Source organism: Cyprinodon tularosa, unplaced genomic scaffold (genome assembly GCF_016077235.1).
Source record: "Cyprinodon tularosa strain WSP-4 unplaced genomic scaffold, ASM1607723v1 ctg433, whole genome shotgun sequence".
Classification (NCBI taxonomy): domain Eukaryota; kingdom Metazoa; phylum Chordata; class Actinopteri; order Cyprinodontiformes; family Cyprinodontidae; genus Cyprinodon; species Cyprinodon tularosa.
The window spans coordinates 1,446,114-1,518,202 of NW_024039156.1; the positions used below are offsets into that span (position 1 = coordinate 1,446,114).

General features: G+C 41.5%; 1 protein-coding gene across 1 annotated transcript; it reads right to left on the reverse strand.

Annotated features, from left to right (window-relative positions):
- Positions 1-1,307: 1,307 nt before the first annotated feature.
- Positions 1,308-47,617, reverse strand: ace (angiotensin I converting enzyme (peptidyl-dipeptidase A) 1). Its single transcript, XM_038299710.1, has 25 exons — positions 47,338-47,617; positions 39,581-39,751; positions 39,392-39,479; positions 38,586-38,729; positions 38,294-38,485; positions 36,948-37,045; positions 36,671-36,840; positions 36,374-36,597; positions 36,104-36,248; positions 35,870-35,968; positions 27,387-27,509; positions 26,700-26,905; positions 26,462-26,598; positions 24,807-24,965; positions 21,387-21,474; positions 21,095-21,238; positions 18,697-18,888; positions 18,216-18,313; positions 17,889-18,061; positions 16,771-16,994; positions 16,539-16,683; positions 16,311-16,409; positions 16,015-16,137; positions 11,493-11,677; positions 1,308-1,766 (listed from the first exon to the last, which is right to left on the reverse strand). Exons 1-25 carry the CDS (start codon positions 47,572-47,574, stop codon positions 1,558-1,560), a joined length of 3,873 nt encoding a protein of 1,290 aa, XP_038155638.1. The 5' UTR covers positions 47,575-47,617; the 3' UTR covers positions 1,308-1,557.
- Positions 47,618-72,089: the final 24,472 nt, after the last annotated feature.

Below are 72,089 nucleotides of genomic sequence, written 5' to 3' on the forward strand. Positions count from 1 at the left end.
ACGGGGCCGCCTTTTACAGCTGCTTTTTGTATCTCTGCTTCTGTCTCCTTGAACCCCAGTCGGCCTCAGCAGATGGTCGCTCACACTGAGCCTGGTTCTGCTGGAGGTTTCTTCCTGTTAAAAGGGAGTTTTTCCTCTCCACTGTCGCTACAAGCATGCTTAGTGTGGGGGATTGTATTTGAGTCAATGAGTCAATGCAATCAACTGGTTTTCCTTGGATAGAAAACTTTGTATCGATTTGACTGTATGATCTGGTTGAACTGTAAAGTGCCTTGAGATGACATGTGTTGTGAATTTGGCGCTATATATATAAACTGAATTGAATTGAATTCTACTAGATACTATCTCATTATATTGAGTTACTATCTCATTATAATGATATTATCTCATATTGAGATAATATCTCATTATAATGAGATCCTATCCCATTATATTGAGTTACTATCTCATTATAATGATATTATCTCATATTGAGATAATATCTCATTATAATGAGATATTATCTCATTATATTGAGTTACTATCTCATATTGAGATAGTTTTTTTTTTTTTTTTTTTTACAGAGTGGCGGAAACGGGCTTCCATAGTTTTTTGTATCATGGACGCAGCTGAAATAAATTGTTTTCAAAAAGAAGAACATTTATTAATTATTTAAGCAAACAAGGCAGAATTGAATCTTTTTTTCATTACAGATATACAAAGGAAGTAAAATTAGATATTAAAACATGTTTACACAATAAACATACATTTTATAAAAAAATTTCCTCTTTTAAACTTATATATATATATATATTAAAAATAAATTACAATTTGTTTTGCATTTTCAGAAAACAAAGCAAATGTTATTAAATCTAAGTGCGCTCAGTAAATATAACAGATTAAGATTTTTTTTATCAAATACTTTAAATTCTATGTTTTTTTTTATTACATTTTTTTTGTTATGGCATGACTGGTCCTTCATAGCTGTCTACTTATATTTTTGCGACAAAAAATCTAAGAAATGATCTGCCATTTTTATATAACTGACAACACACTCAAAACTTACATATATATATATATATATATATATATATATGTGTGTGTGTGTGTGTGTGTTTATCTAAGATATCATATGCATGTATTTCTAAGATATATCTTAGGAGTGTTAAAAATGTATGGCCCTCCGTTAATACTCATCTTATTCCAGCTATTCCAGAATTATAAAATAAAATGGAAAAATCAAATCTATACATCTTCCACTAATTACACCATATTACAAAAAAAGGTTGCCATTATAACACATTTAAAACCATCAGTAAAACATTTGATTTTTTTTTTTATTAAACATGTTTCCTAAATATTACATTTAAACAGGAACATTTGATACAAGTTCTGGTTTATGTAGATTTGCAAAGTGTTGCTTTTCAGGAAATAGGGATTTCTGACATTCAGTGTGAAAGAGGCAAAAATTTAAAACCGAACGGTTGATTAGAAAATGTGCTCCGACATGATGCAGTTGTTCACATTGAGGTTGGTTTTGTGGTAGCTACAATAAATCTGCCAGAATTAACACAACATTCAATCCTTGTTCTTTAGCTCCATCATGGAGAGGGACTTTCCGCTCTTTTTTGACTTTCTGTATCTGTAGGCGAGGAGAAGGATGACCAGCAAGAAAACAAGGCTGATGGAGAGCAGTAGCCACTGGCCAGCTTTGGCAGCGCCCTGGTTCACCCTCAGTCCCAGGAACTCCACCTTACCATCATTCACCACGACCTCAGCATCAGGTTCTGAAAAGCATACACAAAGATAAGAATTCTGTTAAAAGGGAGTTTTTCCTCTCCACTGTCGCTACAAGCATGCTTAGTGTGAGGGATTGTATTTGAGTCAATGAGTCGATGCAATCAGCTGGGTTTTCCTTAGATAGAAAACTTTGTATCAATTTCACTGTATGATCTGGTTGAACTGTAAAGTGCCTTGAGATGACATGTGTTGTGAATTTGGCGCTATAGAAATAAACTGAATTGATTTGAATTGAATGAAGGAGGAACAGCTTTTTATAGGGTTATTTTCTAGATTGTCAAGTATCACATTCTCTGCTGTATGGAGATGGTTAATCTGTTTGAGTTGGAGTTCTTGCAAAGAACAAACTAAGGCCTTAAACAATCTCAAAGAAGCGTGTCAGATAATGGATGTATTGAGTATAAGAAAGTAAAACGTGTCTTTAGCTGACAGAGCCCTTTTCCCACTGACAACTTAGAGCAGCAATTACACCAAAATTGTAAATAAACATATGTACAGGCAAATATTAATCGTTAAAAAAAAAAAAGACATTTTGGTCTGTCAATATTCTCTATCCAGGACTCCTCAGGTGGAAAAGTTTTAGTTTCACCTGGTTTGATTATATAAAAAGTCTTCCTTCAAGAACCTTTTGCTATCCGATTATTATTAGATTTAAAAAAAACTTAGAAAAAGAGTTTCTTGTCCTTAAAGTGATGACTGGATTAAGAGCATCTAAGATGTTTCAACAAAGCACTTTTAGACTAGTGTTACTAGTTTATTGAGGAAACTTTCACACCTCTCCAGCTCAGATCTAGCACTTATCAGGTCTCATAAAAAAAACGCACCCAGTATTTTGTCGGTTTATGAAAAGCTCAAAACATAAAAATAAATTCCATAAGATGAGTTTGCCAATGGAATGAATATTCTTCCTCTTAAATGAGTAGGTTCAATTAGATTAAATGCATTATGAAATAAGGCAATGGTAAATGTTTTTTATTATTTATAAATTGTTATATTTATCTTTGGTCCCTCATTGGCAAAGAGGAACACCTCCTTCAATGCCCGCAAAAAACGCATATTAGTAAACACTTATTTTTTAAGAAAAAATGGACTTATTCAGATTTTAATTTTTAGCAGTGAACTGTACAGTTTAATACCAACATTTAGAGGATCTTTGTTGCTGTGTGCTAAGAGAAGAAAACAAGGAAAGGAACGGGATCTGCCTCTCCACCTTGAGACAAACATCAGGAATTTTTTTTTGTGTTGTTAAACATAATGAAGTTACATTAAAGTTTCAGTGTTTGGACTAACGTCATATAGACTGTACAGCTAGAGTTCAAACAACCTGGCTTCCATGAGGTTCCATGCTAAACACTCGTGCAAGGGAAGATGACAATTACCGATGTTACCCATGCAGTGATGAATTTCACATCCCCCATCGGAGAGAGAGAAATGGTCTGGAGGGAGCATAATGCTGTGGAAAATCAAGTTAACCATTAGATAAGAGCTCTTAAAGCTGCAGTCTGTAACCATGAGGATGGTGAGCAGAACTTCGACCTGAAAATTTTAAGGAAAAACTGGGTTTCACCTCCACTCCCCCACCCTCTCTGCTTCAACTCATGCCCTAACCTCCAAGCTCCACCCCCTCCTCACAGCATCTGCGCGGCTACAGCATGCGACCAGAAGGGGGGGGGGGGGGGGGGGGGGGGGGGGGGCGGGAATAAGCGTTATGGTGAGCTGTGATTGACACTCCAATCAGAACGCTCCTTGCTGTGATTGGTTGTTTTGATCATCCCGAATTCTTCTTTCCAGATTGAATAGATGCTGTATGCGGGGACATTTGAAGTAGTTTTTTTCACAGGTTACATATCACATGTAATGACTGTCTGGGCAGTAGGGACAGTTTTAGCAATATGACAATAAAGTGATTTTTAAAACGAAAGTTACGTAATGTAACTACGGTTCTATGAATCCCGGATATGACCGCCAGAGGGCGGTTGTGCTGAAAGCACTGAATGTTCCCTTGGGCATGCGCAGTTCGAAGTATTATACAAAACAGTGTCACACCATGTGACACGGATGACAACTCAGAAAGCTATATAGCCATGGTGTCATCTTTGCTCTGCTCCTACGAATCTTCTCGCAAAAGCTAGGATTCTCGAGTGACAGAGAAGCTCTGGCGGTCATCCGGGATTCATAGAACCTTAGTTAATACGTAACTTTCGTTTTCTATTTCATCCTACTGACCGCCAGAGGGCCGGTGCTGAAAGCACTGACTGACTAATGCCAACGATGTCACAAGGAATCCTGAGCAATACCTCACAGAGGGTGGCCCAGCAGAACTTTGTAAAAGGGACCTGACCCAGGGGGATGAGGGGCAGCCCATGACACTGTAGAACCCTGGTGAGGTGGTTGGGGGAAGCCATGAAGCAGCGAGCTCATTTAGTTCAGACGGAACCCCTTCTCAAAAGCAAGCCAGGAAGCGGTGACGCTCTGTGGAATGTGCTCTCACACCGGAACTGGGCAGGGAGCGTGACCTGTGCAGCGTAGGCGTGGCAGTATGACACTCACAATCCCAATGGGACAGACGCTCTGTTTAGAAAGAGGACAGCCTAACTTGGTCCCATAGACATAGGTAAAAAGCTGGTGCCGAGCGTATCAGATTGGCTGGTGGCAGCAAAATGTATGCCTCAAGCTCTTACTGGGCACAAAAACTCCGACTTCATTCGCAGTGTGTACCAGATTGAGGCTTTGAAAGACCGAGCCGCAATGGCTTGGTTACGTTGAAAAGGAGGGACATACACCTTAGGCACAAACGCAGTATTAGGCCAAGGGTAACACCAGAGCCATCTGGATTCCACCTGATCCACCTAGGGCTGACAGAAAGAGCATGTAGCTCGCTGACCCCTTCAGCTGAGGACGATAGCCGATCAGGAAAGCGCCTTGCAGGAAAAGCCACCTTGAGTTCTGCTGTGCCAAGGCTCGATTGGAGGGTGGCACAGAGCTGTGATAACCAATGGCAGATCCCAACTTGGGGCTCCTGGGCTGGCGCCTGGCACAACCTACGAGCACCACGAGAGAAAAAAATGAAACCAGTTCATGGCGCACCCCATCTGGTACGGTTGTCAAACAGTGTCGGTGAAGACTGAAATTGCTTGCAACATACACTTTAAGGTCGATGGGAGGAGGAGCGGCCCTTATCAAGGAGAGATGGAGTGAGTGACTCCGCGCGTAAAATAGTGTTTTATGGCACGAAGCAGGAAAAGGGAGAAGCGGTGTTCTCATTGTGGGCAGGCGAGCCACCCACTAGAAAAGTTAGGCGCCATACTGTTAGATACTGCTGCCGAGTGGGTGGAAGCCTCCTTAGCACTCAATACGCGCTGTGTCTCACGGTGTCTGAACACCCATGTCAGCCTCCCAGAGGCATTTCCCACAGGCTGGGAGACGTTGAGGGTTGGGGTGCCCTATATCTGTCTCCCCCCAACTGAGGGACAGCAGATCCCTCCTTGTGGAAGACGCCGCATGGAGTTACCCGTGACACAAGAGATGACTCCAATACAGGGGAACCACGGCCGCGCCTGGCCAGAACGGAGCTACCAGCAACACTCTGTGGCCCTGCTCGAGAACCCTCCGTAGAGTCGGCCAAACCTATGTGAGAGGGGTCGTGAAAGCATACAGGAGAACCTCTGGCGGCCATGGACTTGAGCCAGTGCATCCTGCCCAGTGCGCCGCCATCCCGGTTGTGGGAATCTAGCCATAGGGGGCAAGGGGTCGACTCCTCTGTGTGGCGAACAGATCTACCTTCTGCCTTGCCCAATGAGGTTCCAGATTATGCGCCACTACGTCTGTGGATGGTGAGAGACCACTCTCCTGAGCAGGGCCTGGCGGGATAGAGATGTCCGCCAACCTGGTTTCTGCCGCTCCTGGCAGATACGCTCGCTGCGCAGGGTACCACATGACGGGATACGCCCTCAATTCATGGAAGATCCCTTCGACACCTTCAGAGACGTGCTGAACTTGGTGCCACCCTGTGGTGGTTTATTATTGATAAAAACAGAGGTGTTGTCTGTAGCGAATCAGCAAGTTCCTTCCTTCCTCTAGGTGTGGGGCCGAAGGCACCTGAGGGCCCATGGTGCACAGCCCGCTATTGCTCCACAGCACATTTATTGTGTTACGTGTTGCGCTACCTTGGGTCCCAGAGACTCGAACGTCTGTGTATGCCTACACTGCAACCGCCTAGCCATGAGGCTGGCATCAGTGGTGAACCACCTCCCCTTCGACTACTACTACTAGCACTCACCTTTGGAAGACACCACGGACAAAAGGGTCGTCTCGCCAAGGAGCTGGGCTCATGGAGGCTGCTCCTGCGTCACCATTAGCATCGATGACTGTGCGAGCCTGGACGTCTAGGCGAAATGTCTGTTGAGCCATCGCTGCAAAGGACACAGAAGGAGCAGCCCTAAGGAGCACGACACGATTGTGACTGATGTCAGTTTTGACCCGAGCCATTCGCAGGTAGGTGATGTAGGGAAACTCCCTGCCCAGTCGAATCGTACGGACAAGCTGGAGTTATCGTCGTTCCACCCTCAGTGAACACGATGGACGGGGCCATCATGGTTGAGCAGAGTCCAGATGCATCCCAAGAAAGGTGGTTGTCTTGATGATGGGAACAGATCAACTCTTTGCCAGGTTGACTTCCGAGTGGCTAACATTGACAAATGAAGTAGAAGCTGGGACGTATAGCCGAGAGGCAGCTTACCTGAGAGGGAGCAGCAAAGAAGCAATCGTTCCTAGGTATGGGCAGCAATCCTGTGACTCCGGACGGCCTGCTAGAAGGAGAGGGGCTGCTTTCACGCATCGAGTAAAGTACTGCCTGGGTGTTGAAGGGAGAGCCCGAATGGGAGCACCGGAATTTGCCATGGCGGCCCCCGAATAGGCCGAACCTTGAAGAAAACGCAGGCGATTTGCTTTCTGCCGCTGTATAGGCAGTGAAAGTAGGAGTCTGTCAGGATCCTTACTGGATTGTAAAATCTCCCGCCAACAATGGTCTGAAGGACCTTCTGTTATGGTGAGCAATGTGGAAGGGACGGACCTTCAGGTAACGATTCGTATCCCCCTTAGATCTAAAATGGGGGAAAACCGCGTGCGATCTTCTTGGCCACATAGGAAGTTATGTGGAGTAGTAGCCTACGGGTTGCTGCCAGAGATTCTGTACAGACATCGATTGCCCCCTTGCCACAGGAGATGGCGGAAAGCTCATGGTCTAGTGACTGAGATTTCACCGGGTCTGTGATTGACCAGTATGTGTCTTGACCCGAATGTTGAGAGGGGGGGCCGCCGTCGGAACTGGAGCCTGTAGCCATTGGTTTGAGATGGTGGCCAACCACCCATGGATCTACGGGCTATGAGCAGCCCAGAAATTCAGCTCCTGATGGGAAAACTGTGTCCGCACGGTCGGCAATTCGGTGGCATCATCTTCTATTCCCCACGGACCTCCTGGGGGCTCTGGGGGTGAGTGGCGCGTCCAGGATTTGAGGCCCGGGTCTGTCTAAACAGGGCCTTGGGCAGGACTGGCTCACGAAAGTCCTTCTCGGTCTCTTGTGTGTGTGTGTGTGTGTGTGTGGGATGAGAACCACTGTGTCTGCCACTCAGTTTGAGGTCGTGGGGCTCGAACGCTGGGGTAGTGGCAGGGCGGCACCGTGAACGCTGGGGAAAGGCAGGTAAGGTTGCTCCTGCGAGGCCGGAAAGCGTGCTGGGATAGCTGTGATCGATGCCTGAGCTGTCCGTTCGCTCCAGCGCCTCCGAAGGCAGTCTAGATGCCAAACGAGCTTGCCCCTGGTACAACGGTGGACACCCCTTGTGGGTCCGTACGGCGCATGTTCTGTCATGAGGAGACTGTGCAAAAACAGACGGTCTACGAGCTTGTGACAGGAAAGACTGTTGACACCGTTCAAGCTCTCTGGTCATCAGCGCGAAGGCCCTGCCAGCGCTGCGACACTATAACAATCGCCGCACTTGCACCACCAAGTGTCCTGCAACAGGTTGCTGACAGGGCTAAATAAAATGAGGTGCACCCAGGGAGATTAGCAAGGCGGCCATGCACCGTCGGCTCCTGCATTGTACGTCCCTTACAGAGGGAGGTCATCATGTAAAACTCCCGACATTGAGGTCCGCGAGCGCACCGGACAATCAGGACGCAGGGCTTCATCTCGGTGACACATCAGTGAAGAACAGCTGGGGTTCAATTGTGGTACGGTCCAGGCCGGCCTTTCCTCTGACTCATGCATGGCAGCTAATTACACGACCATCGAGGAGAGACGCAGATGCGCTCTCTTGGTTCAGTGTCCAACAGGCCCCAGGCGTGGTTGTAACTGCCTTCAGGTTACTCTTCTGGATGGAGGTACAGAAAAAAGGAGTGAGGGAGCCCTTCCCAAGTGCTTTCTGGAAAAAAGCCACTGCCTAGAGCTGGATAGCCTCTCCTTGTGGAGTTCCGAGCTGCAGCTTGCTTCGGGCCATAGACATGACCTCCCGCATGGAACCGTTCCACGCGCACTCTCCCAACCGCGCCACTGTGAGGATGAAAATGAACCAGCCTCAGAGGCTGAGAGGACCCTGCCTCCTCCTCATCTTAAAATGAGTAGCGGGACGGGAGGCAGCCCGAGATAACGTCGTCCTCTACAACCAGCTCGGGTCATTCGGTGGGGAGAAGAGTGTGTGTCCCAAACCACTGGTGAGCGAGGATTCAGATTGCCGTGTCTGCAACAAGGACTTCATCATTGTGCCAGCTCTGACTGAACAAATTGCTCCACCTTTTATAGTGGACAGGCCTCTGGTCAGGTTTGTGCCGCCGCTTTCCTCGGTGGGGAAGAGGGCACAGAAGCTGTGTCCCACCACTGGCGCTTTAGAACGCTTGTGGGGGGGGAACCCTGCCTTTGCCCAGAGGGCGGAAGGGTCCGTGATCCCTCCAGCTGGGGGGCGATCCAACTGGGCCAACGGGGCCACCCTCACGGCATGGGGCATAAAGCTGCATGTTCATACAGGGGTTCTCAGACAGCGCTCCAAAAGGTGCTTTTGTCCAAGGCGGTTTAAAAAAGGGGGCACAGGTCGTGAGCCATCCTCTGCCTGCAGAGGCAGCCCACAATCTGTATGCGAGCTGTGAGAGCCTCCATGTTCGAAGGCCGTCAAGGCTTAAAGAACAGAAAGTTATCGAAAAATCGGGAGGGGGGCAAACGCAAGAGCCGTCAACCCCATAATATTTACAGCCAGGAGAAACGAAAGACGGCTGCGAGCACAATGCCAGCGAATACTGGGAGTGTGGGGTGCCTGAGAACGCTGTACCGTCACCAGGTATAAAACCCAATAACGCCAAAAAAAGCTAACAACGTTAGCTGTATGGAATACTTAAGTTGGATAGTAGGAAGCGTACAACGCTGCCGTCACCCAATTTATTAGCGGATAACAACAGAGAGGCTGCGGACACAAGTGGCTGGACACGATACGGTTGGAGAGGGGGCGGGGAACCGCTTACCGTAACCAGCGTATAAAAGCAATAAACAAAAAAAAAAAGTGTAACAACGTTAGCGTTATGGCACTAAAGTGTAGGGAGTAGGGGAGCGATAAACGGCTGCCGTCACCAAATTAAGAGGTGCAGGACATACGAAAGGCTGCAAAAAAAAGGGTTGTGTACTGTGGATAGAGGGGGCGAAAACGCTTGCCGTCACCATTTATAATTATGTGCAGACGATGATGAATGCTGCAAACAAACCAGAAAAAAAAGGCTTAACAACGTTAGCCGTCTCCAAACTTCGGCCACGAAGTAGGCCCCACTTGGGTTGGGAGAGCGGGGGCGAAAACCTGCGGCCCGTCATGTAATTCTAGCAGCGCCAGACCGGTTTTGAAAAAATTGGATGTCAAAATGTAGGAATATTACTGGGAGAGGGGGCGAATGAAAAAACCGCGCTCGCCGTACAGGTATAACCCCAACAAACTAGAAAGGAAGCTATACTACGTTAGCCGTATATCAACTTCGGCAGTGAGTTGATTCACACTGGGAGTAGGTGGCGAAAACGCTGCAGGTCACCAGTTCGGAAACAAAAAGCACGAAGCTTGTAGGTAAAAAAAGCTAAAGTCGTGAGCCTGGGAGTGAGAGGGGGCCCAGCGGACGCTACATCACCAGGCAAACAAGGCACTTACTTCCGTAATCTTCAGAATCGCAACCCGTGTGTCAGCCCTGGGATTGGGCGGAGAATAAACCGCAACTCTGGTCAGGAGACAGGGGCTTCAGACGAACGGGTAAGTTAAGCGAAACCGCTTGCGAGAAGAAAAAAGGAGCAGAGCAATGGATGACACAGGCTATGATAGCTTCTGGAGTGGTCATCCTGGTGTTTGTCACAGGTGTGGACTATGTTGGTATAATTACTCGTAAATGCGCTTAGCGCCGGAAACAGGGAGTAACATTTCATTGGCTGTTTCAGCACCTCCCTGTCTGGCGGTCAGTAGGGATGAAATAGAAACTTACAGGACTTCAGCTTTAATACAGGGATATGCTGGAGGAATAGCACTACAGCCAGAGCTAAGTTGGAGCTGCTTAGATCAAAATGTGTTTTTTGTGGGATTAGAACGGTCTCAGCCTAAGTGTCACATAACTTGTGAAATTCCTAATGGTTTTTGTTGTGTGTTTCTGCTTTCGGGAGCCAAGTGAGGGGGGAAAAGAGCTATTAACTTTAGGCTACCGGACTATATCCCTATCGCCTTTATCCTCACACTGCAAAACTTTGGCAGATTTAGTTCGCCACATCTAAATATTAAATGGGGCTTCAGTTCAATCTCACAATAAACTTGTTTTGTATAAGAATATTTAAATAAAATAAACTTATTTTGTATGGAGACAAAAGGCTGCATCTGCTTTTAAGCGGTTCTAAAAGGTTAAACGTTGTACTGGATTTTAAGGCGTTTTCTGCTGAAATCGCGACGGATTTTGAAAGAATGGTGGAAAAAAAAGAAGGTTGTCCAAAAGGTTTTCTGTATATTTTAAAGGCATCGGCGTGTGACTGATTTAAAATGCATTCGCGTATACTATGCAGTAAAAGACTGAAGCTTTATAGTATAGCAATGGATTAGTTTAAAAAAGTTTTACACTATAATGTGTAATGCCCAGTTGTTATTGCCACACTGAATGTAATAAAAATCAGCTTTTACTAGTTTTTGCAGAATTACACTTTGCAATTTGTTTATTTGGAGTGTTTAGTTTATGAGAGAAACGTATGTAGATAAGAACATTATTGCAATGTTGTGACAATATTAATTATAAATACTCCAAATTGAAAACCTTTGAATTTATTAAACTCTATTGAGAGAAACGTATGTTTCATGTGTGTACAAATTTTTGTCATATCTTCATTGTCCGGCGTGTATCGAGGAATTGATTAGTTGTAATGTCAGTAGATCCGTCAGAAGAGTAATATGTTGGTACAGCATTAAATCTGAAGAAAATTGATAGTGATTTCTGTTTTTCAAATATTATTGTGTAAAAAGTTGAGAGTTTTCCACAGCGCAGTAACAGACAATCCCTAAGAAACAAAGAAAGGCTCTACCTAATTAGATTTGAAAACCATTGATGCAGTTCTTCCAACACATCCCTACATTATATTTGTCTGTCTGTCTGTCTGAAAAGAAAAACCCACCTTGCATCTTTGTGTGGTTGAATAAAAAGTGTCTGAGTGCATTAATCATACCTGAAGGTTTCCAGTTATACTCTGGCCATCCACGGACTTCTTTGTTCTTGTTGTTCTCCTCCTGAAGCCAGTCAATGAGGGGTTTAAAGTACTCCATGAGAGGCTTGGCACTCATTTTGGACTGACCCGTGATCATGGCCATGGCTTCAGGCCATGGCTTACTGGAACCAAGCTTCATCACATCCCTGCAAGAAAAAAAAGTCAAACGATTTAGAAAATTCTTCATTATTCTTGTTAATATATTAACAGAGTTCTTCAGGAAAAAACATTTATGTGGGAGGAAAAATCTTTGCCCTAAAATCGAATAACCGGCTGCCAAATGTGTTGAGAGTAGCCAATAGTCTTCAGCTTTACTATGGTGGTTTTAGGATATTGTGTTTTTAATTAACTGTTTTAATCAAGCCACATTTGACTCTGTAAAGTGCCTTAAAGTGGCATGCTTTGTGAAGTCCTGTGATAGAAATGATAGCAATTGACTAAATGAAATGATTTTTATGTTGCAGACTTTGACTAGGCCACTTGCTGGTGAAGATTGTCAGACGTCCAGGTTATAGTCCTTCCAAAAAAAGATTGTTTTTTTTTTTACTTTTTTGGAATGACTAGGCCACTTAAAAACCTTAGCATCGGTGTGGAGCCCTATACAGGTAGAGCTGATGTTGAGCTTTAGGCTGTTTTTTTGGGGGGGTGGACAAAGTTAACCTGACTCCGCCAGATGGATTTGCTCCACATATCCATCTGGAAACCTTCTGTTGAAGTAATTTTGGGAAGGGGTGAAAATACTGGTTAGCTGATTGGCCTATGTTGGTGATAGACGGGCCAAATAAACCAATCAGATCAACGAAGCATATGACGTACTAACAGAGGGACGACGAAAACACAACCACAAGCCAGGCTACTCTTGCTGAAACCAGTCGTGAGAAGAGCAAAAACATCTTTTCCTCTGAGAAAAGCCTCCAGAGCAGTGTTTTGCTCTTCTTTCAGTGAAGAAATACTCTGTAATTCCGATAACGCTAGTTTCATCGGCTGAAGCCGCCATGTTCTTTAGACTGAACTGTCGTGCTTCTCGTTGCTTCACACCTCAACCCGCCTCAAAGCCAACGCTGATTGGACGTTCGTTTGGTGAACGGCTCCAAATGTTCTTCAACAGAGAGTCTCCAGACTGATCTGCGAGTGAAACCTTGAAAGCTTGCGAGATCAGGATGGTCTCACGAGGCTAGGACAAAGTGTGACTGAGCTTAAAAATCAATGAATCCCAGATCATCACATTGGCACCATATCTGACGGTGAAATGATCTTTTGTCTTTAGAATGTAGATGTCTGTGGAACACATAAGGTCTTTAGAATGGCCAAGATATGTTTTGGTAAATATACCTGATGGAGCGTCAGCAGTGCTTCTTTCCAATGTTATTGAGTTTCTATGTTATCATGAATATTTCCCCAGAGGGAGCAGATGCCTGCAGTGTTTTTGTTGTTCTGGGTTTTGTGGTGCCCTCCTTAATGAGTGGATGATTGGGCACTACGACTACGGTTTATTGCTATTTTTATTTTTTCCTTTTGTTAAAGAAAATTATTTGTTTTGGGATTCAAAAAACATTTGATATTGTCGGCCCTTTCCTCCCTTATTTTAATTTGTTGTAAACTTTTTTCTAATCTTTTCTTGAATATCTTGGAGCTTAAAGTGACTCATAAATGCTTTTCTATTTGATTGATTTCTCTGAACAAGGCAGTTCATCTTCCTAAAATATGTTGAAGTCCAAATTCCTTTATAAAAGGGCATTTATCAGTCAGGCGTTAATTTATGTCGAACTTTGAAAGAATGTTCGGCCTTCTTTATATGAACAGAAAGAATTACATGTTATAACGGTTTACAGCTTGGGGGAGTGTGTGAATATTTTTCTCTCCTTCATGATCACTAAAACCTTTGCATGGAAGCAGACAGGATGCTGGTTTCGTAAAATAAAATGTTCTTCCTCTTTTCCTCCCCCTTACTGAGGTGACACATCCTTCCTCTTTTGCTCCAGACAGTGACTTAAAGGGATAGTTCGGGATTTTTGACATGAATCTGTATGGCATCCCCATCACCAGTGTCATGCAATCACACTGACTGGCAGCATCCTGTGAGCAGAGTTCTCGTCCAGCTTTGGTCAAGCCGAAAGTAGTCCGGCAGGTTTGCTAGACCCAGCGAAATAAAACGTTTCTCTTCCCAAAACATTATGTGTTCAAAAGAGTGATATTTTTGCATCCCAAAAACATTGTAGTGGAAAAAGTCACACGTCGTTATCACTTGGTCCTATTTTCTCTCTGTTCGTATCAGTGCGCGCCGTCATTCTGACAGCGAGCTCAACTTTTCCAGCTCATTTCAATGCAGACAGCAGCTGCTGCGACTCCGACATCCTCATCAATGGAAAGGTTCTGTATCTCGGGCATTACTAAATCCCACTCGTGGCAACAGTAGCATTCCACCTCTGTCTGCATTAATTCGTACTTGAAACAAGTGCACCATGATTTGTCGGCCGCCCTGGATATCGCTAACCTGACAACAGCCAGATGCATGTCTCGCTCCGCCCAGCTCCACTCACATACATCTGGGAACCCGCTCATTGAAAGTGATTTCCCCAACCGAATTTATGGTCTGTCCAATCAGGACGCAGGGCGGGTGTGTCCTGGAGTGGAGAAGCGACCGTGAGATTCCAACAACAATGGCGGCTCGCATTGAGGAAGCAAGCGTTAGCATTGATGCTGCTATTTCTTCTGTGTTGTCCAATCTATCTGATATTGTTTCATTAAAAGAACATCAGAGAACGGCTTTGAAGGCTTTTGTTGGTGGAAACTATGTTTTCGCCCTTCTCCCGACCGGATTTGGCAAGAGCTTGATCTACCAAATGGCTCCTTCTCTCACAGTGTCACGGGTTAGCTTCGGTGTGAGTGGTTAAATAGCACGTCAATAAAGATGACAGACAAGTGGCTAATCCAATCATATGCAAGGCGTTTTAATAAGGCCCAGCCTTCAGTAAAGGCAATTCCTATGGCGGGTTCCCAGATGTATGTGAGCGGAGCTAGGCGGAGCGAGACATGCATCTGGCTGTTGTCAGGTTAGGATATCGCAGCTCCAGCTGAGGCTCCTGCGGCTCCGGCTTCAGCTTCCATCACTTCTCTGTCCACCCTCTCTCTTTCTGCCCGATCTAACTCCATTTGTCGAAGTTCATCCTCAGTGTACTCGGGTTTATAAAGATATCCCTTTGGCTCTAAGTGGAAGTCGATGTTTTCCTCGTCGCTCTCGTAGTCAGACATCTTCCCCAGTAGTAAACAATCGCGAATCAAACAGGTAGGGCCTAGCTGTCAGGTCATGGTGTCGCGCGCACTGATACGAACAGAGAGAAAATAGGACCAAGTGATAACGACGTGTGACTTTTTCCACTACAATGTTTTTGGGATGCAAAAATATCACTCTTTTGAACACATAATGATTTGGGAAGAGAAACGTTTTTATTTCGCTGGGTCTAGCAAACCTGCCGGACTACTTTCGGCTTGACCAAAGCTGGACGAGAACTCTGCTCACAGGATGCTGCCAGGGGTAAGTCAGTGTGATTGCATGACACTGGTGATGGGGATGCCATACAGATTCATGTCAAAAATCCCGAACTATCCCTTTAAGGTGTTAGATGTTGATGCTTTAGTAAAGGGATTTCTGCGTTTCCCCATCAGATACAGTTTCCTCTGCATCTCCGCACAGCGCGGCGGCACGATTCACCGCGCAAGCGACAGGAAACGCGCATGCTCGCTAAAGGCGCGTAACAGCCGCCCTGAACGATCGTTAGCCTATATGGAGAAATCTGGATGGATGGATGGATGGATGGATGGATGGATGGATGGATGGATGGATGGATGGATGGATGGATGGATGGATGGATGGATGGATGGATGGATAGATATAGCTACATGTTGCAGTATCTATAACAACCCAAACACAGGATTTCAGAATTAGACATCCTCAGTTATTAATTTCATACACTCGCAAAAGTAACGCAATACTTACCTTTACTAGCAACTAGTTACTTTTATTGTAGAGTAACTCAGTTACTTTTTGGGAGAAGTAACTAGTAACTATAACTAATTACTTTTTCAAAGTAACCTGCCCAACACTAGTAGAATCTGCAGCAGGTTGTTCTACGCATCAATACATCAGGCGGTTTAGGAAAGTTACAAGTTTCTTTAAAATTACTCTTGAAAATATACAGAAATGTACTGATATTAGAAAATTTTATTTGTATTTTTTTAATGCTTAAGTACTTTAAAGTGCGCGTACGTTTGAATTCTTAAGTATTTTCAAAACTAAGTACTTTAATACTCCTGAGTAGATTATTGACTAACTTTTACGTGTAGCTGAGTAGGATTTGACTATGAGTATCAATACTTTTACTACTGTTGGGTACTTCCTGTTGAATACTCCGTCCACCACTGCTAATGTGTTACATGTATCATCAACAGTATAACGAATATATAGCATTCAGTAGACACTCACCCCAGCAGCTTCCCGGCCTCTTTAGATTGGTAGATATCACATGTGTGCAGAGGCCCGACATGATTAGCTGCGGTACACAGAGCTTGGTGGAACTGAAACTGGATGATGAAGCTTACAAAGTAGCTGAAAAAAATATGTATTTTAAAGATTTAACATTAAGTAATTTGTTTTACTAGAAAGCACAACGTTTCAGTTGGATTTTTTTTATCTCTTTGCAGCTGGAGTGTCGAAGCAGTTATCAGGCTGGCGACGCTCAGCTGCAACACGTCTCATTTGTTTTGCAAATGGAGGCTTACCGGACGTATGGCACGTTTGCAGGGATGTGGAACTTTGCACCTGGGTCAAAGTCTTCTTCAGTGCGGGTTACAGGGGGAACCAGACCCTGATACTTCAGTCTGCAATAAACAATAATCTACAGGTTAAGCAAATCATTTACAAATATGACTTTAATTGTGAAGTAAACAACTGTAAGATGGTCATAATAACACGTAACAAGCGCACTTTGTAACAATAAAGTTCTTCACCTTAGGTTCCACCATTCTTTATTGTACTCCGATGGAGGGATGCGTCCATCAAAAACCTTCCACCTCCACTGATCCATCAGGTAACCAAAAGGCAGGAAGGCAATTTTGTCAAGTGCCATGCTCATCAAAAAGTTGATGTCGCTCTCTACATAAGAGTTACAGAATGAAATGCAGTGTAAAAACTCTGCGTCGCCTAAAGACGGAAATAAAAAGGTTTGGTTTTGTCACGCACCGTGGTTACTCTCAACTTTGTCTAGGAGGCCGATGCTCTTCAGGTGTTTGGGCGTGGAGACTGAAAGTGCTAGAACGTCTCCGATAGCCTCGTGGAAGCCGGGGTTGGCGCCATCGCGGAATGACAGAGGCTGGTCTTTGTACTGCAGGAAGTACTGGACATGACCCATTTCATGGTGAACAGTGATCAGGTCATCCATAGTCACAACAGTGCACTGTTTTATCCTATGGACACATTTAAGGACAGAGTTGCAGTTTACATTTTTTATATAAGAAGATTATCATTAGATTGTTCTTTGTATTCATTGCTTAAAGCTCTAACTGCAAGAACGCTCTAGAAATAAGTAAAATGTCTTAAATCAAGTGTATTTAACCTTAATTTGAGCAGGTTTATAAAATGATTTGCTGATGTATTGAATATTTTTTACCCTTAAATTAAGATAATTGAATATTGTGCTCTGGAAATGGGAAAATGCAGCTTTTTTTCTTATTTGAAATGTAAATTGGCTTGTTCCATTGGCAAAACGTCTCACCTCCTCAATCCAAGAAAAAAATGAAAAAAATGCTCGTATTTTAAGAAAAACAGACTTATTTAGATTTCAATTTTTTAACAGTTTACAGAAGAAAAAATATGCATCTCAGTGTGAGCAAAAATGTATATCTTAATGAGAAATTATGCGTTATTTCAGTACTATTTAACGTTAGATTCTCTAGAACAGTGAACTAGAACTCGTATGAATGATGCAAACAGCAACTTTGCTCGTGCACAAGGGCTCGTGCATGCTCTCACATTTGTCTATGTCCCTTTCAGAGACATAGACAAGTATGGGGCATTTAGGGTTAATAAAAGAAGCCAAACAACCCCCATTCCAAAGGGGTGGACCCAATTTCCATGTTTTCTAAACAAAAACTTTGAATGGCTACTGTATAAAACCTCAAACTCAACGCTCTTCCTGACACTTTGAAGTGAAAAAAGCCTCCTGGATGAGAGGTGAAATGTATTCAAACTTGGAAAAAACTGTCCAGTGGATTTTTTTTATTTTTATTACTTCTTTGAAATATGTAAAGAGAAAAAATATGTTATTGTTTTATGCAGTTAAAGGAAAAAAAATAAAAAACCTGAAGTCCTTGCGGTTATAGAAATCCCATGCAGAGGCGTGGCACACCACTTGTCGTCCATCAGACGGCTTTTCCAGCATGGATTTATCCCAGAACTCTTGTGGCATCGGCAGCAGACCCAGGGAGGTAAAAAAATGGTCTGACTCCTGAAACATCCTGGTGGCATTCCAGCCCTGAACAAGGAAAAACAGTTTCTGCATCAACTTTTTGGTATTTTCACTGTGATTGCAGTTCTGTTCAACAACTGATCTGGTTTATTTAGCCAATATGTCAATGATTGGCATTAGTGTGATTAATTAGGTCATGATAATTAATGCATTGAATCACCTGTGCCACCATAGCTGGTGTGGCATCCACTTGTGTGGCGTCTGGATACGGCATCACTAAATCCATGATTCCAGACCACGTCTGCGCCCACATGTTCCCTGACATGACGGAAGAGAACAGCAGTGCTTTATGTTTCCACGTCTGGGAGGTTAAGGAGCAGACCGCTCTGTTATGTCAGTGTTTAACCAAGTGGGATTTGTGTTTGTGACTCAGTTCAATCCCTAACCTTATGGAACTGTCACACACAATCTCACGCTTTATGCCTCTGAAAGAAAATGTAATCTGTCTTAAATCCAAAGGCATCTGCAGCCAGAGGCAGCATATCAATGCAGTTTGCTCGCAGATAAAAGGAAAGCTGTGGTTATAGTGTTAGAATTCCTTGGATTTTTCCTTCCTTGCTTCATTTTATTCTCCACGCTGTCAACCTTGTTAGTTTCAGCTTTTGATAGAGTTTTTTTTAGCCAAAAAGCTCCAAACTTACCCAACAAATGAGCAGGAATGGGTCCCTCTAAGTTGATGTACTTTTCACCGTACTTCTTATAGAGAGACCTTCGAACATAGGCATGTAGGTTGAGATAGAGAGGCTCCAGCTCCTTCCACAGAGCCTCCAGGTCCTCCTCAAAGGTGGGAGTTTCATACAGGGACCGCCAGTAAGCCCCATTATCAGAATGACCTGTAAACAGCAGCAGAGGTGAACACAGGCGTATTTACATTGACACTTTTGACTCACAGTTTTGCTACACATTCCTCACTGAGCCGAGGGGGTTATAGTTAGACCAACTGTAGCGGGACCAAACTGGTGGTCTTTGCTCTGGTGAATGGATTGAAAAGAGCAAACAGGAACTCTTTAACTTCTGAAGTCTGTGTTGCACTAACTTGTGTTCAACTGACATTTCTCTGAGCTGCTAAAGAAATAGAACTAACTAAATGCTGCATCAGGAAAACTTTTTACTTATTACTAAGTAAAAAGTAGCTCTTTCCTTCTGCGATTTAGAGTCTACTTTCACACAAACCTTGAAATAAATATTTTCTGCTCACTGTTTAAGATCCAGCTGAACGTGCTTTAGGATAATTTCGTTTAAGTTTAATATATATGTATATTTTCCACAAACGTTTAGCTGTACAAATCCCATAGACAGTTCAAGGCATATGAAAAACAGGAGAATAATGTTTATTGTTTATCAATAAGTGCAGCTTTTAATATTAAAAGTCCTTGTATAGTGTTTTCCAAATAGCGAATACAAAGGTTAAGATAACCAGCGACCATGATTTAATAATAAAACACTGATAATGCTGCATCATTTAGTCGTAAAGATAAAAATGGATTATTAACCTGCCTTGAATGGGATTATTATTGTTGGCTCATCTGCAAAGATCAGAGAGATATAAATTCCCTCTAGCTGCTGTGTGCGCTCTGCAGAGGTGTCATGTCATGAAGTAAAAATACTTTGTTACTGTACTTAAGTACACTTTTTAGGTATCTTTACTCCATTACTTATTTTTCTTACTACTTCTGACTTCTACGCATTACATTTTCACACAAATATTTGTACTTTCTATTCCTTACATTTTTTAAACAAACGTTACTCGTTACTCTTGGCTTCGGATAATTGTTTCTAAATATTTATTTCCCGTCATGTGCTCGTTCCAATGCAGATCATTGGCTCCACCCACATCTAGTGAAAACTAGTGTAATTGGATGAGTCGTATAACGCAAAGACTCATTGGTTAGCTAAAGGAAATCATCAGAAGCAAGCAGGTGTTCTTCAAACTGCTAACGTGAATTGTCTATGCCATGCTACAATGTGGGATTCAGAAAAAGATGTTGAAATGTCTGAAAGGTCGGACACAGGCGAGAGCGTATCGGGAGATGGAGACCAACAAGACCTCCCTCATCCTTGGCCCTATCTCAAAGAATTTTTAGAAATAGTCGAAAAATTTAGCTTTCAATTCATATAGTTGCATCTGACTGTTTTTCTTAAAGGTTACTTTATACTTTTATACTTTAAGTAGTTTCTGGAGCACATACTTTTTCACTTTTACTTGAGTAAAGAGGTCAAGTTGATACTTCAACTTTTACCAGAGTGTTTTTAAACTGCAGTATCTATACTTCTACTTAAGTAGGTGTACTTTTGACACCACTGGCACTCAGAGTGATGATATTATCTGTATTTAAAATATGGAATTAAAATGATAAGATAGCTGTAACTGTTTTGCTGTGTATGATGTCAATAATAAAGATATGACTGGACTGGAAAGCCAGATCAGCTTCATTAATCTGATATCAAATCCGGGGAGGCATCAGATTGATGCATCTCTGCTCATCTTACAAAGTGTATTTCTTGAGCCTGTCTGCACCTGTCTATAATATAGAAAAGAATAGAATAAAATAGGAATCCCTTCATTGTCCAAAAATGGAGAAATTCACACAAATGTGGACCTTAGAAAACTGTATAAGAATAACATAATAGTGAATGAGTAATAGTAATAATTAGTCATAATAGTGAGTTAAAAGATAAAACACTTTACAGTATTTTAACAATATAAAACTGTGCATATTTTTTATATATATATATATATATATATATATATATATATATATATATATATATAGTTAAAATGGCAAATTATTCATAGAAAAAAAATAGAACAAGATATGTGGTACCTTTAAGTAAACATTGTCAATTCAGAGATCTTAGGATATTACAACTGAGCTAAAGAACTTATCATCTGAAAAGAGCAAGCTGATTTAAGTGTAAAACCCCAGAACTGACAAATGATACATTCTAGTTGTTTTTCTTAACAGCAAACATTTATGTAAAGAAAAAGCGAGAGTGGGAATAGGATTGTTTAGGTAAAATCAGATCCAGGTGTCATACCATTGAGGGTGGCAGCTTTATTGGCCAGTTCAACATATCTCTTATAATCCTCACGGATAACTTTTCCAGCAGAGTCTCTCCATCCTTTCCAGGCAAACAGCAGTTCATTATAATCCCTGCTCTCTGCCATGATTTTCTGGAGATCTAAAACCAGCAGGAAACAATATTACAGCCAAGAACAACTTGTGCTTTAGGCAAAAAAATAGTGAAATGATTTTGAATCCTTATGAGCATTAATTGGTTTATATCAGGTAATTCATTCTAGTTAAGTTGAAATATTTGTGAATTTTACCTGGATCCAGAGGATGACATCTTCCATCTGTTCTGCAAACCTCAGCGACGCTGTATTTGGTCTCCATGTTAGATAGAAGAGTGTTGTACTGCAAAAAAGAAAATAATTGTTTCTAATCAAGCAGAAATTCTTCTTGTGACCTTTTTGAGAATCATTTTCCACATAAGAGGCAGTCATTATAGCCCGGACAGGTTGCCAGGACAACCCAGGACAGACACCCAGTCACTCCTGGGGACGTGAACCTCCCCAGGCTTTTCAAAAGTGTGGCAAAAGATTTTGTGGATGGACAAAACAAAACTGCAACGTACTGAACAGAGTCTGTCCTTTCACTTCTAGTGCAAACGGACACATTTCAGAGAAACAGCTTCATACTGACAGTAAAACATGGTGACACTTTGGATTTTTATAGAACAGCTATGATAGCTTCAGCACACTTAACCTTTGCAGAAAAAAAAGTAATTCAAAGCATGCAAGCAAGTACATTAGTAACCTGTTAAAAAAAAAAAAGTAACCTAATCAGTCTCAATTTGAGGTCGTATGGCAGCAGTCTTCACGTACTGTATAACCAATATAACCATTGATGCAGACACTGACAATAAAAATCTTGTTGCTAACTTCTGTAAGAAAAGGGTCATCGCTCATCACTCCAGAGGAAAGCCCGCCCCCAGAAAAGGAGGGAATGTGATTTGTAAAACGCTATTCGTAAAACTTAATCTGAAGGGAAAAAAATAAATAAAAAGTAAACTAAAAAATCTGAGAATACAACAATATTCTCAAAACCTTTTTTGATGAAGAGGTTTTTCAAAGTTTCATTTCTAGAATGCCTTCATTTCAAATTTCCATTACCGAAACTTGTTCTTTCCTTACATGAATAACGGAACAAAATTCACTCCTTATTAAGATCTTATTGACAAGATCATGCTTTAAAAAATAGCTTATTAAAACTGTTCTGCTAGAGTGGGCTGAAACTCCTCCACAGGGATGTCAGTTAAAGGTATTATGGAGGATTTTCGCGAATATTTTATAAAACCCGCCTTCCCCACTTAGAAAAAAATGCACATGCAAAACCCTGTACCCACTCCTGAGAGGGAAGGCTTATTAAAGTCGTGCGAGAGCGTGCACAAGCCCATTTCTCCGTGTACACGCTGTTTTAAAGTTGCTGTTCTCATAGCTCATAAAAGCTTAATGTGCTCAAATGTCTACCCTAACCCCTAAATCCCTCCATCACTATATAGAGCTGGACTATATAGTGACTATATAGTAAACTCAGTTAACTGACCATTGGGACAGAGGATCACTACTTTTTGCTCCCGGTTTGTTACATAACTCCGCCTCCACCACGTCTGTACCTGTGCCATCCTTTATATTAGTCGCAGCTGTCGGGTAGCGACAGCAGCCAATGTGACAGAAAATCCCCCAATGCTGTTGCTCTTGTTGCTTGTTTGTTCTTGTTTTTTTAGACACAGTAGCTGGTTGTGTGGTTTTTCTTGTAATTTTTCTCTGTTTTGGTCCAAAAGATCTCTTTCCTTTCCACTGTTTTTCTTTTTTCTGTCTCTGTCAGGTTCGGCATTATCGGTCATATGTTAATTTTGTAACAAAATAAATAAATCAAGTAATTTTGGGTAATCAAGGGGGGCTTCTCACCAACTAAGACTCCCTTGGCAGAGCAAATTTGATCAGTATAGCACGGTACTCAGATATGAGTTCTGCTGCCATAATGCTGAACAGGACAAAAAATAGATAAAATCCCATAAAGCTTTGTGAGGAGAGCTAAATACAAAGCATTCTGGGATATATCTGCCTATTCTGAGGTGTTTCTTTTCTTCTCATGCACTTCGTAGACACCTTTTCTCTTACGACCCTCCGCCATTTTCAAAGAACAGTGGTGAGAAAGGTGAGTTTCGGTGAATGTCTGAAATTGTAGTTCCACCACAGATATGTGCCTGAAAGTGCGCATGAGCAGAAAAAGATAGCTAACTGGAGACGAGCATGTAGGATGGTCTCAGGTAAAAATCTATTGAGAATAAATGACAATTAGGAGGACCACTTATCCTTATGATCCACCGGAAAAAGAAAAACTACACCTTTAAAGGCACAGAAAACAGATTTTGTGGAACAACGATAAAAGTAAAGAAAGAAAACAAAATGGAGCGGCACATGGAGATCGTAGTGGGTCCGTACAACAGCCAGTCAAAAGGAAAGGCGAAGGTGCAGTTTTTGGAGAAAATAAAAGGAGTTAAAGGCTGGATCCATACGAGCACAATGAGCTGGTTTTAACATCAAACCCGCATTCATATATCATATGATCCTGAATGTGAGTGAGTACACTTACGAAGTGTTTATTACCGTATTTTCCCGACTATAAGGCGCATATAAATGTCTTTTTTTCCCCTCAAAATGTGCGGCGCGCCCTATGTGTTACTGCGGACATTATTGAGACCACCATGAGAACGTTAAAGGGGGAAGTGTGGGCGTGGATTGTGTATAAAAGAACAGGTATGTGCTTTATGCAGAACATTGTTGTCATAGCAACCCTGAAAATGGCAAAGAGACACGCCTATGATGCACAGTTTTAACTGAAGGCTATCAGCTACGCAGAGGAACATGGAAACCGAGCAGCCGCCAGAGAATTCAAGATTAATGAATCGATGGTTCGCAAGTGGAGGAAGATGGAAAACGAACTCCGACAGACGATGAAGACACAGCTGAGGACATAAGGCGAGGTGGTCCGAGTTGGAGGAAAGACTCGAGCGGTGGATCATCGAGCAAAGAACGAGTGCCGGGCAAGTTACGCCACAGTTTGCGGATGGATTGTAGATGCTTGGGCTAACGTGTCTGCTGGCTCTGTTGTACGAGCTTTCGCAAAAGCCGGCATCATTTCCGAGGAGCCGCACATCACGGAAAGTGACTCTGACAGCGAAGAAGGGGAAATTGGCATGTCTGATTTAGCGCAGCTGTTTAATTCAGAAACAGAGGATGATGACTTTGATTTATTACAATAAAGCACAATCATACTCAGTTTTGCTCCCACTCTATTTTTAAATACGCAGTAGAGGTATTTAAAGGTAGTAGAGGACATGTACCGGTATATAAAACCCGCGCACTATAGTCCGGTGCGCCTTATGTGTGTGTTAAATACAGAAATGGCACACATAACTGAGACTGCGCCTTTTAGTACGGTGCGCCTTATGGTCGTGAAAATGTGGTAACTTCAAATTTACAGCAGTCGTTGAAAATCACATAGGTGTCGTGGCTTTAGCTCAGTTTGCTTTTTCTCTAACAGACAAAAATATTTTAAAAACAGGATTTTGTTAATAAATAAAGAAACCCTTTGATGATCTGAAACATTGAAATGATAAAAAAGTTTTTAAAGAGTTTGGATGTTTTTTCATAGACATTTCCAGCATAGTTTATTCCCACCTCTTCCAGCTCGGCGGAGGGCAGCGCGGCCCTTTCAATGTCACTGAGATGTTGGATGATGCGTTTGACTGAGGGGTCCTGGAAGTCAGTGAAGTCGTACTGTCGAGCCTTCAGGCCGTACTGAAGGGTGTGAGCCGACATCTCCAGGTTCTTCTTAAGCTGGAAAAGAAGAAGAAAGGCCAAGTCATCCAATTATGATCATTGAGACAGAGGAATAGATGGATGCACCAATATGCACGTTAGATGCTAATTTGACAATTTGGAATATATAAATATTTATATGGTATTATTTTAACTCAAAACGACTAATCGCTACACCTATGCTTGCCATAGGGGGACGTAAAATACCCAACTGATAGAGAGTAGAGCTGCCCACCAGCCGAGGAAGAATAAATGCACTGGTTGGAAAGCTACTGTATCATCAGCTCAAAACATTCAGTTATTCATTACCAGATGTTGGTAAACATAAACAATATGTTATGGATTCTGCAGTTGCATGTGATAAAAGTTAAAATGGGCTTTGTGAGAGATATTTGTGTTTGAGTGAATGGGTGTTGAAGCTAACCTGCTAATAAAAATAATGATAATAAATGAACTTTATTAATCTCACATTGGAGAAATGTACCTCTGCATGTAACCCATCCCCTTGTGGAGCAGTGGGCTGCCATCGTGAGGCGCCTTGGGAGCAGTGTGGGGTTAACTTGCTCAGAGACCCCGAGTGCAGTCTGTGGGAGTGGGACTCAAACTCAGAACCTCATTATTCCATGCTCTATGTCCTAACCACCTGGCCGCCACTCCCCCAAGCTTGCAGAAATTCATAGGAATGTAAGGTGGACATGCTGATCTTGAGCAGTTATGGTTTAGGGAACCTTATCGAGTATTGGGCTGTACATTTCTGGGGATTTTCATTGAATGTGACTTTAAATACATGTTTTGTCACTAAAATTAACCTATTTTGAGGTTGTTTCCGATCACCATGGAAAGCTGTTGCAATCCTTTATAGTGATGCAGTCAATGGCAGCCAAGTACAGGTCATTAAAGGTCCCATTCAAACAATTGAAACATATTAGTATTTCATGATATTAAAAAGGTAAATGTGTGTTGATCTTAAAAACTGGAATTTATTTAGAAAAAAGAACATTATAGATAATGTATTTTATTAACCACAATTTTTTTTAAAGTGTAAATATAGTGGAAACAGTGTGATGCATGGAAAATATGATGCATGATTGATAAACTGTATTTTGTTTTTGTTTATTTGTGGATGTACTGAGTAGAATAGCTTGAAGAGGCCGTGGCCATAATGTTTCCATTGTAAGGTCACATAACTAGTAAATATGGACATTTAGATCATTAATAGGTTACCAAAAGTCTGATATGTTGTTTATGAAGATGAATAAATCCTCTCGTTGGAAAGCTATCATCAGCTCAATACAAGATCACTTAAAACCTCTGAGGTGAGCCTTGGAGGAGCAACATTGAAATAAATGCTGCTAAATATGTTTTTTTTTAAGTGTAAATATAGTGGAAACAGTGTGATGCATGATTGACAAACTGTATTTTGTTTTGGTTTATTTGTGGATGCACTGACTAATGCACTTGTGCCCTCTGAGCTGAGCCATCATTTACAGTCAATCATTGAAGTTTTTTCCTACCATATCCTCCTTATTGGCTTCATTGATGTCCGTGTTGTACTTCCAGGAGGCCTCGGTGTAGGCATACCACACTTCCTCAGCTGTACTGTTATAATCCTCTAAAAACTGCTTTGCATTAAGCTCGTCTGTATTCTTGTCTGTGTAAATGAACATAATCATATTCATAGTGAGATGAGACATTTAATATTGTAAAGTCTATAATGTGAAGCCTTTTAATGAGCTCGTAATTCAGCATTACCAATATTTTCAGGGTAGCCTTCAGGGACAGGTGGGACCCAGGTGAATTCAGGCCATCCCAGGGTCTCATCCACATTTTGTTCTTCCAGCCACTTGGTTATGGGCTCAAAGTATTTCATTAGAGAGCTGGCGTCCATCTTATCTGTGCCGATAGCCTCTTGGAGCACCTCAGGCCAGGGTCTCGAGGAACCTAATTCAAGAACTTTTCTGTGGATGGAAGAAAGTATATTGTATTTCATTTTGAAAAATGTGCATTACTCACAGGAATAGGCAATTAACTCCACGTGCAATATGAACTTAATTTGACAGAAAAACTTTTCAATTCATAGAGGCGCTTTTGGTCAAATCACAACAGATAAGTGTCTGGCTTTCTCATTCCAGCCCTTTAGGTGGCACTAATGAGAAGGGAAGACGAAGTAGCAACAAGGCTGCAGAATCCTGCATAGGTCTAGAAGAACTTTTCCAAACAACAGTAACAGTAAAGTCCTGCAATTATGGACTCTGAACAAGGTCATGAAAGCAATCCTAGTGTGAAGAATCTATATGCTTAGGAAAATGCTATATGCTGTGGTTGGTGGATAGAAAATCAAAATCACTATCAGTTGAAAAAAAACAAAAACACAATTCAGATTTTTGGCAAAATGTTTCAGTCCCACTTATTCATGTGCAATAAAGACGTGATTCCTACCGTAAAATGTCTCCAGCTTCTGCAGATTTATAGATGTCGCATCTGTGCAGAGGTCCGGTGTGTTTGGCTGCCTCACAGAGTTTTTCGTGAAACTGGAACTGCAGGATAAAGCTAACAAAGTACCTGGAGAAGAAAGAAAACCGCATTGGAAAAAAACACATTTAAAAGATGGGTTGAATCATGGTTAGGTTTTATGTGTCATTGAAGCTGCCCCCTTTTTCCACTTCCCTTCAGTTTAGTCTCTTAAACTGAGTTGCTTTCCCTTAATTGTTTCCCTCAGAGTTTGTTTCAAAGTGGCAAAAAAAAAACTACAGCAAATATTGTCTTTTTTCACTGGAATCAGTTTATACTCATTTACAAGTAAAGTGTTGATAAAGCTTGATATTTTTTAGTTTCACATTGTCGTGTTATGATGACAAACTCGATTAAAGTAAATTATAGCAAAGTAAAGGGAGGACGTAAAACTAAGCTGAGATTAAATGACATGATGGAGGACTTCCAAAGACTTTTTCATTTTTGGCAACAGGTGAGGAAGCTCAATATAAAAGCAACTTTAGATTGTATGGAGTGGATTATGTTCAATTCAATTGGTGTTTCTTAAGTTAATTGATTGAGTTGGGTTTTTTGTAATAGTGTATGAGCCAATTACCAGTGAAATTGATTGACATTGACAAAATAATAAATACAAATTCTATGATAATTATGACATTAATTTTGAATTGTGGTTCAACAGAAATATTAATAATAAACACTGAAAAAAAGAATTTAAAAAGCTCCTGAACTACAATTTTTAGCAAAGCTTTGAGGAAATCTTGAGTATTCAGTCAAATTTTTGCTCCTGTTGATGGATGGTTGGTGAAATGTTCATGAGTGAGGTGCTCTAATGTGTCTGGGACTATTTTGTTCGTTTGTTTATTATTTTTGAAACGACAATACAATCAATATTTTAATTTTCTAAAGCATTATTTAGTTCAGTTTCTTTTTAAATTACTGTTTTGGATTTAGCCTTTTCTTATCGGAAGTGTGTCTAAACTATAAAGCACCACTGTATATATTAATCTGGTTAAAGTCAACCCATGTTATGATCGTCAGTCCGAATATGGAGAGGTGTACAACGGAAGCAGAGGAGAAAGGTGTGTGCAGAGTGCCAGGTCAGGAAAAAACAGGTTTAAAAAACAAAAAAAACAGAAATAGCAGCTGTTAAGCTGACAAAGAAAAAACATCCATTCAATCGCCCATACTGGATGCTTTCCAGAAACACTCATGCACATATCAGTGAACCTCTGTCTAAACTAGACATCTTTATAACATTTTCCTAATTATCTGTATGGTTTACCACTTGCTTAATTTCACTTTACAAGGAGGAGAAGAACAGGGAGATGAGACAGAGCAGAGCAGGGAGAGAGAAGGGGAGGAGACACAGAGAGCAGCAGACGAGCCACCGAGCCAAAGCAGCTCACACCTGCCTATAGTTCTATTTCATCCCTACTGACCGCCAGAGGGCGGTGCTGAAAGCACTGAATGTTCCCTTCAGGCATGCGCAGTTCGAGTAATTATACCAACAGAGTCACACCTGTGACACCGGATGACCACTCAAAAGCTATATAGCCTGGTGTCATCCTTTGCCCTGCTCCTTTTTTCTTCTCGCAAGCGGTTCGCTAACTTCCCCGTTGTCTGAAGCCCCTGTCTCTTGACCGGAGTTGCGGTTATTCTCCGCCCTCCCAGGGCTGCAACGGGTCGATTCTGAAGATTACGGAAGGTAAGTGAGTTGTTTGCTGGTGATGGTAGCGTCCGCGCCCCCTCTCCCGGCTCACGACTTTAGCTTTTTACCTACAGCTTCGTGCTGTTTTGTTCCGAACTGGTGACGGCAGCGTTTTCGCCCCTACTCCCAGTGTGAATAACTTCACTGCCGAAGTTATATACGGCTAACGTAGTTAGCTTCTTTAGTTTGTTGGTGTTATACCTGGTGACAGCAGCGGTTTTCGCCCCCTCTCCCAGTATATTCCCTACTTTTGCATCCTTTTTTTCACCGGTCTGCGCTGCTATAATTACCGACAGCCGCGGTTTTCGCCCCCTCTCCCAACTAAGTGTGGTCTACTTCGTTTGCCGAAGTAGTAGTTGGAGTTTTTTGGTTTGTTTGCAGCCTTCTTCATCAGTCTGCTTAGTTATAAATGGTGACAGCAGCGTTTTCGCCCCCTCTCCCAATATCAACCTTTTTTGCAGCCTTTTCGTTGGTCTGCTCTCTTAATTGGTGACGGCAGCGTTTATCGCTCCTACTCCCAACTTAAGTTGCCATACAGCTAACGTTGTTAGCTGTTTTTGTTTATTGCTTTTATACCTGGTGACGGTAGCGGTTCTCGCCCCCTCTCCCAGTATCGGCCGCCTTGTGTCCGCAGCCTCTCTTGTTTTATCCGCTATAATTGGTGACGGCAGCGTTGTTCGCTCCTACTCCCAACTTAAGTTTCCATACAGCTAACGTTTTTAGCTTTTTTGGTTTATTGGTTTTATACCTGGTGACGGTAGCGGTTCTCGCCCCCTCTCCCAGTATCGGCTGCCTTGTGCTCGCAGCCTCTTTCGTTTCTCTGCTGTAATTGGTGACGGCTGCGTTTGCGCCCCCTCTCCCGATTTTCGATAACTTTCTGTTCTTTAAGCCTTGTCGGCCTTCGACATGGATGGCTCTCACAGCTGCATAGATTGTGGGGCTGCCCTGCAGGCAGAGGATGGCCACGACCTGTGCCCTACCTGCCTTGGACATGAGCACCTTTTGGAGGCGCTGTCTGAGAACCCCTGTATGAACTGCAGCTTTATGCCCCATGCAGTGAGGGTGGCCCGGTTGTGCCCCCAGGAGGGCTCGGACCTTCCGCCCTCTGGGCAGGTGGTTCCCCCCAAGCGTTCTAAGCGCCGTGGTGGGACCACAGCATCTGTGCCCCTCCCCCGGAGGAAGCGGGCCAAACCTGACCAGAGCCTGTCCACAAGGGTGGAGCAGTTGTCAGCAGAGCTGGCAGAGATGAAGTCCTTGTTGCAGACACGGCAATCTGATCCCTCGCTCCCAGTGGTTGGGCTCTCTTCCCCACCAATGCCCGAGCTGGTTGTAGAGGATGACGTTATCTCTCTGGCTGCTTCCGCTTCTCATTTTAGAGATGAGGAGGAGGCAGGGTCCTCTCAAGCCTCTGAGGCTGGTTCATTTTCATCTCAGAGTGCGGTTGGAGAGGCCGGTGACGGTTCCATGCGGGAGGTCATGTCTATGGCCCTGAAGCAGCTGCAGCTGGAACTCCCACAAGGAGAGGCATCCAGCTCTGGCAGTGCTTTTTTCAGACGTGGAAGGGCTCCTACTCCTTTTTCTGTACCTCCATCAGAGGAGTACCTGAAGGAGTTACACGCCTGTTGGCGGGAACCGAGAGCGCTGTCGCGTCTCTCCTCGGATGGTCGTGTATTAGCTGCCATGCATGAGTCAGTGAAGGCCGGCCTGGACCGTATGCCAGCAATTGAACCAGCTGTTGCTTCACTGATTGTGTCACCAGATGAAGCCCTGCGTTCTGATGTCCGGTGCCCGCGGACTCAATGTCGGGTTACAGATGACCTCCTCTGTAAGGCGTACAATGCAGGAGCGCGTGCTGGCCACCTTGGCAATTCCCTGGCGCACCTCATGTTTGCCCTGTCTGCATCTGTTCAGGACACTGGTGGTGCAAGTGCGGCGATTGGTTATAGTGACGCAGCGCTGCAGGCCTTCGCGCTGATGACCAGAGAGCTTGGACGGGTCATGTCTTTCCTTGTCCAAGCTCGTAGACAGGTCTGGTTGGCACAGTCTCCTCTGACTGAAGCATGCCGTAGGACCCTCAGGGGTGTACCGGTTGTACCAGGGGAGCTGTTTGGATCAGCTGCCTTGGAGGCGCTGGAACGGACTGCTCAGGCACGTCAGACTAGCCAGCAGCTTTCCGGCCTTCGCAGGAGCATACCTGCCTTTCCCCAGCGTTCGGGCCGCCCTGCCACTACCCCCAGCGTTCAGCCACGACCTCAGACCGGTGGCAGACCTGTTGGTTCCTATCCCCATGATGTGCAGCAGAGACCGAGAAGGGACTTTCGTGAGCCAGTCTGCCGCCCTGTTAGACAGACCCGGGCCTCAAATCCTGGGCGCCCTCCCCCCAGAGCCCCCAGGGGCCGTGGGGATAGAAGATGATGCCACCGGGCCAGCCGTCGGACATTTTTCCCATCAGCAGCTGAATTTCTGGGCTGCTCATGCCGTAGATCCATGGGTGGTTGCCACCTTAACCAATGGCTACAGGCTCCAGTTCCGACGGCGGCCCCCCCTCTCACACCGGGTCAAGATGACTGTCATCACAGACCCGGTGAAATCTCAGGCACTAGACCAGGAGCTTTCCGCCCTCCTGGGCAAGGGGGCAATCGAGTCTGTAGATCCTCTGCAGCAACCCAGAGGCTACTACTCCACATACTTCCTTGTGGCCAAGAAGACCGGCGGTTTTCGCCCCATTTTAGATCTAAGGGGACTGAATCGGTACCTGAAGGTCCTTCCCTTCCACATGCTCACCATAACAGAGGTCCTTCAGACCATTGTGGCGGGAGATTGGTTTACATCAGTAGATCTGACAGACGCCTACTTTCACGTGCCTATTGCGGCAGAACATCGCCGTTTTCTCAGGTTCGCCTATCGGGGGCGCCATTGGCAATTCCGGGTGCTCCCATTCGGGCTCTCCCTTTCCCCGAGGGTGTTTACTCGATGCGTGAAAGCAGCCCTCTCTCCTCTACAGGCCTCCGGAGTCAGGATTCTGCCATACCTGGACGATTGGCTTCTTTGTGCTCCCTCTCAGGTAGCTGCCTCTCGGGATACGTCCCAGCTTCTACTTCATGTGTCAACTTGGCAAAGAGTTGTCTTGTTCCATCTCAGACAACCACCTTTCTTGGGATGCATCTGGACTCTACTACCATGATGGCCCGTCCATCTGTTCACAGGGTGGACGACATACTCCAGCTTGTCCGTCGATTCAGACTAGGCAGGGAGTTTCCCTACATCATCTTCCTGCGAATGCTGGGCAAACTGACATCAGTCACTCGTGTCGTGCCCTTAGGACTGCTCCTTCTGCGTCCTTTGCAGCGATGGCTCAACAGCTTTCGCCTAGACGCCAGGCTGCACAGGCATCGCAGGCTAATGGTGATCAGGAGCTGCCTCCATGCCCTAGCTCCTTGGCGAGACGGGACCCTTTTGTCCAGTGGTGTTCCAATGGGGCTAGTAGTGTGTCGAAGGGAGGTGGTCACCACGGATGCCAGCCTCATGGGCTGGGGTGCCGTGTGGCAACACAGAGCTGTTCGGGGTCTCTGGGACCCAAGGGAGCGCACCGAACACATAAATGTGCTGGAGCTGCGGGCTGTGCACATGGCCCTCAGGTGCCTTCTGCCCCACCTAGAGGGAAGGCACGTGCTGATTCGGACAGACAACACCTCTGTTGTTTATCATATAAACCACCAAGGTGGCACCAGGTCAGCACGTCTCTTGAAGGTGTCGAGGGATCTCCTGGAATGGGCGTTTCCCCGTCTGTATACCCTGCGCGCAGCGTATCTGCCAGGATGGCAGAACCAGGTTGCGGACTCTCTATCCCGCCAGGCACCTGCTCCGGGAGAGTGGTCTCTTCACCGCGACGTAGTGCGCATAATCTGGAACCTCTTTGGGCAGGCAGAGGTAGATCTGTTCGCCACAGAGGAGTCGACCCATTGCCCCCTATGGTATTCCCTAACCGGGATGGCGGGCGCACTGGGCCAGGATGCACTGGCTCATCCATGGCCGCAGGTTCTCCTGTATGCCTTTCCACCCCTCTCACTGATTCGGCCGACTCTACGGAGGGTTCTCGAGCAGGGCCACAGAGTGTTGCTGGTAGCTCCGTTCTGGCCAGCGCGGCCGTGGTTCCCGCTGCTTTGGAGTCTGTGTCATGGTACTTCATGGCGTCTTCCAGCAAGGAGGGATCTGCTGTCTCAGTTGGGGGGACAGATATGGCTCCCCAATCCTCAACGTCTCCAGCTGTGGGCATGGCCCCTGGGAGGCTGACTGGGTGTTCAGACACCGTGAGACACACCGTATTGAGTGCTAGGGCTTCCTCCACTCGGCTGCAGTATGCTAACAGATGGCGCCTCTTTTCTCAGTGGTGCTCTGCCCACAATGAGAACCCGCTTTCCTGCTTGGTGCCCACTATTTTGGAGTTCCTCCAGTCTCTCCTTGATAAGGGCCGCTCTCCTTCGACCCTTAAAGTGTATGTTGCAGCAATTTCATGTCTTCACCGAACTGTTGACAACCGTACAGTGGGGCGCCATGAACTGGTTTCACTTTTTCTGCATGGTGCTCGTAGGTTGTGCCAGCGGCCAGCCCCACTAGCCCCAGATTGGGATCTGCCGTTGGTTCTCACAGCTCTGTGCCACCCTCCATTCGAGCCTTTGGCACAAGCAGAACTCAAGTGGCTTTCCTGCAAGACTGCTTTCCTGATGGCTATCGTCTCAGCTAAGAGGGTCAGCGAGCTGCATGCTCTTTCTGTCAGCCCTAGGTGTATCAGGTGGAATCCAGATGGCTCTGGTGTTACCCTGTGGCCTAATACTGCGTTTGTGCCTAAGGTGTTGTCTCCTTTTCACCGTAACCGGCCATTGCGGCTGGCTCTGTTTCAGCCTCAATCTGGTACAACTGAGAATGAGTCTGAGTTGTTGTGCCCAGTAAGAGCGTTGGAGGCATACATTGCAGCCACCGCCAATCTGAGACGCTCGGACCAGCTTTTCCTATGCTATGGGGGTCCAAGGTTAGGCTGTCCTCTTTCTAAACAGCGTCTGTCCCATTGGATTGTGAGTGTCATCTGCCACGCCTACGCTGCAGGTCACTGCTCCCTGCCAGTCGGTGTGAGAGCACATTCCACCAGGAGCGTCACCGCTTCCTGGGCTGCTTTGAGAGGGGTTCCGCTGGAAGCTATATGTGCTGCTGCTTCATGGGCTTCCCCAACCACCTTCACCAGTTTCTACAGTGTCAATGTGGCTGCCCCTCATCCCCTGGGTCAGGTCCTTTTACAAGGTTCTGCTGGGCCTCCTCTGTGAGGTATGTGCTCAGGATTCCTTGTGACATCGTTGGCATTAGTCATTCAGTGCTTTCAGCATCGCCCTCTGGCGGTCAGTAGGGATGAAATAGAACGAAAGTTACGTATGTAACTACGGTTCTATGAATCCCGGATGACCGCCAGAGCTTCTCTGTCACTCAGAATCCTTGCTTTTGCGAGAAGATTCTGTAGGAGCAAAGCAAAGGATGACACCAGGCTATATAGCTTCTGAGTGGTCATCCGGTGTCACAGGTGTGACTCTGTTGGTATAATTACTCGAACTGCGCATGCCCGAAGGGAACATTCAGTGCTTTCAGCACCGCCCTCTGGCGGTCATCCGGGATTCATAGAACCGTAGTTACATACGTAACTTTCGGTTTAGTGGATAAGACTGCTGGTCCTAAACCATTAGAACTCAAGTTCCCACTCACTCAGTTTGGCACACAAAAATAACACTTAATGAGAACCGATTAAACAGCTTTAAATGTTTGAAATATTCTAAAAAAAAATGGCGCTTTCTACTTTTCACAGAGGAAGTTTCAAAATGTAGAAAATGTATGTAGAAAAAAGTAAAAATGTATCTTGCCAGACCAGACAGCTCTATGATCATAGAATCGACCCTGATTCCATTGTTGTGGGAAACCTGTTATCTATGCTTCTTTATCTATCTCTGCTTCTGTCTCCTTGAACCCCAGTCGGCCTCAGCAGATGGCCGCTCACACTGAGCCTGGTTCTGCTGGAGGTTTCTTCCTGTTAAAGGGGAGTTTTTCCTCTCCACTGTCACTACAAGCATGCTTAGTGTGAGGGATTGCTGAAGAGTCAATGAGTCGATGCAATCAACTGGTTTTCCTTAGATAGAAAACTGACTAATTTGACTGCATGATCTGGTTGAACTGTAAAGTACCTTGAGATGACGTGTTGTGAATTGGAGCTATAGAAATAAACTGAATTAAATTGAACTAAAAGTTCATACAGACCAATAGAAATCTGTCTTTTCTCCTCACTCCAGAGGAAATCCCGCCCCCAGCAGTGAACAGAATGTGACTGTAAAACGCAATTCATTAAACTGAATCTAAAGAAATACATTTTTGAAGTAAAATCTGAAATGTTTAAATCTGTAAACAAAAACTAAAATAGAAAAAATAACAGTTTTAAAAAATAAAATCTGAGAAAACAAAGTTATTCTCTAAGTTTTTCAGAGTTTTTTTAAGTTTAATTCGGGATTGCCTTTTTTCTCATTTCCATTTACTAAAGTAGTTCTTGGCTGGCAACAATAGTGGAATAAAGATCTCTCTCTCTATATATATATATATATATATATATATATATATTTTTTTTTTTTTTTTTTTTTAATTTTCCTTATACTCTGTAACTGTGCTTTACTTTCTGTTGAAGGAGGTTTACCTGATGTATGGTGTGTTTCCAGGAATATGATACTTTGCTCCGGGATCAAAGTCTTTTTCTGTTCGACTGATAGGTGGACAAATTCCTTGGTACTTTGTTCTGGGAAAAGAAAACAACGTCTCATAATGTTTTCTTATGGATTTGTTCTCGGTTTGATTTTTTTCCTTTAAATTGTACATCTGAAATATTGCTGACTAGGCTTTACATAAAAGTCCTGTCTGCATTTATTCCCACCTGAGATACCACCAATCTGAGTTGTATTTTTCAGGAGGTGTGCTTCCACTGAACACCCCCCATCTCCATAGGTCAATGAGGTAGCCAAAAGGCAGGAAGGCTATCTTATCCAGAGCCGTCTTTAACAGGAAGTTCAGATCGGTTTCTGGAGAAGCGAAGAAAAGAAACAAACTTCTCAATCATCAGTATATCTGAATAAACATTTCTATTTTTCAATGACGTATTGTAAGTTCACATCTCTTTAACTGGAGGTAATTTAGTCATTGTTACCGAGGTCAGAGGTCGCAGTTTCCAGCAGGTTGATCTCATGTAAGTGCTTAGGTGTTGAAACTGAAAGGGACATGACGTCGCCGATGGCCTCGTGGAAACCGGGGTTGGCTCCACGACGGTAGCCCACAGGCTGGTCCTTGTACTGCAGGTAGTACTGGATGTGGCCCATTTCATGGTGTACTGTGAAGAGCTGATCCATGGTCACTGTAGTGCACTGCTTAATCCTGCAAAGGATCAAATGTTGATACTCTGATTAATCTAAGCCGATAAATAGAGAATAGAGACTATGTGTTTTACCTGAAGTCTTTGCGATTGTAGAAATCCCAGGCAGAAGCATGGCACACGACCTCCCGGCCTTCAGGCTTAACCAGCATCGACTCTTCCCAGAACTCTCTGGGCATCTCCTTTAATCCCAGAGAGGTGAAGAACTCCTCAGAAACGCGGAACATGTGCGTAGCATTGTAACCCTGTAAAGACCAAACCCATTAAAAGAAATATAATACATACATGCATTATCAAACTGTGTTTTCTCCAGCAGTCCAATTGGGTAGAATTACCCATCCTTTATACGCACTTGTCTGACCATCTCACTGGTGACATCCAGGTTAGGTGCGTCAGGAAACGGGACCATCATATCGTAGAGGTTATTCCACGTCTGGGCCCACATATTTCCTGTAGGTCAGGATGGAAACATTCTTAAAAAGCACTTCTGACTTACAGTGGGGGACCTGCAAGAAGGCATTTCCTTCAGTGGTTAAAAGTGTTCCTACTGGGCTGTCAAATATTAAAGTAACAGTCTGGTCATACTCAGAATTCAAACTCCTGAAAGTACTTTAAATATGAAATGATTACAACCTGTTCAATAAATGAAAAGTGTTTTTAATTAATAGTAATTTTCATTTGAATGTGCTTTACTGGAGACATCCATGTTTGTCAAAGAACACTACTGCCACCTACTGGTTTGTGACGTCACGGTGCGGTATCGGCTGTTGATCAAGTCCCAGTGCTGTATCTGGTGTTTGTCACAACGCGCTATTATCCAAGTCATCTTGAAAACATTCTTCTTCCAAATGTTGGCTACATATTACCTGTTTTTTCACTGGCCAGAAGTTCGATGGCAAATCCTCCCTCTCCAAGTTGGCAATTCAACCAATCAGAAACCGGAAAGGTGAAATCAATTTTTTTAACTTTTACCCAATGTATTATTACATAGCCCCCTAGGGGACATGGGGAATTTTTTTTTCTTTTGCGTTCCCACAGAAAACCTTTTGCGTGAGAACGCAAAAACTTACTTCGGTAAAGTTAGAAAGATATTCACAGATTCGAACTTCCGGGATCAATAATTATCGTTGTTGAAATACAAATGGCGCCTCTTTCATGTCCTGATAGCACAGACTACGTATTACAAGAATCAAAAAGCGTTACTTTCGAGAAAAATGAGCCGTTCTCCGAGCTGGATGTATTACATTGATCTCTATTCGCAGGCAGCGGCCAGGCGAGTGGTTAGGGACCGTCTGCAAATTGTTGTTGATCGCAGATGTGTCTAGTAGTTCCCATTGATTTTGTTTGTAAAGCGGAGAGAATGGCGCTAGGCTTACCGCACCGTGACGTCACTGCCGGAAGATGGCAGGGGCGAGCTGTTACTATATGTGGGCAAAAATGGCCGCTCATTTTTTTTCCTGATTAACACTAAATTTATTAAATCACCATAAACGTACTAGTTTTAAGTGTAGATAATGATCCATTGATTATTCCTTGCTGACTGGACGTTTTCTTTAAAAGAAATGTTTATCTGAAAATTGTTTTAATGTAGAAACTAATATGCGTATTTACAGAGCAAAGCTTATCTGTTTTTTTTTTTGTTTGAATAAGAAAACTGTGAATGGTGCATGCATTAAGATATAAAGCTGAGCATCTTACCCAACAGGTGAGCAGGAATGGGTCCTTTCAGATTAATATATTTGGGACCATAGAAGTTGTAGAGCTTGCGTCGTACAAAGGCATGCAGGTTGAGGTAGAGAGGTTCAATCGTCTTGTACAGCTGCTCTAAGTCCTCCTGAAAGGTTTCAGTCTCATACCAGGAGCGCCAGTACTCACCGGTGTCTTTAAAACCTGAGGATAAATACAATTTTAACATTTGAATTACCGTCACATTTGCATCTTCCTCAATGGTCTTTTCATATTTCATTCTGTTGCAAATGACAGTTCTTACCATCAGCTTTAGCGGCCTTGTTGCTAAGCTCCACAAACCTTGGATAAAGCTGTTTCAGAGGCACACCCGATGCATTGCGCCAGCCTTCCCAGGCAAACAGCAGCTTCTGGTAACTCCTGGAGCTAGCCATAATTTCTGTGAGTTCTTCAGAACAAATGGCAGTTTTTCAACAATTAGATTGACACAGAAGAGCAAACAATCAAAACAAGCAAAAGCTGCAAAGTTCCTTATGTAATTTCCTGCTCTCCGAGACGAGTGCATGCTCTCCATCTGGTTTAGGTTAAATTTCAGTTAGTAAGAGAAGTACAAACACCTCTTCTAAATCCATTCTTAAAAAAAAAAAAAAGAGGATGAAAGTGGTTTATGTAACCCTGTCTGCAGCGTGGATGGCATCTGTGATCGTAACAGTAATGAGCTCATTTCAGTTTACCACAAATTCTCCCTGGTGATTGTTTTTATCACTCTCCCTCTGCGCGCTGTTAAGCGTTTCCTCACAACTACATTAGGCAGTCGTAGCTACCAAACACAAAAGAGCATTGTTTCCCAATGTTTGTAGCTTCGCAGCCATACAGATTCCTTATTGTTTTAAACGGCACACTGGATACATCCTCAATACTTCCTTTTGAAACTCTTAGGAATGGTGCCCATCCTGTTGCTTCCAAAAACAGATCAAATCTGAAGCTCTTGCACTTGTTTTGAGAACAAGATTTTCCCCTATGTGGAGTTCTTTGTTTCCTACCAAGAGCCATTAACATCTATACAATTCATGGATCTTGCCCCTTAAGCTACCGGATGCATTTACTCACCAGGTTCCAGACTCCAGGTTATATTTTCCTGCGGGTACACCTTTGCTGTTGAATAAACACTATCCATTTTGCTCAGGATGGTGTTATACTATAAAACAAGACAAAAGATGAGCAGGATCTGTAAGTCCAAACAGGAAGCATGGCAGAAATCTTTGAATGTACATTTTTAGGACATTAAAACTACTAAACCTCCTCTCGTTCAGCCGGTGGAAGGTTGGCTGCTCCCAGCGTCTTGAGCTTTTTGATAAGCTTCTTGTCTACTTCTTTAGGGAGAGATTCTAGGAATTGGTCAGAGAAGATCTCTTTGGCCTTCCCTCCCCAGGCCTCATCAAAGGCTTGTTCTTTGAGGCTTGCCTCTACCTTTTGACAGGAGAGACCAGAAGTCAGTTTTAAACATCAAACTCCCTTTTAACAGTAAAAGAAACCTCCAGCAGAACCAGGCTATAAGAAGCATTAACCTTCAAAATAAGTCCAGATTTAGGATTTTCATAAAAAAAAAAAACTGTTAGATTTGTTTATACTGTATTTCATGCAATCAAATCATCCACCTTGACCTGACAATGAGTGAAAACAAAAAGGAAACTAAAAAACTGATTATTTGAGCACATGCAGTACTGCATATCTACGGGCACCGCAGACATGGATGGACTGGGAATCCAGAGCTGTTTGCCAGCCTCATTCATTTCTCACACAGGTTGATCATCTCGTTATCTCAAGAAATCAAAAACTGTTTCCTTGTGATAACGAGATAATTATCTTGTTATCTTGAGAAAACCATTAATGGTTTAACCGTGATAACGAGATAGTTATGTCATTATCTCAAGAAGGCAATAGAACCGTCCTTGGCTTCCATAACATTTTACCTTTTCAAATCTTATTTTTTTTAAAGTACGGTTAGGGGTGTAAGAAAAATGAAAAAAGATCTGTCAGATATTGCGATATTAGTACCAATACAAATACAGCTGAATGGATATTTCTAGGCAAACATCCTTGTCGTCATATTTTTATATAACTCTTAAACCATCAGGAGTCAGTTAATCATGCATCAGCTCCAGCACAGCAGCAACAAGAACTTGCTAGATTTTCGAGAGCTATGGTATTATAAAAATTACAACATATCATCTTTGTTAATGTATTATGATACATTAGGATTAGCCGTATGGCAACACATTTATCCTATGCTTATCGTATCACCAACCTGTTGCCAATTCACTACTATAATGTGGAGTGGTGGAGAAGAACGGGGGGGGGGGGATTAGTCAAGAATTTATTTTTAAAGAACATGTTTGATGAACACCCTCCTACCCCGGGGGTGAATGAGTCATCTGATAAAGAGAATAATGCTTCTACGTTACAACTGACATTCATGAGATCAAACTTTTCATATTGAAAGTTGGCAGTAGGGTCAAAGCTCAAAATTCATGACACACAAAATTCAGATCTATAAAACATGCATACATATTTTGGAGAATTTTCCCTTTATTCCATCCATCCGTGTGAAATCGAGCAGCAAAAGGACAGCAGAAGGAAATCCCTGCAGTTTCTCCTATAAAAGTGCTACAGTTGAACCAGCATAGTCTAAATACTGTGATAACTGCATCGTTAAGGGTAAAATGCTGGTTTAACTTATGTTGAACTACATTTAAAAATAGTTCACATGTTGAACCATAGTTCTTGAAAATGCTGTGATTACGGAGGTGTGTATATCAAGGCCAAAATGCATTGGACTTTATAGTAGGGTGACCAAACGTCTGTGTTTCCTGAGACATGTCCATATTTCACGTCCCGGGTTTTTTTGAGAAAGTGAGGAAATGTCCTGATTTTTTAAATTACCTTAATTGGACCATTAAATTTACAGGCACTAGGGCACTGCGCACGACGCTGCGTGTGACGTAATCCCTGAGCCGCGTCAGTGCGGGCAGCCCTGTTCTTAATCAGAAGATATGTAGCGTGGCTGTCAGTACGCCAGAAACATGCCAAAGCGCAAATGTTTGTTTACCGACGATTTACAAAAGAGTTTCCCCGCTTTCAGACCGGGTCGAGACAAATGGGAGGCCTTGTGCACAGTGTGCAAAGCAGGCACATATGTCTCGGTGTCCAATGGAGGTGCAAGGGATCTGAAAAGCCACCTGGACTCCGAAAGTAAAGATAGTCTATTGATATGTTTGTTCGTTTTTGGTACATTTTGAGTTATTTTTTCCACACGAGGTATTTTTTGTTAATTAGCTCATTTGTTAATTTATTTTTTCCAATAGCCTGCAGAACAGACATTATTTGGTTCATTGCTGAGGCTGAGTGTCATCTGTTATTGGGAGTTGAGAGTTATTGTTAACTTTTATAGTTAAGTGAGGGATGTTTAGATGAGACATTATTTCTTTCATTGTGCTATTCATTCATTAAAGGAATTGATAAGCATTTTTAATAAATACATTTTGAATAAAATTATCGTTTGTTATTGGAGTCATTGCTGTTGACTTTTACTGAAAAGCATTTTTAATAAATCAACTGTAAATATCATGTATTTGTAGGATTATGTAGGTCTATGTTAAGTGAGTGCATGCCACAGACATCTCTATGGATGGGAACAGAGATCCCAACTGCCCCCCCCCAGGCCTACAGAGTATGTTAAATCTTATTAATACTAAATGTTTCTGAGGCTTTGAAAAGACAAAAAAATATAAAAACTGTTATATATGTAAATAAGCTGAGCTGGAATATTGTAAAAGTTAATCTAGTTCATTTCAATAAGTCCAACTTTTTCCATTCTGAAAATATGTAGCATAAAAAGTCATGGAGAAGACATGCGTCTTAACAGTTGAGCCCCTTCACCTGGAATATAAAAGTGGGGCAAAAGCACTACAAATGCATCAATTTACAGCAAAGTTAAAAAAGTAAAGCTAAACCTAGATTCACAGACAAACACAAAAAAGATGCTAGCAAAAATGCAGCTGAGAAAGGCTCCCATTGCAGTAAATAAAGAATAGCAAAGTGGATCCATGCTGCAAATAAAAAAATAGTGCAAACAGAGGATGCAAACAAAGAACAAAAAAAGATCAAATAAATCACATGCAAAAAGAAAACACTGCAAATAGCAAAAACATCTGCAAGTAACGAAATGCTAAAAAGCTAGTTTTGCATAATGGAAATGTTCTAGACCACTGGAGGAGACAACCATCTACTCAGTTTACAGCATTAAATTTCATGTCATTTTCTTTAACTTACAGCAGTTTTCATTTTTAGGTATTCTGTGTGTTAGCATTATTTATTTGTTTGCAGCAGGTTTTGTACGAAAAGTTTTTTTGCTCTCTGCATCTAATCGTTTTCCATGATCACAGCATTTTACCTTTGCATGTGTTTTGTGTGTAAAGCTTTGTTCACACTACAGGCCATAATGTTCTATTCTTTTTTTTTTATTTGAGAAATCCAGCTGTTTTGTGGGTTGTTCACATTTCCAAGTACACCCAACTTTACTGGAGGCATCCATGTTTGTCAAAGAACACTACTGCCACCTACTGGTTAGTGACGTCACTGTGAGGTATCGGCTGTTGATCAAGTCCCAGTGCTGTATCTGGTGTTTGTCACAACGCGCTTTTATCCAAATCATCTTGAAAACATTCTTCTTCCAAATGTTGGCTACATATTACGGGTTTTTTCTCTGGCCAGAAGTTCGATTGCAAATCCTCCCTCTTCAAGTTGGCGATCCAACGACCAACCCGTCCGTGGAGGATCAGGAATCAGAAAGGTGGAATAACATTATTTTTTTTTTTTTCACTTTTCCCCGATGTATTCCAGCATCCAGCTGCCATGCACGTGGGCATTGTCAGTTTCACTATAGCTCTGGTGAATTTCAATGGACTCAGTGATCATGACAGAAATTACCGTTTTCATTTTTTTTCCTGATTAAAGCTAAATTCATTAAATAGCCATGATGGTATTAGTTTTAGGTATAGATAATGATCCTTAGATTATTCCTTGCTGACCAGACCTTTCCTTTAATGACGTACAGACACAGGTCATATTTGAAAAGTTCTGATCTTATCAGATTTAGATCACATATCCAATTGGTCGGAGGCGTATTTGAAAAAGAAGGAAATCAGTGTTGTTCAAACTGCCGTGAAATGATCAGATACAGATGGCAAAAAAAATAAAAAAATAAAAAATAACTAATCGGTTTCGGGTCACTTCAGGTTGCAGTGTGAATGTAGACTTAGTCTAATTTTTGAGTTTGCAGTACTTAGAATTATTGCAGTACTTTGAAGTTGTGAAATCTTTCATTTGCATCTCTGAGCCCCTGTTAGATGTTGCTATAGAGGTTGGCTGTACACAGGCTGCATCAGCCTGCTCCAGAGGTTTCAGGCCCATTTCCAAGTCCAACATATGTACAGTTAGTGTACTTTCTGACTCCCTTTGCTTTGAGGAGGACTTAGAACATATCCAAAGTATACAAATACCTGCTTTCATAAGCACCCATCACTGCACTTTACCTAAACATTGTAGAGTAATTATAGAGTATTATTTGTATGAAAAGTGTTCTGTAGGTGGTGTAGTCTGCAATGGAAGGTGGTGGGTTTCATTCAAACTTCCCCTTGTCACATGTTGATGTGCCCCTGGGCAAGGCACCCTAAATGCCATCGGATCAGGAAACGGGTGTACGAATGTGCTCGCATTAGTGAGTGAGATTGGGTCAATGTAGTTCTAATGTAAAGAGCTTTCAGTGTTCCACATACCTGGAAAGGAGATGTACACATGCAGTACATTTACTTCTACTTCTTCCCCCCATTAGCTAGTGGCCAAATTAATAAAAAGAGACTTTGAAATATCGCTTTGTTTCAGACAAACTTTCACTTTTTCAGTTATGTTACTGGAATATATTTTCATGTTTTAATGACAGTTCCAGTTTGTGAGATGATTTTTATCACTTTACTTGGATTTTCACTTTATTTGGATTTAGTTTTTACATATGCATAGATATACGTACAGATATATACGGAAGAGGATTAGGGCCACTGAAAAAAAAAAACTAAGTTTACTGATTTTTAAATTTTATTTCAGTTTAACATGTCAGAATTCTGACTGAATTCTGACAATAAAAAAGTCAGAATTCTGAGAAAAAACTCAGAATTCTGAGATTAAAGTCAGAATTCTGACTTTTTTCCCATACTATACTGAAATAAAAAAAAAAAAAAAAAAAATCAGTTAACCTTTTTTTTTTTTTTTTTCCAGTGGCCCTAATCCTCTTCCGTAGATATATATACAGAAGAGCTATATGTATATATATATTATCTCTTTTTATTCTTATTTTTTTATCTTTATTATATTGTATAGTTGGATTTGTGTATATATTATATAAAACTATAACTGGAGCATATAACAAAAGTAATTTCCCTCTGGGATTATTAAAGTATTTCTGATTCTGATAACTTGTCAACATATGGAAGGCTTTAAAATTCAGAGAATGAAGTGATTCTTTATGTTTTGCAATGTAAGTGAAATCTCAAAGCATTTGGTTGCACTAAATACTCACTAGTTCTGAGGGCAGCAAAGATTTTACCAGAGTTAAAGTTTTGTCACATTGGGGCAAAGGTGAGGAAATGAATTATTAAACCAAGTTGTACTAAACTATGATGGTTTACAACAGTGACACACGTACTGAGTGTCATTCAAGTTTCCATATTGTCTTGCCTCAGTCATATGAGCAATGTCTCAAACTGAGCTTCTGACTGCATTTTTATTGACCTTTTCCAGCTTTAAAACAGCAATTCATGAGTTTGTTCCTGTAGATTGATTCCCATGGGATCAATAATGTTTGTGTTTGACAAAAGAAAGGAGATTTTCCTGTCAGAAAAGGCTTCTGTCTTTGCAGTGCATACCCTCAGTCAATCTATAAAGCTTTTCTTTTACAGCATTATTAAAGGTCATGGACTTTCTCAGTATATAATGCCAGTGCTGGAAGAACTGTGAACCTGGCTCGTTCAGAACATGTGCTAGAAATCAGTATGTTCTTCTTCCTCTAACATCATAAAAAAAGCCTCAAAACTAAACGACAATCATTAAGCAAATTGCTAACATATGGTACCATCACAGACAACAACTCTTTTGTTAGTCAGTTGTCATCATTGTTCAACACAATGTGACAAAGGGGGGAAAAAACTTGTGCAAAGACAAACCGCAGCAGATAGGACAGTAGATTTGTTTTTCCAGCGTTTTTTTAAAGCCCCTTATCTGCCTCTCTCCCACAATCCCTGAAATAACAGGCTGCAGCCGTTGGAAAAAGTGGCTTTCCCTTCAAGCTCGACCTAAAGGACCTCAGTGATTAAAGAACCTCTGACCTTTTGGCTCTTTTAGTCCATCTCCACCTACCAGCTGCCCCTCTATGCAACTATTCGCATCACGAAAGCCTATAGCCATACATGTTGGTCATTACTTTAGCAGATCATAAAATAAAATTCAAGATATGCAGAAGCTTTTTACAGATTTATTTCAACTTTCAAGGTTCTCAGTTTTATTATACCTCCATTAAATGCTCCTTAACCTAACTGTTATATGAGCAGGAGTATAAAAGGTTGGCAGGATTGTTAAGGCAAATTAGCTTTAAGCAAACACTTAATGTTCAAGGTTTTCTGACATTCAGATGAATATAATATTATGGGTAAAGAACAAAATGTTATGCAGAACTAAAAGACATAAAGGAGCCTACATTTTTCCAATAACAGAAAAGGATAAATCCCATTGATTAATATAGTAACATCAGTTGTTTTCAATAGATCTGAGAATGTAATGAAAATCAGTTGGTTAGGATGGTTTTTCAAACATTGTGGAGTAAAGAAAAACATACTGACATTCAAAAAGGTCAGGCAGTCTATTACGGAAAACCATTTGTTAATCACAAAGTGATCTAGATTCACTACTTGAAATTGGTGCAGACAGCTAAATAATGATTCATATAATAAACTAATGTTTATTAACCAATAAACTAATTTGTCCAAGAACAGAACTTGGGGGAGATACCCAACAGGAAGTGAAAGCAGGAGGAATTTGATCCCACAAATATGTTGCTTTCTGCTAAGGATTTTGACCAAAAGTTGTTTGTTCCGAATTTTTTAGATAACTCAGCATTATGAGTCAGGTTTAAGGTTGAGTCACTCCTTTACTCAGAATTATTTTGGTCTCATGATGAGTTGAAATTTTCATATCAACCCCAAAGGTAAAGCTGCAGCATTTGCCTGCTCTGTGCAACTTATCATTATTCAATGTAATGAAACCCCAGTGAAGTACAAGCAAACTCTGAATGACATTTTTGAGTTTGCATCATGTTCAGCTGGCTCCAAGAAAAAAATGTGTCTCTGATGAAAGTTAAATTTTCAGGAAAAAGCCCCAAATCTTGTGTTTGAACGTAGAATGACAGTTTGCAGAGAAATTCTTCTTTAATCTTGTTCTGTGAAAACATCCATCTGCAAGATGCAGAGCTGCTTGGACTCACTTGGATTCATTCTCAGCATTTTGCATTTTAAAGCTCCTGCTGAACCACATTCTGAAACATCCATACCTAATGAATTTTTTTACAACTTTTAGGGCTTTGACTCTACTCTGAGGTGCTGCAAGGAAAACTTTATTTTAAACACACATTTATTTAATCACAGGAAACTATTTTTCTAGAAACATTGAATACAGTCTTTACATACTGCCAAATAAAAAAATGCCATAAGAACAGTCCTAATAATGCATGAAAGGAAGCAGCAGCTGTTCTCTGCACAAGCAATCTAGTCTGATTTCATATCTAATAATGCAAGCAGAGCTGAATGTGTTAGAGTGCAGGTTAACTGAGCAGAATTCTGCTGGAGGGAGAGGAATATTAACATCATGTCTAACAGAGCTTACATCCACCTAAAACTTTCCCAGTGCTTGAAATGCATGCAATAGAAAGGGGGGGCTATCAACTCTCCTACCTGCAGCTTAGAGTTGTGCTCAGTAAGGTTGGTGTTATAGTTCCAGCTTGCAATCACGCTGTTGAAGAGAACCTCCTCTGCAGTGCTGTTGTAGTCACTGAGAAATCTCAGTGCATCTTCTGTGGTGTTTGCATAGTTCCCTGGCAGCCAGCTGGATGGCAGAGTTTCACAGATCACCAAGGCTGGCAGAAGCAGCAGCACCACCCGTCTAACCACCCAGTGCGCCCCAGGAGCCATGGCTCCAACCTCACACAGAGTTGAGGAAAGGTGGTGGGGGGGGGGGGGGGGGGGGGGGGGGGGGGTTAAATGGAAAAGTTGAGTGGAATGGCTGGGAGGGAAAAAAGAAGTGCAACTACACCTTCCACTTGCAGAGTGCTGGTGTACACTAAGTCAGTGAGAGCTTGTTTTAAGTGCCACTGTAACCCAACCCACACTTTGGTTCTAGCCCTGCCTTAAAACACCCAAGAGTCAAATAAAGATCTCCACCAATCAGAGGGTGAGGAGTGTGGCGCAGGGAAGAGCGCCAGGTAGGCAACATCTGATCAGCTGCGTCAGGATCCAATGAAATGAACCCCTCTCATCCAGCCTTTTCTTGTCCAGCAACCGTCAATTGTTTGCACATGTGCTCTTTCCCCCTTCTAGAAAACAAAAAACGGACGGTGTGCAGATCATTGCGCACGGAAGCTGCATGCGCTGGATCTTTGCGCGTTTTCATGTCAGCAGAGTGACGGCTCCTCAATAAGCTGCGCAGCGGAGAGCCTGGGAGGGACTCCGCATATTTTACTCCCAGTTCCCTGTCTCAGCTTGGAGACAACGAAGGGAGGGGGTGGGATTACAGAAAAAAGCAGTGGGGAAATGACAGGAATAAGGAGAAGAGGGGAAACTGCAAGGGAGATGGAGGGGCTTTACACACACTAATGTCTTTATTTCATAACCCGAAGCTCCAACACATATGGGATGCATGTGCACAAACTTAGCAGTACAGAAAATGATGCATTTTCTTTCCCTTCATGCTGGATCTGCAGGATCTCACAGTGATTAAATATAATGAGCTGCCATTAAGAGCTACAAGAAACTATTTGGCAGAACAGATGTTTCAAAGCCACAGACTACTTATCAGTTTATTCATTTGACTGTAGGAAATTAGCCCACGTTTTTTGTTTATTTAAATGCAAGAGATTAATGAAATAATGCATGCAAAGACACAAAACACACGGTGGTCAAAAGCACGTCCATGAATCCACAGCAATATTAAAGATAAAAAGTCCTAAAAACACAAAAATGAGATTCGCAAACCCAAAGATTCAGCTTCTTAATTGAAACTTGAAAACCAGGCCTGCAAACTCAAAAATTATAATAAACACAATTAAGGAAAACTCATATATTAGCCTTGCAAACAAAAAAGGAACTGCATAAACACCAAAGAGACTTGCAAAGGAAGAACACTGCAAAGGACCCATTCTGCAATTACAGAAAAGCCCACAGCAAAGTGGAAATTAATGCACTGCAGACACAAATCTACTGCAAACACATAAAACACATGCAAAGTACAAATTCTACAACATTTTTTCAAAAGAAAAGTTGCAAACGAGCTGTGCATAAAGGAAGTGCTCCAGACCACAAGGGGTGATGATCATCAACACATATGATCCCAGACCATTCTAAAAGATGAATTTCTATCTACGAAACATGAATTGAAAATTCAAGAAACTCAAGACGAAAGAAAGAAAAGGTGGGTTAATCTACCTGAGCATCCAGATTTTGCCTTCTACCCCTTAATGACTGTATGATCTTCTCCCCTACTGGCTTGGATCAATTGTGATGCTTTTACACCAAAGTTGTTCAAAAACAAAGTAATGGACAGGTTGGCCTGTCCATCCAGGCGAGTTGTTTTGTCCCCTGCATAGCAATGGGGGTAGAGATGACAGTTGGAAGGAATCAACTCTCAATCTCATCACTATGCAGGGGACCAAAATGACTCTAACAACTCCCTTTTCAGAAGCATAGGCCAGTATCAGGTAATGCAGGTCAACAACGACCTCAACAACTCCCCATTACTAAGGGGTGGAGCTCTTCTTTCGATACAATTTGCATGTTTTCTAAGCCATAACTAAGCTTTGTTTGGCTACACTATAAAGCTTGGAACTGCCCTCTTATCCAGACATTTTAAAAGGAAAAAACTTCTTGATGGGTAGAAAAAGATCTTCAAACTTGGAAAACAAAGTCCATCGTTCTTGTTTTGTTTTGTTTTTTTAAACATTTTTGTAATGACTAAGACCTGGATGACTCAGAATCTTCACCAGCGTTATGCTTTAACAACATTTAAATATCTTTTTCTATTTTCTGTGATTAAAGCATTTCTCAGTTTTATCGGTTCTCCTTTGCATCTGGCTGTCTACATATAGTGGTATTATCATTTGATAAAGTTTATTTATAGATCAGTTTCAACAACAAAGTAATGTACAGGTTCATGTATTGAAAGACATAAGTGGAAATAAAATGAAAAATAACAATAAACATGAACACTAACAATAAACAGGTTAATTGACTTGTCTAAATTCTCCTCAGGTGTGTGTGAATGGTTGTTTGTCTCTGTGTTGCCCTGCGATGGATTGGCGACCTGTCCAGGGTGTACCCCGCCTCTCACCCATTGACTGCTGGAGATAGGCACCAGCATCCCTAGTGACCCCACTCATGTCAGATAATGGGATGGATAGACAACATTTATTGTAATTTTATAAACACAGAGTGTATACAATCCGTCAGACATGGGCAATGTGGAGTCAACAAGTCATCTCCATGTCATGTATTGGTTCTACCCAGCCACTGAAGCAGCTGAGTCCAATCTTCACCGTGAATTAACCTGTGCAGATTGGACTCACCTGGTTAATTGGCTGGGTAGATTAAATATATGACATGGAGATGACTTGTTGACTCCACATTGCCCATGTCTGCAATCCGTGTATGGTTCGTTCTTTGGTTTTTTCGTTTTAAAAACAAAAACGAAAAAAAAAAACAAGCATGTGGTTTTTTGTTTTTCCGTTTTTAAAACGAAATTAGAAAAACGGCATTTGCAAAAATGAAAAAAAGGGAAAGTTTTAGGATTTTTTTAACTGCAATGGTTAAATCAAAGACAAACTTTTATTTTGTTGTTAATTCAACGGACCTTATGGCAGCACCAGAAGTGAAGACCTGAACTCCCAACACATACCTTTTTTAGTTACCAGTAGGTGGCGGTAATGTACGCCTTCAATTTCTTGCCAACCGCCATTACAATCCACAAGAAGAAGAACTTTTTCAGTTAGCACTACCAAAATGGAAACGAGTAATGTGGAGCTCCATGGCGGCTCAAAGCATCACTGATGTCAGAGTGTGTTTTTCCTCTTCCAAAAAGTTCGATAATCAATGCAGAAAACGGTTCAAGTGCAGCCATTGCCTTTTGTTTAGAAATGGTTTGTTTTGATGCCATCTTCATCCACTGTAAATGATTTTTCTTTGTAACTTTTCTTTTCTTTAGAGTTTTTTCAACATTCAACTGTCTGATGCTGGTGAGAAAGAAGCTGTTTTGGAATCTGCTGGACCTGCATTGAATGCTGTGAAGTCCATGGTGGGGGTGTGAGGGGTCATTGATGATGTTACAGGCTCAGGACACGCAGTGCTGGGATGAAACGTCTTTTATGGAGGGAAGAGGAGCCCCGATGAGCTGTTCTCATTTCTCTTCTTACCAAAATGTTGTCCTAATTCTTATAGGCACCTGTAGTAGTTTACCTTGAAGTAGGGAAATCATATTTAACTGTCTAATCATTCTGGCTTAAACATTCATATAAATGTACTCTTTATCAGACATATTGTTCCAAAATTTAGAAAATTTCTATAAAAAAAATAGCTGGGCTGTCTGCCACAGGCACAGCAGAAAGCAAAGGAGTTTCTTTGCTCTGGACTTCACTACTTCTTCTGGGCACAGACTGAACTTTTACTGAATAAATTTCAAAGGCGAAGTTCTCTGGAAATCATAAACAATTGTCGATTGCATATCTGTCTAATAGTTCCCATTGATTTTTCTTCTAAAGCGGGGAGTATGGCGCTAGGCTTACTGCACTGTGATGTCAGGAGTGACGTGTTACTATATTTGGGCAAAAATGGCCGCTCCCAGACTCGTGATTGCTATGAAAATTTGTATTTTTTTACTGATTAACGCTAAATTCATTAACGGATTAGTTCATTATCTTTACTAATTAGTTCTAGGTATAAATAATGATCCATTGCAACAAAAGCAACAAAAGTAAAAAAGGTGAATTAGCAGTGTCTGCTACTAACAGGTTTCATTCATGACAGGTGATGGACAAGCCAGAAATTAAACTTTTGGCCGCAGGTTTTCATCCATAATATGTATTAAGACAGTTCATTTGTGTTATTTTGGAAAACATTTACATTTCATCTGCTGTTGCTGAGACTTTACGTGATGTCATCTTCTTAGTTATTGCTAAGTTACAAAAACCCCGGCCCAGGTTTTTTCTGGCAATATCTGGTAATGTTAATCATGCCTCACTCTCAACCAAACGCCTTACATTCCGACAGTTTGTCAGCTACTTGACCAGAGAAAGCAAAACTTAGGACCTCTGTTATGCAAATCTCATTCAAATCAATACAGTTTATTTCTATAGTGCCAATTCACAACGCAAATCATCTCAAGGCACTTTACAGTTCACCAGATTATACAGTCAAATTGATTCAAAGTTTTCTATCTAAGGAAAACCAGTTGATTGCATCGACTCAAATACAATCCCTCAAACTAAGCATGCTTGTAGCGACAGTAGAGAGGAAAAACTCCCTTTTAACAGGAAGAAACCTCCAGCAGAACCAGGCTCAGTGTGAGCGGCCATCTGCTGAGGCCCACTGGGGTTCAAGGAGACAGAAGCGGACATAGAAAAACCAGCTGTAAAAGGCTAGCCTGACGTAGTCCGACTCAATTCTAGTCAGAATATGAGTCTGCTACTGCTCCATAGAGCTGTGATTATGGGGCGTGTTTCGAACGAACCAGGAAAATAAATGCCTCTGCCCTCAATTGGATAGACCTACAACCAATAAGAGCAACGGAGTGCGTGACGTATGTTAAGCGACGCATAGTTGTTGTCCACAAAAATCAAAGCGTGCAGTTGCACGCCTAGAATAAGAAGATGAGCCTTGATCGCGTTTCTCTGTTCCTCTTTTAAAATGAATTTGCTGTCAATATCTTCTAGAACAGACCTAATAGCAGAATCTACACACCTCAGCTCTCCAGCGGCAGCCATTGTTGTTGTCACCCAAGCGCGCTTTGGTCACGTGGTTGATAACGTTACTATTGATCATCTGTCCATCATCGTATAAAGCCCGCCCTGACAATTTGATTGGCCCGCCAGATATTGTGCGAGCATACTGGCGCTACTATGGAGCAATGCCAGAACGAACTTCCCGACCTCAAACGTTGTGGGTGGGACTAAGTTTGGACTGGCACCAAGGCTAGTAAAAGGCGGCCCTGTCCAGGAAACACACAGCCTGGCAGACGAGCTCCGAGCCAGCTCCCATGTCAGAGGACGAATAGAGCACATCCAGCTAATCACAGTCAGAGAAACAGGCCGATCTCCAGCATCTATAAACAAAGGTGTTGATGGAAGCAGCACAGCTAATATTTCTCTCCAGGATGGAGTCACAGCCAAACAGGAACAGACGAGGCAAAGCTACTATGAGAAAAAGCAAAGAGAGCAGAACGTTTAAATAAAGTAAGGGAAAGTCACGGCATTCATTTTGGGTCATATCAATAATATACAAAGGCTGCTGACCTCACTGTTGTCCAGTAGACAATAATTGGCGTCTTCTCCAAGGAGGGCAAGCCAGCAGGGTTATTACCAAACAATCTTGCTGTCCACTGAGTGTTGGTGTCTCTTTAGTCTTGATGATGGAGCACTTTGTGTAGCAAGATGGTTATCATTGTTGTGGCGCAATACAGGCAATACAGAAACTGGTACATATCTATTAAAAATGGAAAGAAAACATTTCATTATTTTGGATGTCTTTAGAAGAGGGCAATATTCATTCAAACGGGACACAATAGTTTTGCTGATAAGTGAAAAAAGCTATTTATTCTATTTATTTATATATTATTTAGAAGTTAAGCAAATCCACCAGCAATATACATAGTTTTCTATTTTAGGAATGTGGAGTGAGAATGTAAACTATATTCTCAAGTGGACAACAAACTGCTGCTCAGTAGATGTTTGTATTTTGACCTACCGTACCTTGAATGGACGTTTTATCAAGGATAAAGGATTTTATTCTCACGGAAGATCTTTACTTTTTCAGGAATGAGCTATGTCCTGTCTTGCATTACTTATTAAGGAAAGTAAACAAGTCTAATCCATTCAGCTGCTTTACAATTAATGTTTTCCCCTTACTGGAACTACCAGAGTGAGATATCTAAATACATTTAGATATCAGTGGGAGTTTTAAAAGAGGAAATGAAAACAAGTTTTGCTCTGACCATTGCTGTCATCAGTCTCGTACAAAGTATGATAGGAACTTTGAAGCGTCTGACTGGAATGAAATGCCCTTTCTATATAATTATGGAGGAGACATGCATCAGTTACGTTTACAGTCTTAATTACTGACCTTGAAAATCCAACATTGATTCCTGTTTTGGACATCTGTTGCTCATTGTAGATGTAAAAAGTAAGGAGTTTACTTTTTTTTTTAAGTTTCATTTTCCTTTTTGTATTATTATGATTTAAAATGTTCAAGTTACCTTACTATGTTTTAGGTGCAAGCAAAACATAGCCCCTGACAAGAATCGGTTGCATATAGAAACTAGTGGTAATCATGGGGTGGTATGCCCAAACCACAGTTTATCATTTCAGGAGTGTACTCTAATTTTCCTTAGTATCAGAGAAATGTGGGCCAGATCCTGGGATGAGTGGCACATTTTCAAAAGTATATGTCGTAATGGACCAAAAGAAAACAGAGAACAAATCATTGCAAGAAATGGTGAACAAACATACTGTTATTCACGGTGACTTGCATAAATATAAAAACTGTATTTCACAATTTGTGACTTTACAACATCAAGCTTTAGTGAAGAAAATCATTTTTTATTTTTTCTATATTTAAAAGGCACTATAAAACTGCTTCTCTGCTGTTACCACAACTACTGCATGGTTTGGGGCACTGTTAAACTCAATTCAGTTTAATTTATATAGTGGCATTTCACAAGTCTTCCTAATCTCCCACCCTCTCATAAAAACCATCGTAAGACATTTCTACAGGGACATATAATGCAACACCCTTCCATGCTTAGGGACAAAGCAGCTGCTTTAATCTTATCTCATCCTTAATCAGGGAGACCCCATGGATGGAACGCCATGCAGGCCACAACCAGAAACGTTTAACTTTTAAAGCAGACTAAATGACCAGTTGGAACATATAACCTGCCAATGCATATTTACCTGCTGTGTGAATCGCCTCCGCTGGCCAGGAAATTTATGGAGAAATGTCAGGCAAGCAAAAGCTCACAAAACTGGCAAATTTTTGCAGGTTTCGTTTTTGGTTTGAAATTTTTCATTATGTTTTGTCATCCTCTGACTCATTAGTGTTTCTTTGTTTTCTCAAATGTACCCTATACAGTGGCGGCCGGCCCATAGGGGGCGCGGGGGCACCGCCTTCCCTGATAAGAAGAGAGAAACGTAAAATATATTTTTACAAATTAACTCATAACAGTCAGTTTTACTCTCTAGAGTGTGTACCAATAAGCTAAACAAATTATATAAACTACATTTCCCTACCTACTGTCATTCATTCGTGGATTTCCACAGACAGACTCCTCCCGCTCTGTCTTGGGGCACTGATCAGACTGCCCCACATGTGCATAGAATCTGCCAATCATGTACTATTGCTAGGTGAATTTAATAATTTAATGGCCAATCAGCCTCTCAGAATTGTATGGTCTTGGGGCGCTGAAAATACTGCCCTTTAACAGGATTCTGCACCCAAGCACAGGTGCAGACAATTAGAGGGACGATGGCGAACGTAATGAGCGAGATGCAGCTTCCACCAAATTGGGTGAGATCCTTATTTATCTACCCGTTTGCCAGAAGAACATCCCTGTTGTAGGATATGAAAATTTCATGTCATGGTTATTGTGACCAAAATCATCACTGTTACTGTTATTATATAGTAAATTAAATCACTACTGTTAAATTGTATTTATTGTCCAATTGTTTATTTGAATTCTTATTCTGGATTAGTTGGAGACATACACTAGGCTATATCAGCCCCACCAAAAATATTTTTCACCAGCCGCCACTGACCCTATAGAATTTCGAATTAGAAATACAAAACAATGTGAGCTCTCTTTTTAACGTTCATTAGAAAACTTGCTAGAGCTTTTTGGACACCAACACCAATGTTTAATCCATTATTATCTGTGGTCGGTTTGAGACCATTCAGATGTAGTGACTGACTTATGAGCATCTTTTTCAAAGGCCACATTTGCACATTTTAAGCGGGCTAATTTTATTCAAATGTCACACTCAAGTCAGGGTGGACTTCTGCTCAAATGGATTTAGTTATATTAAGATCTAGATTTTGAGTAGAACATTCAAACAAGCAAATATTCATTGATGTTAACGATCTCTAGTAGCTCTATCTATGTGTTCAGGATCGTTATATGTCTGGAATGTGAACCTCCGAGTTCTTTAGTCGCAAAGCCTCATTATTACTCACTATTTTTTTAATCAGCTGTAGGATTAATTCAGCATATGACCCTTGACAAGCTTTACTCCTGACTCTGCAACCTATTTAATGTTTTATTGAGCTATCTTCAGATCTGATAAAATTCTGCGTCCGATTTTTGTTGCCATAAAGATTATTCTGTTAATAGTTCACATGACTTAGCTTTTTTGTTCATTAAATCCACAGATTTATTTACATTAACAAAGAGAAAAAATGAACAGATTTATAACCGGTTAAATTACCTTTAAAATTTCATTAAAACTTTCTCTCCCAAAGTAAGTTTAATTATCTTTCCAGGTATTTATTATTAGAGTTCAATCTGTAGGATTACAAACACTCTACCTGGCTTAGTCTGTAAAGCCCTCTGAAAGGGGCTGATAAAAACTTATAACAAGTTTAAGAAAAAAAAAGCAAATTTTTGTTGCAGACGGCAGAATGAATTGCATAAAATCGTCTTGCTGAGGTCATCAAACACTAATAGTAATCTACTGCATAACGTGTCAAGAGTCTGTTATAATTAAGGACATCAGCAGTGAGATAATGGAATGAGTGTGATTACTGGTCATGCTTTGTATGGTCACAGCACACGTAGTAACCGACTCAGAGTGACACATCAACAAAGCTTTGAGTCACTGGAAAATTGTTTGTCTTTCTGTTTTACTGCCCCCCTCAGGCCACCAGTGCAGGTCGCCACACCCCGTACCCCATCGATGAACAGGCTTATCTGCAGAACCAGATAGAAGGTATCTTTTTAAAGAGATAGCAGACAGTTTATAAAACACTGGAAGTTCCTTTAGTCACCTCTTCTTTCAGAGGAACCATCCACACATGACTAACATGTGCACATGACTACTGGCTATGTATATAAAAAGATTGTTCCTTGTGTTAAACTGATTAGAAAGAAGATTGGGTTTGCTGATGCATATTGATTACGAAATAAACAACAACGACCATTTGGTAATTTCAGACAGAAATTACAAAATATTTTTCTCTGGACAGAAAAATAAAACCATAAGAGGCTCGGCAAGGCGTTTCTGGAAAGCTGTTGCTCAGAAACAGAAACATGTTTAAGTGTGGGGCAGCAGGTGGCTGAACACAAGTAGAAATTAAGATCAAAATTGCTTATAGCTATTCTCAGTGAGATATAGCTGCCTTCTGCCTCTTGGTGGGTGTGCTTGTGTGTGTGTGTGTGTGTGTGTGTGTGTGTGTGTGTGTGTGTGTTGGGGGGGAGAAATTGCAGTTTTCTTGCTATTGTAATTGAATTTGGTTTAACCCTTAATAGAAGTTTGTGAAGTGTGGAGAGGCAATGTCTACATTGACATCCAATCTCCTCTAACGTTTTGAGATTTGACACTAGAATCCTTTGTGTACTTATAGCAAATATATTCTAAGGAAAAAAATATATGCCAATTTGCTGCCCTCTTTAATAATTGTATCATTTTCCTCACATAATTTATGTAAACTTAATAAAATGTATTTTCATGTAAAAAAAAACTGGAGCACATGAGAAGTGTTGAAAAAAAAAAAAAAAAAAAAAAGGAATCTACCCTCCTAAGGATGGGGTCATACTACCATGTTATCCTTTTTGGGATCCCTTTGAATATGGATCTTTAGCTACAACACAAAAAAAAAGAGCATCACTCAGGTTGACCTTTAGTTCTTCAAAAACTTGTTCAGTATTGTGTCCTTAAATCAGAATTGAAAGGATGATAGAGAGTACATAGGAAGTCATGGTAAAAGCTGAGCCTGGCGATGCCTGGGAGAGAAATATGATTAAACACTGTAAAACCGGCCCAACTCTTTCATCTATAATTGAAGTTGTTGCCAGGCTGGTGTCACAGCCAGAGAGAGGTTAATTTCATAACTAGCTACAATGATAAAAAAAAAAAGTAGAGATGACATAAGGGTTGAAATAACAATGAGATTAAAGCAGAGTGAGAAAAGTGGTCCCTATGTCCTCTAGCAGTCTAAGCCTATAGCTGCATATAGACATAGTTTAGGATAACCTGAGCCACTTTAACTACGGTACAGGCTTTATCAAACAGGCAAGTTTTAAGCCTAGCCTTAAAGGAAAAGTCCAGTCAGCAATGAATAATCAATGGATCATTATCTATATCTAAAACTAATACATTTGCGGTGATTGACAAACATGGATGCCTCCAGTAAAGCACATTCACATGAAAATTACTCTTAATTAAAAACACATCATTTATTGAACAGTATGTAATAATTTCATATTTAAAGTACTTTCAGGAGTTTCAATTCTGAGTATGACCGGACTTTCCGGTTTCTGATTGGTTGGATCGCCAACTTGGAGAGGGAGGATTTGCCATCGAACTTCTGGCCAGAGAAAAAACCCGTAATATGTAGCCAACATTTGGAAGAAGAATGTTTTCAAGATGACTTGGATAATAGCGCGTTGTGACAAACACCAGATACAGCACTGGGACTTGATCAACAGCCGATACCGCACCGTGACGTCACAAACCAGTAGGTGGCAGTAGTGTTCTTTGACAAACATGGATGTCTCCAGTAAAGAACATTCACATGAAAATTACTTTTAATTAAAAACACAGGATGTAATCATTTCATATTTAAAGTACTTTCAGAAGTTTGAATTCTGAGTATGACCGGACATTTACTTTAATATTTGACAGCCCAGTAGGAACACTTCTAACCACTGAAGGAAATGCCTTCTTGCAGGCCCCACACTGTAAGTCAGAAGGGCTTTCTTAAGAATGTTTCCATCCTGACCTGCAGGAAATATGTGGGCCCAGACGTGGAATAACCTCTACGATATGATGGTCCCGTTTCCTGACGCACCTAACCTGGATGTCACCAGTGAGATGGTCAGACAAGTGCGTATAAAGGATGGGTAATTCTACCCAATTGGACTGCTGGAGAACATACAGTTTGATGTGTGGATGTCTCCAGTAAAGCACATTCAAATGAAAATTACTCTTAATTAAAAACACTGATCATTTATTGAGCAGTATGTAATAATTTCATATTTCAAGTACTTTCAGAAGTTTACATTTTGAATACAACCGTACTTCTCCTTTAGCAGTAGGCAGGATGACTACCTAATGAGTTAAAACTGGTAGTTGGTTACACAGGAGAGGAACCTGATAATCTGCTTCCCATTTCACCTGCGGAACCATTGGCGGCTGGCCAATAGAGGGCGCTGGGGCATTGCCCCACCAACCCAATGATCTTTATTAAAGGTACACTATGCAACCGGTGTTGATTTTCCAGCGAGGCTCCCCCCAGAGGGCGAAAGTAAAAGTGCACTGTCGTAAATATGCACAGCTGTTCTTCTGGTTTCTCCGTCAAGCCAGGCGCGGTTGTTTTGAGCTTAGCAGACAGGCGAACGCAACGAATGACTAATGCTGCGTTCACACCGCAGCTGGCGCGACAGAAGCAGTGAGTTTACATGCAACGTAACGTCAAGGCGCAGCAAAAGGTCCCGCGGCGCGTTTTGAGCAGCAGGCGCAGCACGTCTGAGCAGCTGAAGCAGCGCATCGGGCGCGTTTAAGCATCTGACGCAGGGAGAGAGACACAGCGCTGATGATCACTCCTCTTAAACAGTTTATTGACGCCTAAATTAACTTAAAATGCAGAAATCTGCCGGCAGAATATGCAGTTTGGATTATTTAGATGAAAAACACCTACCAGCTGCCGTGGTGAACCGCGAGGAGGCGACCTGGCCAGAGGCTGCTGATGAAGGGATCCCTACTGTCGGCGCACCGCTGGTATGTGGGGGTCTGAGCGGCTCCGACAGAAAAAATATTGAAGGCAGGATAATAATCTGAATGAACTGACGGCACTGATTACGTTTTCAGGTGTATTTTCTCACTTAAACACATATTAAAACTACTTTATTCCCACTGATCACTGCAAATATAGCTGCAAGGCAGAGAAAGGATAGTGAAGCTCCGCCCAACGCGCGTCAGACACACTTTTGCACCGCGCAGCCAGAGCAGCAAAGCTGCTTCAGCCGCGCGTCAGAACTAACTGGTACAAGCAGCAAAAATGAAGCAGCAGACGCGATTTTGCTGCGTCCGATGTGAACGTAGCTTAACTGCACAAAGATCGCCACTGTGCTAGCAACGAGCATGCTTTTAACTGGGGGGTGTAGCAGTTCTCGCCGTAAAGCAAGACTGACTCTGGCGAGACTTCTGAGCCTGTGGGTGCGGGTCGAGGGCTCCTGCAGTTGCAAGTGCAGTATTTCCCCCACAGACCACCAGGGCGGCCGAGAATACCTTTGTTCAACCTGAAATGACTCATTTAATCATTCATAACGTTATGGAACACATTAATTAACTAAAAAATTTTGCATAGTGTGCCTTTAAAACATAAAAAAACCCAAATAAAAATAAAATCATAAACTGAAAATATTTTGAAATATATCAATATAAGTTTTATATGTGCAAGATACCCCTGCTTAATATGTGGGGAACAGTATCTGATGGCCCTATAAACCCTGTCAGATTCCATTGCCCCTGCTTACCATGTCGGGAACGGTATCTGATGGGCCTAAAAGTCCTGTCAGATACCGTTCCACCTGTATAACATGAGGGGAACAGTATCTGATAGGGTGTGTGTATCATCAGGATGCATTACCTCTACTCATGGGTGTGAAGTTTTTAACATAGTTTGTAGGCCCATCAGATACCGTTCCCCCATTTTGAGCAGGGGGAACGTTATCGGACAGGACTTTTAGACCCATCAGATACGGTTTCCCCCATGCTAAGCAGGGGGAACAGCATCAGACAGGGTTTATAGGCCCATCAGACACTGTCCCCCCCATGTTAAGCAGGGGAAACGGTATCTGATGGGTCTAAAAGTCATGTCGAATAGCATTCCCCCTGCTTAACATGGGAGGAACAGGATCTGATGGGTCTAAAAGTCCTGTCACACACCGTTCCACCTGTCTAACATTGGGTAATGGTATCTGAAGGAGTGTGTGTATCATCAGGAAGATTTACCTCTACTCATGGGTGTGACGTTTTTTTAATGGGGTCTTCATACCTGGTGAATGTATGTAATTAATAACTGGGGATTTCTAATCCTGAAAATGTTGTGTATGGTTAAGATAGGTATGATCTATTTAGAGCACTGTTCAGAACTTTTATGTTGTTTTTTTTTTGTTGGCATTCATGTAAAAATACTGGTGTGATACCTCAGTATTTATTTGATTGTTTTTTGGTATACATCTATTTAAAAGTTATAGCCCTCCTGGAGAAAACTCCTCCTACAACTAGGAACCACAAGTAAACCTGCAGATTGAGAGCAAAGTGCTCTGGGAATTGTATTTAAATGTGTTCACTTATATACATGACGTCATGGTTCTGTTTAAGTTTTATTTTAGAGTTTTCATTGATTTAATTCTCTTTTTGTGTTATTCTAGTTATTATTAATTGTATTTGAGTTCTTAAGTATTCTTGTTTGCCCTCCTTTTGTCTCCTTTTCCCTAGAACCTTTCTATCCCAATCTGCTATTAAGCCTGGTCTTTGTTTCTCTCCCCTGTACGCACCTCCTGCTCAGTCACTGCTGCTGGTTTATTATCATTATTTGCCCCCTTGTTGTGAGGATTCCTGATTTTTTTGTATTTTTCGATTTTTTTGGATTATGTTTGTGGATTTTTGCTTCTCTAACCCTTTTTGATAAACCTGCAAAAAACCACTTCAGCTTCAGTCTCTGCATTTGGGTCCTGTTCAAACCTCCACCCAACCTGAAACATGAGGTGACACATGAGGTACTGTCATATCTCTAATACAAGATGGAGCTTGGATATTGGGGGCTTCTTACACGAAAATTTGAATTTTAAATTATATTCTGGATTTTAAATGGAGCCATTGATAGGCAGTTAAATTAGGAGAAATATGATTGCTATCTTTTACATTTTTAAAAGAACTCTGGTTGGAGCATTATGGATTGACTGAAGGCTTGAAACAGCATTTTTATTTTATAATTTTATTATTATTATTTTCTAGTATTAAAGAGTTACAGTAGTCCAATTCTGAGGTAATAGTTGTTTATTGTTACTTCTTGTCAAGGCTGACACTTCCCTCTCCAGACACCTACTCCAGTGCCTCTTGGGGAGTTCCAGGGCCAGCTGGCAGTCTTATGCCTCTTTTCCACGGACTCTACTAAGGTGTTTCCATTCCTTTATTTTTTCCTCAACTGGGCTGTTTTTTCATGGCTGCTTAGGAGGTAGTATGAGGAGATCGGAGGGAGGGCTAAAATGTGACGTGATCAGACTGTTGTTCACTGACTGGCCATGGGAAGATGAGAAAAGTTTTGACCCACATATTAGGTTCATTTAATATATGTAACTATTTTTCAGGTTGATATGGATCTCTTGGTGCATACCAATGCACTGTGGGGTCTGCCCTTATCAAAAAAGTACATGTATTTGAGAGGTTTGGATCCACTGCTGAATGAGACATGGGACCTCTTTAGAGAGAGAATAAAAATTTAATTTTACCACTGACAACCTGAAGGAAAAATGGAACATAAAAAGGGAAACTTAAGCTTTTTTAATTACACACAGGCGGCACACTCCATTGAATGACCAACTGTATAATTGTACAAAAGTTAAAAGTTAAAATGAGACTTTCTTTGTAGCCAGTAGTTGCTAAAAAAAAATAAAAAAGAGTAGTCTACATTTTTATCATCTAAGAAATATGCAATCTTAGCCTTGTTGAACTATTAAAGTATATTTGTCAGCTTTAATGTAGCAATCCGATTCAGGTCTGGAGGGAGAGGCATGTTTAAAAAGTGCAGGACACCAGAACTCAAGGACTGGTGTTGAAGATCCCTGATGCAGAGAATGGGAGGAATCTCAAAATCAATCTTCAGAGTCTCGTTCATTTAGGAGTTCTGGGGCAGAACCTGGACAATGGCTGTCGGCCCTCTTGCTAGTCTTTCATTGGATTTCTCTACCGCAGATGCAGAACATCAAACATATAAAACTGCCTATCATCTCTGTACTGATAAAAAAATCAGCTTCCAAGGTAAAATGAATGCAAAAAATATCTTTTCAGGAGTTTTTCCAAGAGTGTTTTTGCTGCACTGAAACAGCCTCATGACATCCAGAGAGGTTTTTCTTTTTTCACATTCAGGAAACAAACGATTCCCATTATGTTTACCAATATTGGTTTGATTTAAATAATGGAATATTTAAACTAATTTAAAAAGAATCTCCTGTGACCACAACAATCAAATATCATTTTAAGCTAGCTTTTTGCATATTTCCATTAGTATTTTTAAGATTTGTGGGGTTTTTTGTTGTTGGTGGTGGTTTTTTTAGGTTGGAAGGCCCCTTACCATCACCCTAATCATTTTCTCCCACTGGCATGTTTCTGTGTAATTCATGGCCCGCATGCAGAATGAAAGTATCGCACAGACTGTAAAATGATTTCACTGGTTTATTTTAAAGCTTGGAACAATTATTGACTGGTTGAATACTGCTTTAGTATTTTCAGTCTGTGGCATCTGGAGAGCGGAGGGAAGATGTTGGTGGGCGTTTGAAGCATGACTGACAGGAGCGTGTCAGAGTGAAGACTTGATTTTTCACAGCTTACTGTGCAGCAGGAAAAGGCTGATTCTGCTGGCTGAAGTTGTCTGTGTTGAATTTGTTACTTGATGAATCTCAGATTTGGATGGAGGTACTTTGCCAAGACACCGAAGAAAACAACAGGAGTCTATTAGCAGGGAACACTGTCTTTGCTAATAAAGGCCTTTATATCAAAACAAATATTTGTCAGTGTAAACATTTTTTGACCATATTCAAAATAGGTCGCTACTGGCTTGTAGATAACTCTTGAGGTTTAATGCTTGTATTCACAAAATCTGAATTTCCCTTTGTTTAACTATTGGACAGAAAAATGTTATTATAGAATATATATTTGTTTCTATTTTTAACTTTTCATTTTTAGAGCTACTTGGTCTCCGTGTGGGAGGTCATATTAAAATACTGCATTCTAAAAAACTTCAACTTTAACTACTGATGACCGCCATCAGTAGACAATGTAGGTGAAGTGTCTTGCCCAAGGACACAACGACACTGCAAGCCGGAGACGGGGCTTGAACCCTCAACCCCTCGATTTCAGGGCAAAATGTAAGAAAATTTGACATTTATTTCAATTTATTTCATAATCTTTTGTTGTATTTAATTTTATTATCTTTGTCTGATATTAGAATTTTCGTACAAATTAAAAAACAATAATATCGTCCCTTACAGATAAAAAACTTTTTTTTTTGGTTTGTTTTGTTTTATCTTTCATATTATGTTTTCAGAATAATTTGTTTTATATCCCCCCAGAAAATCTTCTGGGTTTCTGCTTTATATTATTTAGCTTACAATCAATTAACTGAAGTTTAAACCTCTGTTAAATCAGCTGGATTGCTTCATGTTTTATCCAAGGTAGGGTTATAATGTGTTTTTATTTAACCCTGCGGGGTTAAAGTTGTGTAACTAATGCACGTCAAGGAATCATAGACTTCAATCTCTGATCCAATTCCTGATTGATGGTGACCAATAATTGTTTTTGATTACAGATTACTTATTGTTATCTCAGCACTTTCTTCTCTAATGTCCTTTGGTGACTTTTCTTGGCCATTAGTCCTGGCCTCAGGCCATTTCTGTTAGACTTTGGCCTTGTTATAAAGTGTTTTCTCATTCTGTAACTGACATGGATGAATGGTTGAATTTAGCTGAAGAGTGATTTGATCCCAGTCTTTATTCATGTCGTATTCTTGTGTGGGTTCTTGGATCGATGTTTCTTAAAGTATTCACTGCGTTTTATGTAGTTTTCCACCAATAAGATACTAGTATCGGGCGGGACCCTGATACTGCACTAAAATGGTGGTATCGGGGAGTAACAACAAATAGGGCACCACTAGCATTTTGAGAGCCCAAAGCTTATTCAACTGTTGTCACCCAATGCAGGTAGGCAATAAAAAGTTCTGCTGGATTCACTTTGTATTAGTCTTTTTACTGCTTCATAAAGGTAGGCAGCAGCTTCACAATGCCATTATTTTACATTTAAGTAGTATGCAGTTCTTCATATATACACACACACGTTTCAAATAGATGGTATCGATATCGGCCGATACTGCACAGCCAGGCATCAGATATCGGTATCAGGGCCAAAGAATGGGATCGGCGCAACACTAGTTCTAAGTCATTGTCATATTCTCTGAAAAGCTTTGCCTTTCAGTCCATGCAGATTGTCTAACAGCTTATTGGTCTTATTAATGAGCAAGCTCTGCACTGGTGGTGATATAACTGAACAAATCTTCTGAAGTACAGTAGCTCTTATTCGCTCCCTGTTTTGTTGCACACTTTAATGCATCGCAGTTGTTTGTTGGTGTTCCCTTTGTAGTTGGTGCAGCAGGTCCTGGACAATTGCATGCATGTTGATGTTCACTTTAATTCCAGTTCTAGTGAGATGTCCCATGGTACACATTAGTGTTGCTGAAAATATCTGGCTTCAGGAAGCCAAGGAATTTTAAAAGGCACTTGTACTGTTAAAGGAAGTCTGCGCCTTTTCCCGGGTCTTTGCTGCTAATGCGTTTGGTCAGCTCCATATGTTCCTTAGCTTTAAGGAAAGGTTTATTCTTTCCTACTATGACCTGTTTTCTATCAAGGGTGCCATCAGGAACCATTTCTGCAATCTGACTTATAATCGTTGTAAACAAACCATTAGAAACATGCTGAAAGAAAAGCTAGTAACCTATCAACAGTGTCTCTTCTGCATCTGCTAAGTTCGGTCCAGAAACAGTCTTCTTATCTCAATGATATCAGAGGAAAACTTGATCTTCTTGGTCTTTTTTGTTTTAATAAATCCTTGACATCAACCAAGCCAAGTACCCTCAGAGTTTGTTCTATTTTTATTTCTTTGTTTCTCTAAACCTTCGTTTTTAATTTAGAGAAATAGTGATTTAATTTCTGAGCTCAGCCGCTGGTTTGATACTCAGATGGTCCAACTGTCTAAACAGGACCATAAAATGAGATTGTGCTGAGTGAGGAAATGTACATGGCAGACGTGAGTTTAATTACATCTTATCTTTAGTGTGTTTCAGTCCACTGATAAAATATCTGTTCACGCGGTGGAGAATAAAGATAAAGGTTATGATTCTTTTTTCACACATTTCTTGAACCGTTTTTAATTCACTAGATTAGATCAGAAACAACTGAGAGTACACAGAAACATTAGAGGTATTTTGCTTATTAAAGAGTCAGCCATCCCTACTAATGTAGGTTTGCTTCTTTGTGAGAAGTACTAAATAAAGCTCTTAATACAATAATTTATTTCTAATCAAATCCAATTAAATTCTGCTTATTTAAATCGCGCAAATTCACAAAACGTCATCTCAAGGCACTTTACATAGACAATTCAACCCGATCATACAGTCAGATTGGTTCAAAATTTTCTATCTAAGGAAAACCAGCTGATTCCATCGACTTATTGACTCGAAAACAATCCTTCACGCTAAGCATGCTTGTAGCAACAGTGGGGAGGAAAACTCCCTTTAACAGGAAGAAACCTCCAGCAGAACCATTCTGAGTTTGAGCAGCCATCTGCTGAGGCCGACTGGGGTTCAAGGAGACAGAAGCAGACATACAGAAAAAAGAAATGATACAGAAGGCAACTGTATACCAGCTCCCTGTCCAGGAAACACACAGAAAGGCAGACAAGCTCTGAGCCAGCTCCCAGCAGATGAAAGGGAGCACATTGATTTAAGTATTCATTGATTTACTTTTTTTTATTTCACAGCGGAGAAATTTACTCATTACATAAGCTCAAATAGTCAAAAAGAAGAAGCAGGTGCCAAAGGAAGAAAATGTGCATGGGGTATATACAGTATATACAGTGCGTCCACAATGTTTATATTATAGCTGACATTTCTTATTTTGCAGGATTATTATACAGAGTTGGGTATTTATTTATAGCTCCAACATTTATAAACAAAGATGTTGATGGCAGCAGCACAGCTGACATTTATCTCACAGCCAAACAGGAACAGACTAGATGAAGCTACTACAATGAGAAAAAGCAGAGAGAGCATGACATTAGAGATTGAACCAACAAATAATGCAGAGTGGAAGAAGAGGGGAGTGTTGGCCTAGTGGTTAGAGCACAGCGCTTGTGCTCTGAGGAGGTTGCAAGTATCCGGTTTGATCCCCACAGCCTGCACTGTGGGCTCCTGAGCAAAACCCTTCACACCACATTGCTCCCCAGGCGCCACACAATGGCAGCTCCCCAAGGGAAATTTCCCAGTTGTAGGACAATAAAAGGATTTAAATTTTTTGTTTTTTACATATTTACTCACTACTTAAATGAAGTTCCTGTTGGGAAATATATAAAATATATGGCTCACTGCATGAGCACTCTGTGACAGGGAGGAGGTCAATCTGTTGCCCTGACATTTTAGGGAATTTTGTATAATGCTCTATAGATTCTCTGTGCAGGTTAGGCAGCAGCCAAGTACTGCTGGAAAATAAAATCTGTGTCTCCCCAAAGCCCATCTGCAGAGCTGATCAAGAAATCTCCACTTTTTTGGCATCATCCTGGGCTTAATAAAATAAAGTGGATCAACACCTGCAGGTGACATGAAACCGAAAGTCACTAAAGACCTTTGTCGCTTTCAGTTTATGTGGAGATTTGTAGAGGACCCAAATGCAGAGACGGAAGCTGAGCTGGTTTTTGCACATTTATTAAGGAGTGGTAGCAACAGAAGCATAAATCCAGCAAAAAGCTAATTAAGGAACACAGGAATCCAGAAACAATTCATTAAGGAACACGGTAACCACAACATAGGGGACACATAGGTTAGGGAGGGAACGATGGAATGAAGAGAATCACTCCATCATTGTAACTGCAGAGGATGAGTATAATTGCCAAACAGAACAATGAATAGAGTAATCCATTGAGTAATCAATAGAGTAATCAACTTATTGGTAACAGTTGTGGACAGAAGGATCTAGAAGGGAGCTAGAACTAAAATACAACCAGAAAATAACTAGAAAGACACTAAATGGAAATTAAACGAATTACCTAGAAAACTGTACCCATTTCAATCCCCACAGCCTGCACGATGGGTCCCTGAGCAAGACCCTTAACCCCACACTGCTCCCTGGGCGCCACACAATGGCAGCTCACTGCTCCCCAAGGGGATGGGTTAAATGCAGAGGTAATTTTTTCCAATGTGAGATCAGAATAAAGCAAAATGAAGGGGTCCCTATGTCCTCCAGCAGTCTAAGCCTATAGCAGCATAATTATAGAGATTGGGCAGGATGACCTCAGCCACTTTAACTTTTAGCTTTATCAAAAAGGAAAGTTTTAAGCCTAGTATTAAAAGTAGACAGAGTGTCTGCCTCACGGGCCAAAACTGGTAGTTGGTTCCACAGAGGAGGAGCGTGGTGTCTAAAATATCGTTTACGAATAAGTTACAAACTAAAACTACAGTTTTAATAGCAGTTATCCTTGTGCTTTACTTTTCCACTTAAAGACTGGTTAACAAGTACAAAGGTGTATTAAAAACCAATAACTAGTTAACCGAAAAAGTGAAGGTATTGAAATGACCACAAACAACCAACTGGAATTTATTTGTCTGAGTATACAGTTAATGTTTCTTTAAAAAATAATTTTATTATTGTCATCATCGGAACAGTATGACTCAGTATTTGAGGCAGTCCTGGAGGACGGAGAACAGGCAGGACATCAGAAACAGCAGACTAACGAAGGCAGGAAAATCCAGAAGGTGAAGCAAAAGCCGGTGTCGAAAAAACAGGCAATCAGAAACACTCAGGTACGCTACAGAATTCTCACCACAGGCTTGATTAATCTGGCCCTGATGACTGGACTGAAGGCTGGTTAAATAGAGGCTGAAGCAGGTGGCTCAGATGAGTAGTAATGAGAACTGGGTAAAAAAAAAAAACAAGCAAGAGAAATGAGCAACAAGACCAGACATCAGCGCGGAAATCATGACAACTATTATGACTTAAAACATTGTGGTTATCCAAACAATGATAACAACAATGCCGCATCCGAGTCGGGAGCATCTGTAATGTTAGTGGGTTTAATGACTGATGAAGTTTTACCTGATTGATAACAAGGCAGAAAAAATATGTTTCCGGTGAACAATGTAACTACAAGATCACAAACTAAAAGGGTAGAGCTGGGTAGCTCAGTAGCTAGCAGGTTAGCCTGTTATAGCCCGGTCAGTTAGCCATTTTAAGCTACACTACTTTTAACTCTGTGTAAATAACTGTTGTTTTCTTTGTCTAAACCTGCTATGAAAGTCATTTTAAGATGTTCTATTTGTCCTCCACTGTCATCTGATCTCAATCAAAAGATCTACAAGAAGCACTGAGCCTTTTTTTGTCACCTTATTAAATGCCAGAGCTCAGTCTGTCTCAGGAGGCATAGCTTTCCTTCAAGACTGCGAATGGTTGTTTTTAACTTTCAGCTACTTTAGATCACAGATGAAATGTAAAATAACAGCAAATGTGGCTAATTATATGTTAAGACTACAGAAAAGATCTGATTCTTAAAAATATGGATGCAATACAGTTTGTCCTGAGCCATATGATGACATCTTAAGAAATGGCAGGGCCCTGAGCAGATCTGGCCACCCAAGCAAATATTGTACATAGACGGAACCAGGAACCGACAAAGGTTCAAAGGGAGCGGCGTGAGGAGATAGTCAAGGGCTTGCTGATATCACAGCTCTCCATTCTCTGTGATGTTCCGTGAGATGTAGATCTATATATGTGGCAAGGTCCTCTAGCTGCCTCAGGGTCAGAGGGGAGTCACGTGTTGAAAAGTCATTCTTAATTCTCTCATCAAGGCCAAAAAAAAAAAAACACAGCTATGAGGGCCATATGAACGATAACAGGTGGAAGTTGGTAATATACTCCACCACCGATCATCACCCTGCCTTACTGACAAAAACCCCCTCAAAGCTTGTCCACTGGGAAGAACTGGGAAAAAATTAGTTAGTAAAAGATTAGTTCCTAAAAAAAAGGAGACACAAACTAGGATTGTTCTGCTATTCAGAAGTTCCCAACAGTTTCATTTTACCGGCTAATAGTGAAATTACGTAGGCTAACTTAGCTTTTGGTACAGGGATGAGTCAGCAGTCTTCTATCATTTAATCAATACAATAACACTTAAATAAAGGTGGATGGACTAATAAAAATATACATTTATGACCTGTAGAAACAACTCAATACAGACAGGGCTACAATATAGTAATTTTATACACAGTTGTGCAGCTCTTTCATGTTGGGTTATTTTAATTAGTTATCTATACTTATTCAGAACATAAACTCTTCTAACATGGACTGGAGTATTCAACAGTCAGGATAATTTTGTACTCTTATATCTCCATTCAGGATTTCATGGACAAACTTTTAAAGTAGAGAGCAAGGTCTCCATCTGCTGACAATACCTAACAACTACATGCAGGAGATACAAATGTTTATGACCTCCAGCAACCCAACATAACTTCATAGATGGCTCAGGATAACCTGAGCCCCTCCAAGTTTAAACTTAATCACAATGGAAAGTCGTATTCCTAGTCTTAAAACAGATAGGCTGTCTGCCTCAAGGACATCTTCAGCAATAAAGGTATATCTGTCAGCAATTTAATGTGCTAATTTCTACTTTATTCAAGCAGCAGAACTGATAAATTTGTCACATTATCTAGTAAGTTTCTTCGGTGGCATGGATATGAGGGTAAATACAATCTCAATTTAAATACAATTTCACTGCACATAGAAATTATTATACCATATAGCAGGGGTGCCCAACCTTATTTAAACCAATATCTACTTTTGAAGTTGATAGCATGCCGAGATCTACCAATCCAAACACAATGGATGGGCAGTATTTGTTTTTTATTTGCACAGGTGGAGAATAAACAGTAAGTCCAACAAACGGGGAAATTATCAATTGTGTCAAAAAATAGGTTGCAAAAACAGAACTTAACAATCTCATAAGAACTTCACACCTTATCTCACTCACTCACTCACTCACTCACTCACTCACTCACTCACTCACTCACTCACTCACTCACTCACTCACTCACTCACTCACTCACTCACTCACTCACTCACTCACTCATCAGACTCACCAAAACTACAGAAAAGAGCAGTCAAGATCTCCAGACAAAGGCGGTGCAGTCAAATAATCTAAATAAGCCAATTGATACACACACACAGTCCAGTAGAGACGAAAAACAAAAACATTAGAACTGTAAATTTACAGTCATATGTTTATATCACTGCTTATATACATACATATATATATTGTTTTACTACTTTTCAAGGCTGCACTTGATGAAATTGTCCAGAGAGCTGTTCCAAACTAAATTTCTTTTTGTTTTACACTTGTGTAAAACGCTGGGTTTTATACAAGTGTAAACTGTCATGATGGGTTCACTAAAGGAGACCCAGTTATGCAGAACACCACTGACGGACACAAGGATGAAAAGTTTAACAGTTTATTTAAGCACAACACACAGAATGTACTGATTCTGGTTCGGGCCTGGATTCTGGTTCACCGGAGTCTGCGTGAGAGACAGCACAGTTAGGGACTGCTGACAGGGTTTGATTTCCAAAGGTTCACTGATTGTACCTTGAGGGTTCTTGAGGTTTATTTTGGGAGAGTCACTGTTGGTTCTGGAGAAGAGTTTATCAGCAGAGTCCGTTTGCTGCTTCAGCGTCTCACGTCTTAGCTTGAACAGACCTTGGCTTAGATTTCCCAGCTCAAGTCCAGAGCTGCTTGGGGATTCTCTGTGAATCTTCAGGGTTTGGCTCAGAGGGTCGGCTCGGCAGGTTAGCTCTCCCAGAGCTTTCACAGAGGAGGCACGGGTTTCCTGGAAAACAGAGACAGTAGTTAGAATCCAACCTGGATTCAAAGTCATGGAGATACACTGAGGATCTAGGCTTGAGCGCTGACCAACTGGAACAACAC

What these genes read in the sequence shown, in the direction of transcription:
- ace (XM_038299710.1), bottom strand. Translation starts at nt 47,574, where the DNA reads ATGGCTCCTGGGGCGCACTGGGTGGTTAGACGGGTGGTGCTGCTGCTT. An exon ending in ATGTCATCCTCTGGATCCAG is followed by an intron (nt 21,239 to 21,386) that starts GTAAAATTCACA and finishes TGCTGGTTTTAG; the next exon opens with ATCTCCAGAAAATCATGGCA. An exon ending in TATAACCGCAAGGACTTCAG is followed by an intron (nt 16,995 to 17,888) that starts GTTTTTTATTTT and finishes ATGTGTCCATAG; the next exon opens with GATAAAACAGTGCACTGTTG.